Source organism: Bemisia tabaci, unplaced genomic scaffold, assembly GCF_918797505.1.
Source record: "Bemisia tabaci unplaced genomic scaffold, PGI_BMITA_v3".
Classification (NCBI taxonomy): Eukaryota; Metazoa; Arthropoda; class Insecta; order Hemiptera; family Aleyrodidae; genus Bemisia; species Bemisia tabaci.
In genome coordinates, this window is record NW_027311735.1 from 494766 (window position 1) to 566854 (window position 72089).

The 72089-nt window shown below is 39.8% G+C and overlaps 3 protein-coding genes across 3 annotated transcripts in view; 1 reads left to right on the top strand and 2 right to left on the bottom strand.

Annotated features, from left to right (window-relative positions):
* Positions 1 to 6256: 6256 nt before the first annotated feature.
* LOC140225751 (protein scalloped-like) lies at positions 6257 to 30530 on the bottom strand. Its single transcript, XM_072305645.1, has 6 exons — positions 30497 to 30530; positions 26619 to 26897; positions 24548 to 24666; positions 23586 to 23641; positions 10316 to 10581; positions 6257 to 7258 (listed from the first exon to the last, which is right to left on the bottom strand). Exons 1-6 carry the CDS (start codon positions 30528 to 30530, stop codon positions 7104 to 7106), a joined length of 909 nt encoding a protein of 302 aa, XP_072161746.1. The 3' UTR covers positions 6257 to 7103.
* Positions 30531 to 68823: 38293 nt separating this feature from the next.
* Positions 68824 to 70791, bottom strand: LOC109039195 (uncharacterized). The gene has a single exon (XM_019054588.2). It carries the CDS (start codon positions 70789 to 70791, stop codon positions 68824 to 68826), a length of 1968 nt encoding a protein of 655 aa, XP_018910133.2.
* Positions 70792 to 71537: 746 nt separating this feature from the next.
* The window catches only part of LOC140225752 (uncharacterized), a 6538-nt gene continuing 5986 nt past the window's right edge, over positions 71538 to 72089 (top strand). Inside the window, exon 1 of the mRNA XM_072305646.1 lies at positions 71538 to 71725. The gene's annotated coding sequence lies outside the window, so the exon portion shown is untranslated. The remainder of the gene's footprint in view (positions 71726 to 72089) is intronic.

Sequence of the window (72089 nt, forward strand, 5' to 3'; positions counted from 1 at the left end):
AATCGTTTAATGCACCGTTATTTACATTGACAACATGCTTCGTCGAAAATGGCAGCTTAACATACGTTCCTCCTCGATGTAACGCGTAATAGCGGTTGATACGTAGCTCCATACCTTGTATCTTCTTCAGCACCCACCCGGATCCGTTCATGTGAAAATCGAATGACTCTTTATTGATCTTGGCCCTGAACTTTTCATAATACTCGTCCAGATCCGTTGACGCGAAAATAGCTTCGTTTTTAGTCTTAAACTTTTTCAACTGCATTCCTTCCTTGTCGTTATCGTCAGCTTTCTCGTACTCGGCGTAAACTAGTATATTAACCTTCAATGCCTCGCCGGTGAGTTCTTCTTTTATTTTTTTAATTATGAGGTCTTTAGCCGATAGGAGGTACTCATCTATGATGAGATTCTCTGGCTGGAAGTTTGTGATGAAAAATGTTTTCAACCTGCTTTGACAAGCAGTCTCAACTTGAACAATCGGTACTTTCATCTCGAACAAATTTCTTATGTGACTTGCAGATTCTTCATGTTTTTCTCTTTTATGGTATGATATTTTGCACGTGTCACAATATTCTTGATCGTTGTTGTCATCGGTAGGTGATGAGGTGGACATCTTTTCAATATGTTCGGGAGATTGCTCATGATTCTCTCCCTCCGCATAAAACTCATCACAAAGATCACAATGGATGAGCTCCTGTTTAATGTGCGTTTCATCGTTGATACCCTCCTCCTTCTTAATTTGTTCGGCACCATGTTCGTGCTTTTCACCTTGTCTATAAAATTCATCACAAATATCACATTGGATGAGCTCCTGTTTAATATTCGTTTCATCGTTGATACCCTCCTCCTTCTTAATTTGTTCCGCACCATGTTCGTGCTTTTCACCTTGTCTATAAAATTCATCACAAATATCACATTGGATGAAAGTTTCAACATTCTGTTCTTGAGCAGCCATGATAAAGATACTATTTATACAGGTTCAAAGTCTTCCGAGTCGGTCAGAAAAGAAAACTTGCACTTTCTTTACGTTTGCTAGATTCTGTTCACTGAAAAGATTTCAAAGCGAACAAGTGAATACTATTTTAAGCTCAAAGTTTTATACTATTATAAGCTCGAGATTTTCTGATTTCGTCAGAACAGAAAATCAACACTATTTTCTCGTTTGTAAGATTCTGTTCTCTGAAAAGATTTCAGAGTGAATACTATTATAAGCTCGAGGGTTTCCAATATCATCAAAAGTGAGACTGACGAGTTTTCTACGCGGAGGTAAATATATTTAGCTTCCTCACCGAGCGGAAAGAAACTGTAGACACATGATTTACCTCAAAGTAAATATAGTAGTATTTGTTAATCACCAAACTCGGTTTCACTCGGGGCAAACTGTGTAGTCATAAGTCGTAACATAAATTACACTTTTATGTAGATTTATAATTTACCGCGGAGTAAATATAGTAGTATTTGTTAATCACCAAACTCGGTTTCACTCGGGCAAACTGTGTAGTCATAAGTCGTAACATAAATTACACTTTTATGCAGAGTTATAATTTACCGCGGAGTAAATATAGTAGTATTTGTTAATCACCAAACTCGGTTTCACTCGGGCAAACTGTGTAGTCATAAGTCGTAACATAAATTACACTTTTATGCAGAGTTATAATTTACCGCGGAGTAAATATAGTAGTATTTGATAATCACCAAACTCGGTTTCACTCGGACAAACTATGTCGTCATAATTTGTCAGACTCGATTAGGTCGAATACGTTAGCACTGGACACTGAGGACGCTGGCGGCGAAACTATTATCCACGAAGGCGAAGACATAATGATTCCCCTACCTACTGCGCTTGACTAGAGTGGTTCGAGTAGCTGATGCAAGAGGCGAGAATGTTGCATCAGCCAGAGTGGTTCGAGTAGCTGATGCAAGAGGCGAGAAAGTTGCATCATTGTTATCCACCACTTAAGTGCCTCTACCTCGATAACGCCCACTCGAGTCTGTCTGAGTGCTAAATTTTCTCAAGTGGGAAAATTATCAATGCGAGTCGGGGGGAACGTATAAATAGTGTCGAGGAAGTGTGATCGATCATTTCAAAACAAGAACTCGTCAAGTATGGACGCTCCAACCCTCAAATCACAATCGATCAGAGCGATGAACACCTTGGATATGGTATATGAGGCTCTCACTTTCAAATTTACAGGAATACGAGCAGAGCTTTTGAACAAGTTTGCCCGACTCCTTTTTCCTGACAAGTTATTCCACCATCTTAAACTCAGCTCAATAGACACTTCCGATCCCGTCGGGTGTTACGGCTTAGTTGAGATAACGGAAAGATTTTGCCTTCTCCTAGAACGTGTCGCAGACGAGCACGAAATAATTTACTTCCTAAAGCAGGGGTACAAGAAAGTAGACGAAGAGGACTGGAAGATAGGTAGACTGTTAAGTGCAATTCGCGTAGTATTATACACAAGAGAGAGAGGAGAGCGGGTCTAGCAGTTGGATTTCGTATAAATAGTATGCATTCTCTTCTCAGTATCGCAAGGAAGAAATCATGATTGATAAAATAATTCTCATCACCATCATCATTGCTGTTGTTGGAGTGAAATCCTCACTGGTGGAAAACTCATCCGAAGCAAACATCACAATGTGCCCTGTCTGTCCGGAAATCAAATGCGCACCCTCTACCTTGACGGATGTTCTTCTATTCATCTTGAGTTTACTGGCGCTCATTTGCTCCGCACCGTACCTGTACTCCAAGTACCTTTCATCCGACTGCAAGTTCCGTTTCATCAGGATGGCCCGGAAAAATAACAATCGGAAACTCGATGACATAAGTGTAGATTTAAAGTTCGGAGAAGGAGAAGGATCCGATGTTTGTGGTTGACAACCCTCACGTTTTTAGTGTGTTTTCTAAACGCGAACTGTTTTTAAACTGTAACTGTAAATATCCAATAAAAAATAATAAAAATTTTTTAATTCATCAAACTGAACATTGCAATATCCATTCCCAAAACATAAGGTTCCCGATACGCATCGGAAAACCCTCGTATAGTCCAGCGTTCGTTAGCGTTACCAGGCATAACGTGCAAGCGACACTGCGCGACATTGTGAAAACTGGCCCTAATCATAGGGTAGGCTCCTACATGGCGGTCAGAAGCCTTTCGAAGGGACGAACAGAAACGAACGGAGAGCGAGAGTGGGAAATCCCTCGTATAGTCCAGCGTTCGTTAGCGTTCCCAGGCCCATACTGCAAGATACGGTCTCTCGAAACTGAAAAATTTTACAAGTCCGAAATCTCGAAAACGAAAAGTCGTATCGAAATTCGATCCGTACAGTTTTCCGATCTTCGATTATGGAAAAGAATCGCATCCGTCCGCGGTGGATCGGAGGATGGTGATTTTCCGAAAAATTTTCAATTTTACCGAATCGGACCCTAATCTACACTATCCGATACCGACCCATATTGTAAGATACGGTCTTCCGAAACCGAAAATTTATACAAGTCCAAAAATCCGAATTTTTTGCACAATCTGGCAACATTGTATCGAAAAATTAACTAATTTCATTTTAGACCTTTTAGACCAACGTCTAAAAGGTCTAAAATATTAAAAACAAAGAAGTTTTCTCAAAAATGTTTCAAATTTCGTCTTCCAAAACGGAAAACTTTTTCAAGTCCGAAAATCCGAATTTTTTCGCACAATCTGGCAACACTGTACGGAAAAATCAACTAATTTCTTGCCCCATCTGGCAACACTGTAAAATGCAATGTTGCAAAATTTCACCAGTAAATAAATCATTTATTTACATGCACCACGCGGCAACGTTGCTGCGCCATCTTGAAAAATACACCATTGCATAACCTGAAAAATGAAGGGGCATTATTACACGATTGCATAACCCGCATATTGAAGGGGCAACATGCAATACTTTCTTTTTACAGCGTTGCCACATTGAACAATAATCCCTATACAACGCTGTAATTTAATTCATATTTTTCTGCACAATCGTGCAACGCTGTTGGATAATTTACTGCGCTAAAGTCGCCATTTTCACCCTACTTTTAACCTGTTCTTTGTACATAAACCAGCGGATCGCTTGTTCCTGAACACGCCCCGGAGACAACGCCCACCAGGGGTGTGAAAAAAATTATTTAGGGGTTGGGAGGGTCATCATCCCTTCCTTACTATCCTGTAGATTTTAGGTAAAATGAGCTCTATGAAGAAACCAGTTCAATCAATCGAGACTACAACGAGGACTCTACGCTCGGATACATCAGCGGCAACACCTTTCAAACCTCTTCAATCAAGGAATGTAGATTTATCGTCGTGTAATAAACAGCAGTCGGAATTCTCTATGCCAGTCAAGTGCTCCAGAAATGTGGATCTTTCCTCGTCCAAGTTAGCTGTGCTTCCAAGAACTGGCGTCTTTTCTAGGACTTCAGAAAATGTACACTGTTTAGGGTCGTCTCCGATTTTGAAAAGGTCGGCTCCTATGTCACAAACTCCTCATATTCTGGCAAACAAGTATGGGAAGCAATCAAACTCTCTTTCCCCGCCAGCCAAGCGATTTTCTAAAGATGTAGGGGAGACCGGGGCTATGTTGACCAGATTTTTTGAAAACTTGTGTCTGAAGAAACAGAAGAATAGAATGCCATTTCTTTAATGCTCTAATCCTTGAGCATACAGTGTAAAATTAAAATCAACTGAAAACATTGTACAAAATACTTTAATTTTGTGAGTTTCATGCGTTTTTAAAAGAAAATCCATTTTGGGCAACATAGCCCCTGCTTGGGGCTATATTGGCCACCCCCGGGGCTAAGTGAGCCACCTGTAAGGAAGCTATGTTAACCTTGTTCAGTTGATTGTAATTGCACTTAAAAAAGCTTAGTATTATGCCCTTACACTTATCTTTCGTAATGTTTGTAAAACTCAATACCTTTGGAGCTGAAAATTTAAAAATAAAAAAAAAAGTTGTAAAGAACAGTATCAAATTCAATAAGAGAGTTGGCGTGAAAAGCAACTTAAAAAATAATAAGAAGATCTACATCTCCACTAAATAGGGTCGTTTTAAACTCAAAGAAAATGGATTTGAAACCTTACGCAAAAAAAAAGATAAAATGTATGTTTTCTTATAGGTCAACATAGCCCCAGAAAAATGGTCCACATAGCCCCGATTGGGGTTACCTCAAATCAAAGTCATCCAACTAAGAAACAAGGAGTCTAAAGCCATAAATCCATACACTAAAATCAAAGGAAAGGGGTCTACTTCAAATAGAAACAAAGATTAATAAGATACAAAATAAATACTCGCCACAGCAAACAAAATTCAAAATTAAAAAAATCGCATTTTCGGGCTATTTTCGGAGGTAAACAAGAATGTTACAGCACAGAGCATAACAGAGGGGGACACCATCGATGTTGATATTTTAATTGTTAGTCTACATTGCTGCCAACCTTCTTTCTCATCAACACATCAAATTTACGTTTTCCTCTACAAAATTCTCACGGTGGTTATCATAGCCCCGTCATAACCCCGGTCTCCCCTAAGCAACAGTAGGCAGTGTATGAAAACAAGGAGTCATGTAAGTCGTCGCTTCATTAAGCACAGATTTTAACTTCATTCCCCTCCATAAATTTTGATAAAGACATCATTTTTATCTGCAATGACATTTTAGATTGGGGAATCAAGTATGGAATATACTATTTATTTTTTAAGTCTTCCAGTCTACTAAACTGGAAAAAGATTTGCTCTTATTTTTAATCTGTTTTTTAATTCGTCAAAGTTTATACTCATCCATCTCTATCTAGATTTGTGTAGGTATTTGATATTTTTTCGAGATGAATCATCTATAATCGTTGTCCTCAATCTCTTTATCCTGAAAACTTAATTTTATTTTTCTCAAGATTTATGATTAGGTTATCTTTTATTGTTGGCAGATTTGTATATGTTTATTTGTTGTAATTTCTTTTCTTTCCAAATACATACCAATGCATTATGTTTCTATGAAAGTTTAAATCATGAAGAATAAATTAGTTGTTAATTATGATAGAAAATTGAATTAATTTTTTCCATCTTGGTATCTCTTTTGGATTGAGTTTCTACCAAAAAATTCCTTCTCTAAAAACCAAATGATTTGGTGCTGGGTAAATTTTTTATTCAATTTGTTTTTTAGATGAGGGACCTTGGAGCGGCAAATATTTATTTGCACTGAACTTACAATCTAAATTCAGTTTCGCTGTTCACTTCAACGATCTAAACAAGACGTTCCTAATCCTTAGGAATAAGGACCTTATTGCAAGCCTATCAATTACTTGTTTCGATTTGTAAGAGATTTTGCTCCTGTGTTTAAAGTTTCAAAATGATCCACCGACCATTTAATATTGGGACTTCTATTACAAATCGATAAGGTTGCTTCTCACATTATCCCTTAACGTTTTAGATTGCTGTAAAAACAGTACCAAAAAAAGAGAGATTTTTCAATTCAAACTTGATCAAAAATGCTGGAGCTTCTCTCTCAGCATAATTAATATTAGGATTTATTCCTACGACTCAACAAAACTGCACTTAGCATTACTTAGCGCAATGCTGCGCTTCATGGAAAGTCATTTTTTTTAATTCTTTAATAGGAGACTGTTCAATTAATTTCTTGAAAATTTGAGGTTCTGTCTTCCTCATACAGAAAACATGAAAGGCATTTCTGCACCATTGCAATGCAGTTGGTTTCATATAAAGTTGATGAAAGAATAAAACTATGTACAAAAATTCAGTCCATCAAGAAAAGATTAGTCCCTGTTACTTAAGCAAAAAAGTTCGATAGATGAAATCAAAACCTGAGTGACTACTAGCCCTAGGGTGAACGGTAAAATTACGCACATAGGCATTAGTATTTATTAACAACGAATAAATTAAAAAATTGTGGCAAAATGTAAAATAAACATTGCATTTTTAACAAAAGCTAAAAACAAGGAGAAAATTCCGAATGTAAAAAAGTTACAAAAACTATAATTATACATAATATGTACAGAATATGGAAGGAATTGACTTTAGATGGAAGCAAATCAAAGCCTCGTTTTGTTAAGTTCAAATGTTCTCTTATTATCCGTATAATTTCATTGCCCTGGTCCAGACAGAGATTTATCCATGAACTTCCTCTTGGAATAGCACAACCACCATTTAGAGGGCTTGTTATCCTCTCCGAATACTTTCTCACAGATTCTGACACCTGTTTCATGCCTAATTTGCTGCAGATACTGCCGCATCAAGTCTAAAAATAGAAAACAATTACCGATCAATATGGATATTAGAATTAGACAAGTAGTGAACTATACAAAAATATAGCACAACTGGACAAGGTTCAGCAAAATACCCAGTCACATTTAGTGCGGTGAAATGAGGTGGCAGAAGTTTAATAAATAAAATAATAATATTAATATAATATAAATATAATTTATATATAAATATAATTATATTAATAATAAAATTACAGTCACACCAATTTCAGAATGAACCCTTGGTTCCGAACTGTGGTTCCAAAGCATTCCAACTTAGTGAGTTTTGATGGTGGACAATTCATAGGCGTAGCTAGGTCATTTTGCTAGGGGGGGCCTGGCCCCCCACCACCGGGGGGTCTGGGGGGTACGGAATACCCCCCAGCTCAGCGGGGGGTCCGGGGTTAATTTCTGCCTAAAAATCATCCAGTTTTATGCATTTTAAGGTTCCGGAAAATTTTTGAAATTTCAACTCTATGAGCGCATCTCGAGGCAGTCGGGGCGCTAATTTTCCTTCAATTTCTGCCTAAAATTCACCCAGTTTTATGCATTTTAAGGTTCCTGAAAATTTTTGAAATTTTACCTCTACTTGAGCGCATCTCGAGGCAGTTGCGGCGCTAATCTTCCTTCAATTTCTGCCTAAAAATCACCCAGTTTTATGCATTTTAAGGTTCCGGAAAATTTTTGAAATTTTACCTCTACTTGAGCGCATCTCGTCTCGAGGCATTGTAGATTTGAGTTTGATTTATATGTAGTTTAATTACTCCTGCTTTTATTGTATTTTCCGAAGGAAATACACTATTGCGTTCGCTCCCCTGATATCAGACCTGGACCAAAGACCATGTAAGCATCGATCATGAGTCGTAGATTACGAATATGCATGCCGTTTGAATTCATGTTATAAGCATATAAGCATATATATATACATATATGCTTGCCAGTGGTCTAGAAAAGTTCAAATTTATAGCGGGAAAGGACGTATATAAGGAAAAGCCACCTTGAGACGATCATGCGACTCTGTACGACCCCGGGAAATTCCGAATTAAGTATTTCTCTTCTTTAGGACTCCACTCGACCTACTGAGACCATGGGAAAGTCCCATAGGGCAATTTTTCACACGGCGGATGAGGCAATGACGCCTCATAACAGGTACAGATTCTTGACTCATCTTGGATCGATGGTCAGTATTTTCCGGATTCTTCCAGGGTCTCTGCCATTCTCAAAGGGTTGCATTGATGCAATAGAATGGAGAAAACTTCATTTTGGATTTTCCGGAGCACTCTAAGCTTGCCAAGTGGTCTAGAAAAATTCAAATTTTTGGCGGGAAAGGACGTACACATGGAAAAGCCATCTTGAGACGATCTTACAACTCTGTACGTCCCCGGGAAATTCCGAATTAAGTATTTTTCTTTCCAAAGACTCCACTTGACGTACTTAGACCATGGAAAAGTCCCAGGGAAATTTTTTTATACAGCTGAAGAGGCAGTGACGCCTTAAAACAGGTACAGCGTATTGACTCATCTTTGGAACCATGGTCTGAGTTTTCCGGATTTTTCCAGGGTCTCAGCCTTTCAAAAAGGGTTCCATTGATGCAATAGAATGTAGAAAACTTCATTTTGGATTTTCCGGAGCACTCTAAAAGCTTGCCAAGTGGTCTAGAAAAATTCAAATTTCTAGCGGGAAATGATGTGTACATGGAAAACACCTTCCGACAATCTTGCAACTCTGTACGACCCCGGAAAATTCCGATAGATATTTTTCTCATTCTTTAGAATCCACTCGACCTGGTTAGACCATTGGAGAGTCCCAGGGAAATTTTTCATTCGGCTGCAGCGTATTCCTCTTTGGTCGCAAAATTGGCGTCGATTCTCCAGGAAAAGACGGTTTTCCAGGTAATCGACCCTGAGAACTCTGAATTTCATGGTCCCTAAGCTCCGCTACCCGCCTCTTTGGGCAGAAACCGTCTTTTTCTGGAGAATCGACGTCAATTTTGCGACCAAAGAGGAATCTTGAGAAATTTTTGGAGGGAGCAAAGCCCCCCACCTCAGAGGTTACTTTCTGCCGTTCAGGGGGGACAATTAAAACTCTTGGGGGTCACTTAAGATGTAAAAGTGTTCTGCTCCTCAATTTGGATGCAATCAATTTGCGATTCGGAAAGGAGCCCCGATTTTATAACTTCGGCCCCCCGTTTACCCCCCAGGGGACCTAGAGGAGCTTCGGGAAAAATGTGGATTTCTCGGGGTCGATTACCTTATCGATAATCATCTTTTTCTGGAGAATCTACGTCAATTTTGAGACCAAAGAGAAATTATGGAGGGGGATACTGTCCCCCTCTACAGGGACTCATTTTTGGGCCTTGGATGGGCCGATTATGGGTTTTTAGGGGTCAATTTCACGTGAAATTTTCCGTACTTTTCAATTCTGATGCGATTAATCCGCAATTCGGTCGGAAATTGTGACTTTTAGCATCGTGACCCCCCCCCCTTTACCCTCCCCCAGGGGGGGGGGGTCGGGACCACGAAATTCGGATTCCTTGGGGTCAATTCCCTATTCAACCCCGCGGTCCCTGACTCCGTGCGACCTAAAACAACCGAGAAAAAGGCCTGGTACGGGTGGTCTGAAACACCCTGTATTTAAGAGATGCTTAAACAAATTCAAAAGGTCCAAATGTAAGCATTTTTTGTGAAATGTGGATATTCAAGGTTTCAAAGGACCTGAATCAAGAGTTTTCAAATGCCTTTGATACTTAAACTAGCCAGTATAAATTTTTTACTTTCAGAAGTCCCCCTAGGTTTTCCTTCGATAACGTAGATTAATATTTATGAAATGATTAAAAAAATTCTTTTCGTGAATTGCCATAAGAATTAGGCATCAATTTGCAAATCCCCGCACCTTGCAACAGACCCATTGTCCCATTTCGTTTTTCTTATGAAAATTTACGAAGAAGATCAATATGAAACTGAAAATAGGTAAACTAATTTGTGGAGGAATGCCTTTCGAATTCACGTACTTATTCATAAAAGAATTCTTATTGGATTACATCATTTTATCACCTTTATTGACCTTTTTGCAATTACAGCACGGAATACAGCTAAGCGAGCCGGAAGTCACTCGCGGAGCGCCTAACCAGGGGTCCAGGGGGCGGAGCCCCCAGCTAGTCGACGGGAGGCGAGCGAAGCGAGCCACATCCTCAAAGAGCCGGAGTTCATGACTGGCTATCGTTCGTCCTTCCCAGAAGAGTGGCGGGAGGACTTGCAGATCACTCCCTGAGACGGTTTTTGACGATTTCCTACCTGTGTAGCCTGATTGAGCGTTTGCACTGGAAAAAAAGAGAAAAAAAGAAAAAAAAATTGGCATAAATAGACGTCCTGGATGATTTACTGAAGAATTGGACGTTTTTCTATCAAAGATAACTATGTGCAGAGGAAAAGATGGGGTGCTCGCGCATCGTCCATGCTCGGGCCATAAGAATGAATGGGAAATATAAAGCGCCAGTGACGTCAGCGGCAACGACGAGAGAAACGACGACGGGGCGGTCTTTAACTCATGAGCCCTGTCACGGCTCATGGGTGCCGCACTTAGTTCGCTCACAGGTCCGTTTGCTGAGTTGGAGAAGCGAGATTTCACGTTGAATCGAACGGAACTATGTGCACGTTTCTAGGGCGTGGGCAGGGCTTATTAGTTAAAGACCGCGACCGCCTTCCCAATCCTCGTTGCCGCTGACGTCACTGGCGCTTTTATCTCTATATTATACAGCTACAAGCAAAATCTTGGAAGCACTATTTCTGCCGAACTGCCGGACCGATAAGGATGATCTTTACATGTATGTCATCAGTAGTAGATGTAGATATGCAAAAAATCATGAAACCCCGAACTTTTAATGTTGTAGAGCTTTTAAAGCTCATGTCACTTAAGTCCAATCTTAATAGCGTGAGACAATGTCGTTTCCGCTAGAAACGTCAAGGTGTGGGATTCTACCTGAGTGACTCGAATAAACAATAAAAATAGTGTATCTTTCCTTCGGAAAATACACTAAAAACCGGCGCTCCGCTTCGCTCCGCGCCGGTTTTTGGGGGGGCTTCGCCCCCCCGAGCCCCCCCCGGACGCGCGCTTCGCGCGCGTCTTTTCAGGGTCGTCTGCACATCTAGTTTTTCTTCTTTTTAAGTGTCCCGCGCATCCACCGCGGGAAGGAAGTGTATTTCCCGAAGTGGGATTTTTGTAGTCATAAAATCGTACGTCTGTAAGTCATTTGTGTAGTCAATAGTTTTTTCCAGATATTTCCTTTCCTTGGGCCGCTGTGTCACGGACAGTTCTTCCAAAAACTTTCTTCACCTGATCCACTGTACGACGCGCAGTTTGTCCAGAAACTTCCTCCCCCTGACCCACTGTGCGGCGAAAATTTTGTCCAAAAACTTCTTCCCCCTGACCCACTGTGCGACGATCAGCTTGTCCAAAAACTTTCTCCCCCGACCCACTGTGCGGCCCTGCTCCGGCCGGCTCCCCTCATGCCGCGCAGCCCTCGCCTAAAACTTTCAAAGCTCGCCATTTTTAAACGGCTCGGCCGATTAGCTCAAATTCAATACCAAACCAGTCCTAGGGGAGAACTACCACCGGTAAAAATTTCAGCTCAAAATATTCATTTTCGCGCGAGTTATCGAGTGGACAAGATTTGACCTCCCCCCACTTTCGAGCCCCACCCCTCAAAAGCTATTGCCTCAAATTTCAATTTTTTTTCGCAGAATAGTAGTTCTAATGAGTCTTTACTAAATGCAAAAAAATTGGTCAAAATATCTTTCAACGTAAGAAAGATATAACTACTCAAAAATCGAAAAATCTTAAAAAGGCGGAAATACATACATACATATATACATACATACATATGAAGAGAAAAAAAAACACTAAAAACATGCATACACACACACACACACACACACACACACACACACACACACTCACACACACACTCACACACACACACACATATATATATATATATATATATATATATATATATATATATATAGTTTCCTCAAGTAAGAGTTATTGCAACTTGAGCGCATATGGAGTAAGCGTCGTTGCACCATGACGGAGTCGTTGCACCATTGGGGAATAGTTGCACCATTTAGCTTCCTAGAGTAGGAGAACTTGCACCCAGGGGCCGATTGTACTGTAGTGCCCTCTATATTAATTTTAAAGTGTTCCAGAGTTGTCCCAGAATTGCCTGCAGACTAAAGTACGATATTTTCTAGTGGTGGGCAATTTTATTTTTTATTTATTTTTATTTTTTTCTTTTTTAATTAGGTAGGTATTTATTTTTTTATTTATCTATTTTATTTATTTTTTTTACTTATCTATTTTTTTACTTATTTATTTTTTTTTACTTATTTATTTTTTTTTACTTATTTATTTTTTTTACTTATTTATTTTTTTATGTATCTATTTTTACTTATTTATTTTTTTATTTTTTGTAACGTGATTCAATTCCCTCATGTTCTTTCAAATGCTTACATCGGCCCTTTATCGGCCCAAAGTGAACCGAGGGGGGGGGGGGGGGGGTCCGTAAGATCTAAAAATTTTGGAAATTGGAAATACAATGAAGTGCTAATGTGAGGTATGTGAACAAAACTCATAGTTCCGAGCGATTTCCAATGGTTTACGAGGTTACACATAATTTTTGAAATTAATTAACCCCAAGGGGCTTAAAAGCTAAAAATTTTGAAAAGGCATAGCTAAACCTACTATATAAGTGTGACATGTCTAAAAATTCCTCCCAACGACGGCTTTAACGTGGCCAAAGTGCATACTGAAAATTTTGAACTCCAGTGTCCCTAATGGGAGGGGGGCGGGCTAAGGGCTCAATATTTTTGAAAATCGAAAAATTCAAAAACGTGTAAGTGAGGCGTGTCCAAGGACTCAAAGTACCGGACGTAGTTGCACAGGTAAGATGGTTACAAATGATTTTCAAAATTGACTGCCCCCGAGCGGTTTGATGCCCCAAAATTTTGAGAAATCACAGCTAACCCTACTACATAAGTGTGACATGTCAAAAAATTCAGCCAAACAACGGCTTTAACGTGGCTAAAATGGTTACTGAAAATTTTGAACTCCAGTATGCCTAATTGGAGGGGGGGCCTAAGAGCTTAACATTTTTGAAAATCGAAAAAGTCACAAACATGTAAATGAGGCGCGTCGGAAGACTCCGAGTGCACAGTTTTAGCGTAGGCTTTTTAACATTAAGCTCTTAGTCTCTAAATGTAGCAACACCCCTCGGTGTTTTTAATTTGCGCAACCGACGTTGCAAAATTTACCTCGAATTGGTAACAAAATACTTTCGTCTTTGCCGCCAGACCGTTTATCCTGCTTCAATCTCGGCAACTATTGGACCGATTTACCTCGGATTTTTGCAAATGAAAGCTCTAGGTCTCTAAATGTACCAACACCCCTCGGTTTTTCGATTTTCGAAGCGACGTTGCAAAATTTACCTCGAATTGTTAACGAAATATGTTCGTCTCTCCGATCGCTAAGAGATTGTCCTCCTTCAATTAATTTGACCTTTACTAAGGGTCCAAAGAGCGCTGCGGTCGGAAGCGATTCGATTCTGATCGGCGGATCCCGGTCCACGAGGTAGGGTCTTTCTTCTTTGTGAGATCTTTAAAGTTTTTCATGGAGCTCTATCCTTCGATGTGGGTATGAAAATATCCGAAAATATCTCTGCATGTCCAAATATCCATGCAATATCTAACGCTGCCGCGCCACGGCCTTTGATTTTGCGTCGGGCCCGCTTTTTTATAGACAACCTTACATACTTCCTTTTTTTTGTAAGTAACTACAACAAAATTTCCAGATCAATAAAAAAATCACTTGACATTCTCCCCTAAAATTAACGGTTTCAAAGAAGAATGATCAGAAAGTTCGTTGATGATAACAATTTTGTCGCCGCTCTTTTTAAGTCCTGAAATTTTGGTTACAAGAATATTTTTAATTAGATTTTTCCGTAAGTGGTCACTACCAAATTTTCCGCTCTTTAAGGAGATTTACAGACATTTTCCTCTTTAATCAATGGTTTAGAAGAAAAAGGATAAGCAAGGCGCTTATCGTAGAAATTTTTTCCGCAGTTTTCTTCACACCACAAATTTTTTTTATAATTTTTCCCTAAAAATCGATAGCTTTTAAGGGTCAAAATCGAAAGTTCGCCAAACGAGCTGAAACCAAGCATGTTCGCTTGAAAATGACCCGCTGAGTGCGATTTTCCGGTCGGAAAAGCTCCTCGAGTCCGCTGCTTGGCGCTATCTCCGAAAAACGCCTGGCAAAAACGGTGAAAAACGTGCAAGAAACACTCGTTTCAGACCAGTTTTTCGCTGTTTCTCGGCTCAGGAAGCCCCGCAGAGCCGCGGGATTGTGCGCAACCGATCCAGCACTTTCATCTACTTAGGATCCGACTGAAATCTCGGAATTTTTTCTCTGGACGAGAATCAAGAAAAATTGACAGGGGTTACATGGACTAAATTTTAAGGGTCAAAATCGAATGTTCGCCAAGCTGAAAACAAGCATGTTCGCTTGCAAATGACCCGCTGAGTGCGATTTACCGGTCGGAAAAGCTCCTCGAGTCCGCTGCTTGGCGCTATCCGCGAAATACGCCTGGCAGAAACGGTGAAAAAGTTGGAAGCTAAAAAGTTGGAAAAATTCGATTTTGAGTTGGGCCCAGAAGCGACGGTTGATCATATTCAAGTATGTTACGTGTCTAGGTGTCCTTGACACCATATTCGAAGCTCATCATTCGTCTCCTTTGAGCCCAGGTCGAAATCTGAGGTAGAACCGCGAAAAACGCGAAATTTCAGCTATTTTCGCCTTCGGTGCCATGTTTAGGCCCCTGTTTCGCAGCCAAAAAACGTGAGTAGGTATCGGCAAAACTCGATTATTTCTGTCAAATATGCACCGTCAACTGCCGTATATCCAAAAATTTCTCAATTCCGTGGAGTGGCCGATTTCGGCCCAAGTCGCAACCCCTCCTTTGACACTTCTTTAAAGATATTTTAGAATATTTTCTTCTGAAATCAACGGTGTATTAGAAAAATAAGAAAAAAGGGCGCTAATCGCAAAAGTTTTGGCCGCAGCTTTCTTAATACTCCATATATTTGGTCAAAATTATTTTTGCGATTAGACTTTTTTTTAAGTGGGTGAAAAAAATGCTCCGATTCAATAAACGATCAATATGAAGACATACCTACTCCTCTAAAACAGGTGGTTTGAAGGAAAAATAAGAAAACATGTCGCTGATCGTAAGAGTTTTTGCCACAGTTTGTTTTTAAGACCTATGTCCTCAGTCCCGAGAATTTTTTTTGTAAAAATTTTTGTAATTGACTACTAGAATATATACACTTTTTGAAAAATATCAAAAAGGCGAAAATATGTCGTTTTCGATCCGAGGGAGATTTTGCAACGAAGATCATGAAAATTGAATAACTTAAGAGTTATGGCTCATCCAGATCCCAAGAGCTTTCGTCTAAAGCAAATCCGAGGTAAATCGGTCGAATAGTGGTTGATATCGAAGGAGGACAAATTGCCAAGTGGCAAAATCGAAATAAGTGCCCATCAATCCCAGGTAAATTTTGCAACGTCGGTCATGCAGATGGAAAAACCGAGGGATGTTGGTACATTTAAAGACTAAGAGCTTTCAGTAGTAAAAATTCGAGGTAAATTGGTCCAATAGTTGCCAAGATTGAAGGAGGACAAACTCTTAGCGGTCGGAGAGACGAACATATTTCGTTAACAATTCGAAGTAAATTTTGCAACGTCGGTCACGCAGATCGAAAAACCGAGGAGTAGTGGCACATTTAGCGGCTAAGAGTTTGTATTTCAAACAATTTTGAGGTGAATCGGTCCAGTAGTTTTCGATATCATACACGGAGAAAAAAACTTCGTGCGTGGGACCCGAAGTTTGTAGGTCATATGGTTCTCTGAAGTTTTCAGATTGAGCATCTAAACACTTTAGATCTAGCTGTCGAGGTTCGGATCACACATCTGAAACTTCAGTTCTTACATCTTAAGTACTTCAGATGTGAGAACCAAAGTTTTTCTGATGTGAGAACCGAAGTACTTTAGATGTAAGAACTGAAGTTTCAGATGTGTGATCCGAACCTCGACAGCTAGATCTAAAGTGTTCAGATGCTCAATCTGAAAACTTCAGAGATCCACATGACGTAAACTTCGTATCCCACGCACGAAGTTTTTTTCTCCGTGTAGAAGGACAGGACAAACTGTCTAGCGGCAAAGGCGAAAATATGTCGATTTCGATCCAAGATAAATTTTGCAACGATGGTCATAAAAATTGAATAACTTAAACGTTATGGCTCATCCGGCAGCCTGATTGTTGAATTTTTTGGTTTGTCGGGACGACATAGATGACACAGGTTAAAAGAAGGAGCGAGATTGGTCGGCTATGTCTTATCGCTGCTTTGTCGTGCCTTTGTCAGGTGGAATGGACGACATGTCGGAAACTTAAGAGGTGCCGTTAGCTTGTCGTGAGTTCAACCCGACATAGGCACGACAAAGCAGCGATTAGACGTAGCCAACCAATTATGCCCCGCCATTTAACCTATGTCATCTATGTAGTCCCGACAAGCAAAAAATTTCAAAAATCAGGCAGCTGATCCTAAGAGCTTTCGTCAAAAGCAAATCCGAGGTAAATAGGTCTAAGAGTTGTTGATATCGAAGGAGGACGAATTGCAAAGTGGCAAAATAAAAAATTATGGTTATCAATTCGAGGTAAATTTTGCAACGTCGGTTTCGCAAATGGAAAAACCGAGGGTTGTTGGTACATTTAAAGACCTAGAGCTTTCATTTGTAAAAATCCGAGGTAAATTGTAGTCCAAAAATTGCCAAGATTAAAGGAGGAAAAAGTCTGGCGGCAAAGACGAAAGTATTTTGTTACCAATTCGAGGTATATTTTGCAACGTCGGTTTCACAAATCGAGAAACCGAGGGGTGTAGGTACCTTTAGAGGCCTAGAGTTTTCATTTGCGAAAATCCGAGGTAAATCGGTCCAACAGTTCCGAGATTGAAGGAGGTTAAACGGTCTGAGGGCAAAGACAAAAGTATTTTGTTCCCAATTCCAGGTAAATTTTGCAACGTCGGTTTCGCAAATCGAAAAACCTAGGGCTCTTGGTAAATTTAGAGACCTAGAGCTTTCATTTGCAAAAATCCGACGTAAATTAGTCCAAAAATTGCCGAGATTGAAGGAGCATAAACGGTCTGGCTGCATGGACGAAAGTATTTTGTTACTAATTCGAGGTAAATTTTGCAACGTCGGTTTCGCTAATCGAAAAACCGAGGGGTGTCGGTACATTCAGATACACTGACCTATCATTAGCTAGAATATGAGGTAAATCGGTCCAATAGATGCCGAGATTGAAGGAGGAGAAACGGTCTGGCGGCAAAGACGGAAGTATTTTGTTACCCATTCGAGGTAAATTTTGCAACGTCGGTTGCGTAAATCGAAATAGCGAGGGGTGATCGTACTTTCAGAGACTTAGAGCTTTCATTTGCAAAAATTTAGTGTAAATTGTTCCGAAAAATGCAGAGATTGAAGGAGAATAAACGGTCTGGCGGCAAAGACGGAAGTATTTTGTTACCCATTCGAGGTAAATTTTGCAACGTCGGTTGCGTCAATCGAAAAACCGAGGGGTGCTGGTACATTTAAAGACACAGAGCTTTCATTTGGTAGAATATGAGGTAAATCGGTCATATAGTTAACGAGATTGAAGGAGGATACGCGGTCTGGCGGCAACGACGAAAGTATTTTGTTACCAATTCAAGGTAAATTTTGCAACGTAGGATTCGCAAATCGAAAAACCGAGGGGTGTTCGTACATTTAGAGACCTGCAGCTCTCATTTGCAAAAATCCGAGGTAAATTCGTCCAAAAATTGCCGAGATTGAAAGGAGTATAAACGGTCTGGCGGCATAGACGAAAGTATTTTGTTACCATTTCGAGGTAAATTTTGCAACGTCCGTTTCGCTAATCGAAAAACCGAGGGGTGTGGGTACATTTAGAGACACTGAGCTTTCATTTGTTAGAATATGGGGTAAATCGGTCCAATTAGTGCCGAGATTGAAGGAGGTGAAACGGTCTGGCGGCAAGGCGGAAGTATTTTGTTATCAATTCGAGGTTAATTTTGCAACGTCGGTTGCGTAAATCGAAATAGCGAGGGGTGTTCGTACTTTCAGAGACTAACAGCTTTCATTTGCAAAAATTCTTTGTAAATTGTTCCGAAAATTGCAGAGATTGAAGGAGAATAAACGGTCTGGCGGCAATCACGAAAGTCTTTTGTCCTCGATTCGAGGTAAATTTTGCAACGTCGGTTGCGTAAATCGAAATAGCGAGGGGTGTTCGTACTTTCAGAGACTAACAGCTTTCATTTGCAAAAATTCAGTGTAAATTGGTCCGAAAATTGCCGAGATTGAAGGAGAATAAACGGTCTGGCGGCATGGACGAAAGTATTTTGTTACCAATTCGAGGTAAATTTTGCAACGTCGGTTGCGTAAATCGAAATAGCGAGGGGTGTTCGTACTTTCAGAGACTAACAGCTTTCATTTGCAAAAATTCAGTGTAAATTGGTCCGAAAATTGCCGAGATTGAAGGAGAATAAACGGTCTGGCGGCATGGACGAAAGTATTTTGTTACCAATTCGAGGTAAATTTTGCAACGTCGGTTGCGTAAATCGAAATAGCGAGGGGTGTTCGTACTTTCAGAGACTAAGAGCTTGCATTTGCAAAAATTCCGTGGTAAATTGGTCAGAAAATTACCGAGATGGAAGGAGGACAAACTTTTAGTGGCGGGTGGGACGAACATATTTTGTCCTCAATTCGAGGTAAATTTCGCAACGTCGGTTGCGCAAATCGAAAAACCGAGGGTAGTTGGTACATGTAGCGACCTAAAGCTTGCATTTGCAAAAATCCGAGGAAAATTAATTCGAAAATTGCCAAAATTGAAGGAGGATAAGCGGGCTTGCGACAAAGACGAAAGTATTTTGTTACGAATTCGAGGTAAATTTTGCAACGTCGGTTGCGCAAATCGAAAAACCGAGGGGTGGTGGTTCATTTAGAGACTAAGAGTTTTCATTTGCAAAAATACGGTGTAAATTGGTCCGAAAATTGCCGAGATTGAAGGAGGATAAATCGTCTGGCGGCAAAGACAAAACCAAGTCATTATCAGTTTAAGGTAAATTTTGCAACGTCGGGCATGCGATTCGAATAAGTAACGGGTGCTGGCAAATCTGCAAGTTTGTAATTTCCGAGATCGAAGGAGGACAAAAAAATCTTAAAGATTTAATTTTACAGATAGAAGATATCGTTATTGAAAACCATATCTTCGTTCCCAAGCATTTTTAATTTTAGATTTTTTTTTTTTTGTAATTTGCTTAAAAATAAATAACCACCATTCAAAAAATATCATTAAACATTCTTCTTTAAAATGAACGGTCGATATCATCAAAACCTGAAGTATGTTGATTATATAAATCCCGGCAGTGGAGTACTTGCACCTGGTGCAATAACTCCTACTACGTAATGCTTCCACCATGGTGCAATAACTCCTAGTACGTATGCGGATTTTTAAGTTGCAAATGTATAATTTTTAAGGAATATATTGATCAATCATCGAAATTGGGTCTTTATAATAAACGGGCAACAATGTTTTCACTCCCTCCCTCGTTATATATACGGGTTTCGACGATGGTGCAACAACTCCGGAAATCTTGCATGGTGCAACAACTCCTACTCCATATATATATATATATATATATATATATATATATATATATATATATATATATATATATATGTGTGTGTGTGTGTGTGTGTGTGTGTGTGTGTGTGTGTGTGTGTGTGTGACATGAATTTGAATGACAGTGATCTACGATCCGTGATCGGTGCTCTTCACAAGGTCTCGGGTCTGGGTCCGACATCATGGGAGAATGCAATAGTGTATTTTCTTCGGAAAATACACTAACAATGGAAAAGCTCGTGAAGGGCTCCTCATTCGAAGAGTTGAGGAACGGTGCATCGCTCATAGGGTAGGTCCAAGGTATAAGGTTTAACTCAATTTTTCCTGCATCTTCCGGCTTCGATTTGTGGCATTGGTCAATTTACTTGATTGCTGAATTTTTATTAATATTTACAGCAGATAAACAGCAGGTACAAAGTGAGAAGGCAGGCGCTGCGTCGCGTCGGGATGGACCAAATAGTATTAACTCTTTAACGGTCGAAATCCGATTTTTTTTTTTAAATTAAGTATTTAAAAATAACATAATAATAAATGGAAATTTCTCCAGTAGGTAAGTGGACTGTGAAATTATGTACATCCAGCTATTCCTCATCATTTACAAATCTGAGTGTTACGTCAAAAATTTTGAAATCGATGCAGCTCGAACACAAAATGGTGTATCAAAATGGAAGAACATTTTTGCCCATACATATGCGTATAGGGCCCGCGAAGCGGGCCTGAGGACGCGAGGCGCCCTCCCGGGGGTTGGGCCGCGTAGCGGTCAGGGGGCAGGGCCCCCTAGTAATTTATACTTCCCATTTATTCTTATTACCCGACCCTAACGAGCACACCCCATATTTTCCACCTGCACAATGCACATAGTTTTGTTTGATAGAAATTTTGATAGGATTACACGCATCGAGGGATTGAGCGTTGGACTGCCGCAATGTGTTTGGAATTCATACATATTATGTAACAATGCATAGGTACCTACATGGGCGGCACCCGATTCCCTCCCGAGATTCCCTCCCGGATCCGATTCCCTCCCGCTAATGACCTCCAATAAAATGAAGCGGCAACGTCGCATTAATCATTCAACTTACCATTTCCAGAGAGGTGCGCTGTTTCCCGTGAGTGTTTCAGGAAAATTAGTGTATATTTACAAAATTATGATGATTTGATGAAGAAAGTGGGCTAGGTTGATAGAAAGTTCCCAAAGTCTGTTTCATATGTATGCATGAAACAAAATTTGAGAACCCTCTCCCCCTTCTTAGAATTTTTACTTTCTCGTTTTAACATATTTTCTTCTTTGACGCATCGGGCTCTCTATACGCCCCTTTTAGTTTTTCTGTGAACATCCGGCAGCCATAAAGAGGGTTAGAAGGGGGAGAGGATTCTCAAATTTTGTTTCATGCATACATATGAAACAGACTTTGGAAACTTTCTATCAACCTAGCCCACTTTCTTCATCAAATCATCATAATTTTGTGAATATACACTAATTTTCCTGAAACACTCACGGGAAACAGCGCACCTCTCTGGAAATGGTAAGTTGAATGATTAATGCGACGTTGCCGCTTCATTTTATTGGAGGTCATTAGCGGGAGGGTATCGGAAACGGACTTGGCCAGCGGTCATTAGCGGGAGGGAATCGGATCCGGGAGGGAATCTCGGGAGGGAATCGGGTGCCGCCCACCTACATTTACGTTATTAGTATGATCTGAAAGTGGTACCTAAGCAATGGGTCACTAAACCATGAACGAATTTCGACTTGCGAATATAGTTTTCTGAAGGAAAATGACGCATAAAACACGATGCACACATTAAAAACGCGAACGATTAACTCAATAACCGAGGAATGCGCAGTTCAAATCGCTCAACTTATACGCATAAATTTAAAACGCCCCGGTTTCGCGCCGCACCGAATGATGTCATCCGGCACCAATCAGAAGCGGGCACGGGTTTCCACGACGTCAGCCAAATGTCTATCTACTCTTTGTATATGAGAACAATACTAAAGTCGAAACTATATCTTTTGAATTCTCGAATCTCATTCATATGTTAGCTGTAATAAAGAAGCAACAATTCCACATTGAAATACGTTTTATTTTAACAAACATCAGTGGAAAATGAGAGAAGACTGCGATATGACTACCGCAGTACATCAACACCGTCAGTTTCCCGCCATATTCGGCTGCGTTTGAAATGTCATGGAGTTTTTAGATTTTTCGAAAGCGGTTTTCTCCGCGATTTCGGCTCCATAAAAATGCAGAAAAATCACCACTTTATCTACTCACATAGTACTTTTAGAATATTCAATAAAATAAACAAGGTTTAGCGATCCATTGATCAGAAAATGGATACCTATTGCAAATTAAACGCTAACTTGCTAAAATACGTGCCAACCTCCATTATTTCTGTTTTCACTATGAAGTCGAATGTTAAGCAGAGATTCTGTCCTGAGCTTCGAAGGTAGGGTTGACAAAAAATCCTGTCAAATATCCATCGCAAACTTATGGTGCCCAGTCGGAAGCCGCGATGTTTCTTTTCCGCAGACTCTCCGCACACGCAGGAGGATTTTCTAAGGAGGATTTTTAACCCCAGTCTTCCGGGCCTAGGCGGAATCTTTCAAACTCAAACCAACTTAAACGCCCTTTTTTCTTTAGAGGAAAATCAGTTCAATTTCAATTCTTTAATCTACTGTATACAGGGTGTACCAAAAGTCCGTACCACCCCTGCTAACTTTTGAACGAATTGAGCTAGGGTATTGAAACTTTGGGAATGTTCCTATCTCAAAGGGGACCATCTTTTTGGGGGGGAGGGGTCAAAATTTTGGACCCCCCCAGGGGGGGGGCGCGGGGGGCCCCCAACTTCTTTTTTCACATAGCAACCCCTATCTTGTGATACATCATTCGAAAGAGCATAAAAAACTAAGAATTTAGGCGCGAACCGCGGATCAATATCTTAATTTTTGACCGAGTTATGATAGGTCAAAGGTCAAATTTGACCTATATTTTCAAAAAATCATAACTCCGGTTTAAATTATCGTAAAGAAAAAAATAAAACGGGGAAATTTACCAAATTGTGTCCGCTTTTAAGTAAAAATTGCAGAAATCACTTCGATTTAATTTTAAGGGGGGCTCGGACCCCCAAATACGTCAATTCAAAGGTCATTCAATTTTCCCGCGAAATAAGCCAATTTCCCATAGATTTGCCTCCACTTTATCTCAGTAGGGTCAAAATTGTGGTGGATGCAAAAGTAACAAAATAAGAACGCTGCACGTTCCTCGCATGCTCAGTGTTAAAGAAGCGCCCTCCAACGCTTTGGCGTTGGAACTGCTTGTTTCGTTTGGACGCCTTCCACTGTTGTCGAGTTTAGACTTTGTTCGGAGGTGGCTGCCGCCACCCATGATTTTGCATGAGTGACTGAGTACAATCATGCTCAGAAAAAGAGGCAGTTTACGAATAGTTAAACTTTCGCTACGAACAATAAAAAAAAAAGTGTGCAACAGTCCCAATGAAGGAACTTTTGGTTGATGACTTGAATGAAGTTTTTTACTTACCCTTGTGATTCCTTGTGAACCCTTGTGTTTCCAGCCTGTAGATAGGGCCGCCACAACTGAAAGGAAGTAAAATAAGAGAAAAAACTGAAGTGAAATTCTAGATGTTGGAAAAAAAAAAGAATTTAGTGATTGTCACTTGAAAATAAAAATACTTGATCTTTTGAATTAACTTTTTGGTGGGAAGCCAAAGCTATTTGCTGTTTTGGAAGCTTCTTCAGAATTACAAAGAAGCAACATTTTTACAACACTATATAATCGTGCTGGTTCCTTTTTGCTAAATTCTATCTACACATACTACATCAACAAAATCTCACACAGTGATGGAAGGATGGTTAGAATTAAGGCTGGAAATCGTTAAAAAACCTTAAATCGGCCTTATTTTCCGAGAGCTCGACAGAATATTTTCGTTTCCGTCTTAAAGTAATGTATTTACATGATACTTCAAGGTTCTGAAGAGAAATCATGAGTCCATCGACTTTTCATTTACCTAACTTTAGTTCAAACGAACCGTGCACATAGTTCTGTTTGATAGAAATAGGTACGTCCAAATATAGTATGATATGACCAAGCAGCATAACTCGTTCAATATCAACCGACCGAGATAGGCTTTTTGAAAAATTCTGTTTATACCGTCATCCACCTGACACCCTTGGTTTCTTCCACCTTGCTTTCATCGATCAGTGACACACACTGGTTACCAGATGTGAAATTCAGATGAAAAAAATGAAAGAAACAAAGGAAGTCATACCTACTACCGCGGTGGATGACGTTTTAAACCGACTTTTTTAAGCGCCATCGGTAAATATGGAACATAGAAAGTTGTTATTTGGACAGCTCTTATTATTTTTAGCTGGGTACCTAACCTAATCAAACATCAAGGCATGATTTTGTGACCAGCGCAACTGACCCATTCATGCGTTCACTGAATCACATACGAACCTAGAAAAAACAAACGAACTTACGACTTTGGACTTTCGCAGCCTTTGCTTGGCTAATACTTGAATATGTGAGCTAACTTGTTGTCTAGTTCTTGTTTTCCCAGTTCGTGACTTGATGTGTCTGGCAATGAGTTCAAGCCGACCTGAAATCAAATTGGGAACGGGGACTTTTAGAAATACTCCGAGAGAATTGAAGAGATTATGTCAAACGATCAATTCTTTCATTGTCATAGACATATGTATATACAGGGTTATCCAAAAGTCACCTACCACCCCTGTAACTTTTTTCCTAATTGAGATAGAAGTTTGAAACTTTGGGAATGTTCCTCGGTCGAAGGTAGCAACTTTTTGGTTCTCCCAAAATTTTGGGGGGCGGGGGCTAACTTTTTTTTCAAATGGCAACCCTACTTTTGTGATACCTCATACGAGAGATAATAAAAAAGAAAATTTTGGCGAAAACCGCAGGTCAAAATGTTGATTTTTGACAAAATGGCGGCCGGTCAAAGTTCAAAATGGCGGAAATTTGGCATCTCCGTTATTTATCGGCGGATTGGTCTGAAACTCAGAATCCTAGGGTCTTTCGGGACGAGAAAAACGATTCTGGCATTAGTTTTCCAGAAATGTCAGTCCTTTTCAAAATGACGGCAGATTAAAATGGCGGCTTAGAGCGGGAAGTGGAAATTTAGGCTGCTTATCGTCGGATTTGTATGAGACTTGGTATCCGGGGGTATTTTGGCACGAGAAGAACGAATCTTTCATTGGATTTTTGAATTTTTTAATAACTTTAAATGGCAACTTTAACTTTAATGGTAACTTTTTAATAACTTTATGGCAGAAAAAATGCGAATGGCGATGGTGGATGCGGATTTTCCTTTATTTTTCCGCCACCATTTTGACGATATTCAGTGTTTCAAAAATCTAATGAAAGATTAATTTTTTTCGAACCAAAAACCACCAGAGTATTGACTTTTGTGCAAATCCATCGGTAAGCAGCCGTGATATGGATTTTCCGTCATTTTTTCGCCGCCATTTTAAAGTTTTTAAAAAATTCAAAAATCCAATGAAAGATTCGTTCTTCTCGTGCCGAAATACCCCCGGTTACCAAGTCTCATACAAATCCGACGATAAGCAGCCTAAATATCCACTTCCCGCTCTAAGCCGCCATTTTAACCGCCACCATTATGAAAAGGACTGACTTTTCCGGAAAAATAATGCCAGAATCGTTTTTCTCGTCCCGGAGAACCCTGGGATTCTGAGTTTTAGAAAAATCCGCCGATAAAAAACGGGGATGCCGAATTTCCGCCATTTTGAGCTTTGACTGGCCACCATTAGTAAAAAATCAACATTCCGACCTACGGTTTGCGCCAAAAATTTTCTTTTTTTATTATCTTTCGAATGAGGTACCTATCACAAAAGGGGGGTTCCTATTTGAAAAAAAGTTAGCCCCCGCCCCCCTTAGGGGGGGCCGCGGCCGCCCACCAAAATTTTGGGGGAACCAAAAAGTTGCTACCTTAGACCGAGGAACATTTCCAAAGTTTCAAACTTATATCTCAATTAGGAAAAAAGTTACAGGGGTGGTAGGTGACTTTTGGATAACCCTGTATTGTATTATTCTACTTGGTTTTTTGAAAATGCTTATAATCTCTTCTTGTTAATGTCTTTAATGTTTATAATCTGTGAGACTTTAGAAATTAACGTTTTACCGTATATGATTATACCTGGATTTCATGGTCTCCAATTTTTAATAATTATTGTGTAAATATATTTGTTGCCGATGTAATTTATAATTTTATAGAAGTTGCAATTTTTTTTTTTTTTTGTTGAAGAGATCCAAATATAACTGAATTAAGTAAAACTCTTTTGGCGAAACCTTAATCAAGTAAAAATACACAAAAAGTTGTGTCTGTGGTGCGACTGCATGGTCTCGGGCGGATTAGGGAGCTAACACGAAGAGAGAAAAGCTAAAATATAATTAGTGGCAAGAAATAAAAATTCATAGATTCTTCAAAGCAATTTCTCCCACATTTTTTCCATTTACATTTTGAGCTTTTCCCTAGCTATCCTTGTAGTGATCATGGTCAAAGGATGTAATTACCATACAGCTTGCCATTGTAGAGGATCTTGCGGCGGTTGTTAGGCGGGTAGATGGAGAGGCCCTCCTGGAAGCTCTGCTCGATGTCGGGGCTCCAGACGCCCTCTCGCTCGGCGTCGGCGAAATCCTCGTCGTTGCTACTGTCGCCCACGCCAAGCCGCGTGGGCGACAGATCTAGGGCGTGCTTCGAGTCCGAGCTGAAACCATTCGCGTCAGTAGCTTGCGGCCCGGCGCTGGTCGGAGTCCGCGGCGAGGAAATGGTACCAGATACCGATCCATACCCTGCAAACCAGGAAGAGACTCAATCTCAAACTCATGCTTAACACGCGGAATTCCTTAAAAGCAAAGGTCGAAAGATACTCAACTCATTCCGTCATTGGACGTACAGGGTGTACCAAAAGTCCGTCCCACCCCTGCTAACTTTTGAACGAATTGAGCTAGGGTAATGAAACTTTGAGAATGTTCCTATCTCAAAGGGGACCATCTTTTGGGGGGGTCAAAATTTTGGTCCCCCCTCGGGGGGGGGGGGGGGGCGCGGGGGGCCCCCAACTTTTTTTTTCAAATGGCAACCCCTATCTTGTGATACATCATTCGAAAGAATACATAAAAAACTAAGAATTTTGGCGCAAACCGCAGATCAATATCTTAGTTTTTGACCGAGTTATGATAGGTCAAAGGTCAAATTTGACCTATTTTCAAAAAATCATAACTCCGGTTCAAATTATCGTAAAGAAAAAAAGAAAACGGGAAAATTTACCAAATTGTGTCCACTTTTAAGTAAAAATTGCAGAAATCACCGGGGCTCGGATCCCCAAATACGTCAATTCAAAGGTCATTCAATTTTCTCGCAAAATAAGCCAATTTCCCCGCAAAATAAGCCAATTTCCCCCAGATTTGCCTCCACATTATCTCAGTAAGGTCAAAATCAGTTCAACATTACGTTGGGCAAGTCCCCAAATTTCGGGAAAATAAAAAAAAAACGAAATTTAAATGGTCAAATTTAATCACCTGAAATTTCGTTTTTTTTTTTTATTTTCCCGAAATTTGGGGACTTGCCAACGTAATTTTGAACTGATTTTGACCTTACTGAGATAATGTGGAGGCAAATCTGGGGGAAATTGGCTTATTTTGCGGGAAAATTGAATGACCTTTGAATTGACGTATTTGGGGATCCGAGCCCCCCCCCCCCCCTTAAAATTAAATCGAAGTGATTTCTGCAATTTTTACTTAAAAGTGGACACAATTTGGTAAATTTTCCCGTTTTATTTTTTTCTTTACGATAATTTGAACCGGAGTTATGATTTTTTGAAAATAGGTCCCGGATTTACATTTTTAGCGCCCTAGGCTAAACTTAAGGTGGCGCCCTTAAAAGTAGTCGCTCTCGGGGACCCCCCCCCCCCCTCCAGAAGGAGAATGTTCAAATTCACCTTTAAAATAACACGATTTTAAACAGTTTTGAGGTACGTTTACGTTTGCAAGTTGGTTTTGAAAAATAAAAAGTAACAAAAGACTCGTTAGATTAGAAAAAAAAATTAATTCTCAAAGATTTTGCGCCCTTCAGAATGTTGCGCCCTAGGCTACAGCCTATGTAGCCTATTGGTAAATCCGGCCCTGATTCATAACTCGGTCAAAAACTAAGATATTGATCTGCGGTTTGCGCCAAAATTCTTAGTTTTTTATGTTCTTTCGAATGATGTATCACAAGATAGGGGTTGCCATTTGAAAAAAAAAGTTGGGGGCCCCCCGCGCCCCCCCTGGGGGGGGACCAAAATTTTGACCCCCCCCCCCCCCCCCCAAAAAAAAAGATGGTCCCCTTTGAGATAGGATAATTCCCAAAGTTTCATTACCCTAGCTCAATTCGTTCAAAAGTTAGCAGGGGTGGGACGAACTTTTGGTACACCCTGTATTTCTAAACGGACCTAACAATAAGTGCCATAGGGTGAGAAAGGTAGAGGGGGGCTTGGATATTGGCGATACTCGCAATGCTTTTCCATGGCGCTTAGGTCCGTTTGACAGAACGCTCTATCCGGGACAGTAAATTCCTCAAAAGGAACTCTTTTGTTTAAGTATTTAAGCTGGTATTGATACGAGAGTTCAGAAAAATATTTAATTATTAAATTAATGTGAACAATGATAAAAAAAGACATTCAAAGTTATGCTAAATTACTTCAGTCCAAATAAAGTGGAAAGTAGCATGTAACAATACTGTGGAAAATGAGAAAAAAATTTGATCTGCCCATGTTTCTACCAACAATAAGTTGGAATTAAGAGGAGTGGAAAACATACCTCCAAAAAAGAACGGCCACATGAGGGGAAAGATCGAGAAACGGTGACGAAGGGAAGAAGGCGCGGATCGGAACTCTTGAACTGATTGCTGGCAAGTTATTGGAGACCCACATCACTGGCGATTTCCGATTAGGGTGCGTAAGCAATTTTCAAAACAATGAAGCACGCGTTCCCACGTGAGACAATTGTCGCCGTTTCAGTCAAATTAGCGAAAAAAGGCAGGCTACTACCAGGGACAATTGAACATATTTATAGAAACTATGTGCATAGAGATTGCGTGTCGCATAATTCCATAAATACGTCCAATTTGCAAGCTTATTTTGCGGGAATGTTTCTACTCGATGAACATAAGAGTTTCACACAGTCTGAAGCTGGGAGTGACCTACCCAAAAACGCTTAGGTACTCAACACACTACAAACTAGAGCGTAACTTCGTCTAAATAATTATTAACAAATGAAAATCCAACTTACATTTCAACTTTGATGGTGGTCTGGCAAATGTTTTCTACTGATTTAGCTGATGCGTTGCCACTTGGAACGCGTTGTTGGACCGATGGTTCCATTGACACATCAACGATTTTATTCTTTTAAGTTGTTCATTTGGGTATAAATTATGGGCCGCCGTATGGGTAAAAATGCGACAACATTCAACAAGACTGAGAAAATATTTTCTCTCTGAGAATTTTTTTTCCCCCAACGAGAAAACTTTTTTTTCTTGAGAATTTATTTTTTTTTGCCGCGAGAATTTTTTTTATTGAGGCAATATTTTTTGCCTTGATAATTTTTCTTCCGAGTTTAGAGAGAAATTATGCACTCAAGCCACCGTCACTACGTTGCCAGCCTGTACTAAAAAGAAATAGGCGACTTTCTTGAAATGGATAGTACACCGCAAAGACATTGAATCACGTAGACCGTGCGTTCGGCTCGGTTTAGCACTGGCGGAGCGAGGCAAGTCTCCAGGAGCCCCATGATATGTGATTGGCTTACTTTTTGCATAATTTTACTCATTTTTGCGAAAGAACGCTCATTTATGTACATTCTTGGCCATCTTGGTTAGAATTGAAATCTGTAGGCTGGCAGTGAAATTTCGTGTGTTAGAAGTTGCTCAGAAGGGTGGCTGCACTTTTGGGCCCTACTCTCGCCTCTCGCTATAAAGGTACTCTACTATGACCATTCCAAAAACGTTGCTGCCTCCTAATTGTACAGTCGGGCAACGCAGGAACGGAGGCGTGAATTTATATTCATTTTTTTTCTCTCTCCGCGACGAAAAAAAATTGTCGGCGCAGAAAGTATTATCTCGTTAAAGTAAATATTCTCCCGAGGGTAGCAAAATTATTATCTCGCGAAGATAAAAAAATTCTCAAGCAAGAATATTTTCTCGTTGGGGGAAAAAAAATTCTCGGAGAGAAAATATTTTCTCGGTCTTGTTGAAATGTTGTCGCATTTTTACCCATACGGCGGCCCATACATGGAGAGGGTAGGAACCATTAATGACTCACTGGAAACCATGAAATACTTTCGTCTCACAAGTTGTCAGTCCCCGTTCCTCTCATGAGACAACAGTGCCCAAGTTCAGACGTTCGTCCCGATCTGACCTATCTCCCACTCAGTCAGTTGGGCCGAGCTCATGCCACATCTCTAAATGTCGAGAATGACTTGATCTTCTCTGACCACCTGCCTTAGTGTGCAACTTAACTCAGCCACTGCTGTTGTGAAAAACACTCTGCCATTTTGGACGAACAAGAGCTACGATTCTCTGTTGCGGAGTGTAGCACCTATGAAAAAATTAGGTTACAGGCGATGCAAAAAATTAGTGGCCTTGAAACTCAGTGTTGAATTTGGATGTATTACTTGCTACTAAAACATATTATCGCTTATTCATTCTTTGGTTGCACCTCAATTTTCACATGAGCCCTATACGAGCCAAGTTATGTGGACATTATAGCTCATGCAGCTAGTACAATACAAAATTACGCCTATCTGTCATGGGAGTGATATTATGTCCCCTATTTCCATTATTTTTGTACCTAAACTGCCTTGATGTCTTCTCATAAGGTTACTCAAACACATGACCTCTTCCAATCCTCTCAGTGAACATGAAACGGTACCTCTTGAATCTTGAATATCTCACTCGTTTGACATAGCACTATAAGCGTATAGGACCTACAACTAAAATAATCTGTTCCGTGACATTAACAACTGACCCATTGTACTTTTCCTACAATTGTGGCTTTGCATGTTAGAATTTCCAGTGGAGATTTAATAGAAATGTTGTGCCTGTGAGCGGTGCTTCCGGCTCTTCGTTCCTTGATTATTTACGAGCACCTAGGCAATATAGATTGCTGTAGAACTTAAGCATGACCAAATTTCACCTTGGAGGAGCATTTTTTCATTGAACTGTTTGTAGGGACCAAGATATGAATGAATCCAAGCCTTCAGAGCGAATCAGTATATAGTCTCTCAGGTTCCATTCTTACTTACTCTATGCTGGGTCATTATTTCACAAACAAACTGGAGTGCAGAATAGTATATTTGTTTTTTTCAAAAGTGCAATAAATGAGAAAAATCACGTAACTTTGCACTAACCTACATTTTGGGAACTGAATGATTAAGAAATTCAATCTTTGTGTTGGATCCGAGGGGAAAAAAGAAGATAATCCAAACCTGATTTCAGATGCCTACTTTTCCTCAGTTTAAAATTTGCTGAGAATATTTGAAAATAAATTGTTGGCAACTCGGTTTTGGTATGTGTTCCTCTGAACCTGTTTTTTACATTAGGCAGAGCAAAAAGTAAAATCCTCAGTTTCAAGAGAGTTCTTTTAAAATTTAATTTTAAGATTAAATCTCAGGTAGGTATCATAATAATTGAGAAGTTACACCGATTTATAGTTTTTGAGAAAATTGCAATTTTATGAACATTTTAAAATTTCATTCTAAATTGATCAGCCTAAGATCTAGGTCTTTTTTTTTTTTCAATGGGTCAAATTTGCATATCAAGTATAAATAGAGTCGTATAGCTGAACGGTAACAACCTCATCCAACTAACACCAAATGACCATTCAAATGCCTTGTATAATGCTGTTTATTTGTTTGTTTTTCAGGGTTTTGAAGGGCTTTCTGCACTCCAGCTTGCGCCTTCTTTCTGGATATCTTGCATTCTGGATTAAGAAAGCGGCTACTGTTCTATGACATGGCTGTCAGTTTCTCATCTGAGCAGTCATCCAATAGGAAATTAGCAGCAACTAAAAATCATCTGGTTTTGAGAAATTCACCACGAATCGCCTCAAAACAACATCATCAAAAGAAGTTAATTGCAGTGTGTTCAGAGAAAATAAACGTAGTACCCATAGTTTTCCTAAAATTTTATGTGTGACCGAAAATTTCTTAAGAAATTTGAAGTGGTGTGAAGTTCGATTAGTTACCTTTAATATTCATTGCTCTAATCTAAAGGAGAAAATAAATGAAAGTGAAAGTGCTGTGTTCAAAGTATCATGAATAGCATCTTTGGTGTTTTTCTTCAGGTTTTATTTTTGATGAAGGATCAGTTGAATTTGGTGAGTCATGCCCATTATATTTTCCTTTTGCATGCAAATTCACAGAAGATCGTACTTTTTTAATAAATTTCATAGACATTTCAATAATTCCTTTCATTTTAAACTTATAAAAAAATTTGACGTATTTCTGCCAAAAGGAACTATGTGCATTAAGACATAAGCCCTGAGACTCATAAGACTTTATGCATAACAGAGCTCACGTCATAATGCACTTAGTTTTGTTTGGCAGAAGTACGTCCAAATGTCCACAGGGGCACATCGTAAATTGGCCTCAGTGGGAATCGCACCTCTCATGATTCCCCATCAGATTTGTTCTCTCTACGGGAAACCGTGGTTTTTCACAGGCCTGAATATCATGTGCCCCCATGGGACGTCATTCCCATGTGCTCCCATGGGGAGACCTCGTTCCCTTGGGCCCCCATGGGGAGGCCCCGTTCCCATGGGCCCCCATGGGGAGACCCCATTCCCATGGGCCCCCATGGGGAGACTCCATTCCCATGTGCACCCCGGAGTAATTTGCGTCCCAAAATACCATGTGCCCCCGTGGGAATTTTTCTGGATATTGCACATGGGACATTTTTAACAGGGCGTAAAGAACAAAAAATTGATTGATACTAATTGGCTGTAAAAGAAACACGATGCGATAAATAGGGATAAGTACAACATAAACAGATTTTCCAAGTTTTGAACTTTTGACGACAGAACTATGAAAATGACACGAAAATTAGAGAACCTGGATCGAGTGAATAGCTTTGAATTTGAATTTCTAGTACCGAACTAATCTGGCTAAGAAAAAATTAATTATTTCATGAAATATGAAAGAAATAGTCTATTTCTTTCATGATTGCACTATTGTTATCAGCATATCAGCCCTTATCTATGTTATCAAAAATGTGTTTATAACCTCACAAACAGCTTCCCAACGGTTTGTGGTTTGTGCAGAAAATTGAAGGTTTTTCGGTGAAACTCGTTTGCCGTATCTCGGCAGGGAGGGTCGTCTGAATACAAGGCGAAGGCGGATAGGAGTTAAGACAACTCACTTTTGGTTCGGCTGAAAGTGGCCTAAAAAAAATCCAATTCTGATTGGTTCTCGCTCATGGAGGCCGAAACGAGTGCACCAAGATGGCGGTACCTCGAATGTGAACAAGAATAATGAAAATATCACCTAATTGTGGTTTATCAAGAGTAAATTGTCATTTCCATCGGTCCAAAATGAAAAGAGAATAAGAAATTATTCACAAACCAATCTCATTTTCTTTTTAATTGATCAATTTGTTGATGTTGTTGTTTTTGTGTGACAGACATCGCAGGATTCCTGATCCTTATCCCTCAATATCGTTCGTTTGGGTGCACTGGGTGCACTCGTTTCGGCCTCCATGGCCAGCCAAGGCCGGCTGTCAGTCAGCTGATAATCGAGTTGTCTTAACTCTGGGTATAAAGGGACTCTAGGATAGGATAGAGAATGGTGGTCGCATTAGGTGCGTTGTTAAATTACTTTTGCTGCCCAACAAAAATGGCCGAATCTTAGCAGGATTGACGTCATCTCAACGACGACAAGTGCGTCTCAAGTGCGAAAAAATGGCGGTTATGCAAGGCGGATAAAGAATGGTGGTCGCATTTCGTACCCTCTGGACGTCACACGGTATCGGGTACACCGGGTACATGGGCCGGCCGAGGCCGGGGGAGTCGGCTCCTCGAATTGCATGATGGCAAAAGCCGTACCCTCCTGACGTCACAGTGCTTCAAGATGGCAGCCAAAATCGAAATGCGACCACCATTCTTTATCCGCCTTGGCGGTTATGGATGTAAACAATAACATAACAACAATCCAGCAAACTCGGCAGCGGTCCACAGCAGCCAAAAACCTCGCTGAGCTGTTGGGCAGTTTGCTGAGCAGCCATCTTGGAAAACGGGTAAATCCACCAGAATTTACCAACGCTTTCGTTGAGCTCAACGCTCAGCGGGTAATTTTCGTTGGGCAGTTGTGGACTTTAACAACGCATCTATTTCGATTTTGGCTGCCATCTTGAAGCACTGTGACGTCAGGAGGGTACGGCTTTTGCCATGCAATTCGAGGTTGAGCCGACTCCCCCGGCCTCGGCCGGCCCATGTACCCGATGTACCCGATACCGTGTGACGTCCAGAGGGTACGAAATGCGACCACCATTCTTTATCCGCCTTGCTCGGAATAAACCAAGGGTGGTCACCTGAGGTGTGACGTCAAAAATCGGCGTTCGCGCCACGGCCCGGATTCAAATAACGTTTTTGAGGGGCACGATTTTAAAATCGCATTTTCTCCCCTTAGCAATTTTTTTCAAAACTTTTTATTGTGCTCATCGTTTTTCTGGCGAAATTTTACATATAGTGCAATAGCTTTTAAGCCAATCACTCACCAGCCGAACTGCCTCATTCGGCAGCATGCATGAGCACCTTCTCTGGGTAAAACTCGTTAACCGGCTCCTTTAAACAGGGTTTTTGCCTATCCGGCAAAATTGAAGGCTAACTACGAGTGAACGATATTGACGAAAAAGGAAAAGCATCGCCAGCATTCCTGAGACAGACTCCATGATAATCGCATCCAAACATTAAAGACCCGATTTTTCGAGATGGGCAGCAGCAGCTGTTTTTTTTTTTTTTTTTTTTTTTTTTTTGGACCGACTCCTCTTCTCCAAGTTGATTGCCTATCCTATGGCAATGAAGGCAAACTATAAGCAACCTACGATACTTTCTAAAGGAAAAGCATCGCTGGTGGAGCGTTCCTGCCTCGGATTCGGACTTTCACCAAGGTTTCCTGGTGCGGCCTTGGAAAATCTGACTCGGCCTTGTGCAGAGACGAGGGTATTCGCACCATTACATGTCGGAGGGGGAGGGGGCGTAAAGATATGTCGACGGTGAGACTAGAGTCCCTTTATACCCAGAGTTACGACAACTCACTTTTGGTTGGGCCAGGATTGGGCTGAAAGTGGCCTAAAAAAAAATCCAATTCTGATTGGTTCTCGCTCATGGAGGCCGAAACTAGTGCACCAAGATGGCGGTACCTCGTATGTGAACAAGAAAAATGAAAATATTACCTAATTGTGGTTTATCAAGAGTAAATTGTTATTGCCATCGGTCCAAAATGAAAATAGATTAAGAAATTATTCACAAACCAATCTCATTTTCTTTTTAATTGATCAATTTGTTGATGTTGTTGTTTCTGTGTGACAGACATCGCAGGATTCCTGATCCTTATCCCCCAATATCGTTCGTTTGAGTGCACTAGTTTCGGCCTCCATGGCCAGCCAAGGTCGGCTGCCAGTCAGCTGATAATCGAGTTGTCGTTACTCTGGGTATAAAGGGACTCTAGAGACTACCAGGAAGTCTTCAACGTCGCAAACCAAGATACGTCCTCTGGTAGTTTCACCGTCGATGTGCGATTTTCCACGGAATATATCCAAGCCTCATGGCAGTCCGTACATCACATGAAAGTTGTGTTCAAGTCAAAACAGTCTGTAACTTTCCTGGAAATGATGCGATTGAACGCACTGTATTACGGAAAAGAAAGCATTATTTTAATTTTGATGCTTCTCCTGCGAGGAAATCGATCTCCATGCCTTGTCAACCTAGCATTAGCACATGGAAACATCACGGTTTCCGCCTCCTTGCCATTTTTTTATTTGGGGTGTTTATGAAAATTTGTAATTTATTGGGGAAGTTCCTACGTCTAAACCATACCAACTTGCCTCTTCCCTCAAAACTTTTTAGGGGAGTTCCTCTTTAGCACGGAAGAGGCAACTTCTTCAAATCCGAACCTCTAGGGCTACCTCCTTTAAAAAAAAAGAGAAGAAAAATGTTATTTCAAGTTGTAGGTGAAAAGGTTTAAACTTTCATCAAAATGACGACCTTCTAAGTAAACGTCTTAAATTGCGGAAATGTAACATATGTCCGTGGTTGTTTGCCACAAAACTAGGAAACCGAGAGCTGTTTAAAACGAAAAGAACGATCCCAGCTTTAGCTTTCCTAATTGGTCATTTTGGTTCAAAATGGAAAACAAAGTTCAGTAAATTCTGCAAATTCACCATGAAATTTTTTAGCGCAGCCTAGGGAAATTTTTTGTTCTGCTGAGTCTAAAGTTCATGATCTAAGTAAATAAAAGGGGGGGAGGGTTGGTTCAAATGACTTTTTATTTTTTTAAGACTTCTTGTCCTTACTGTAGACTCTAAACGAGAACTTAAATTCTAGGGAAAGAAAGTTTTAACAAGTTGTTCATAACCTTTTTTTTTACTGTCAGAACTCACTGTATGACTTATATATTGATGAAAAATTCAAAGAACAACCCCATCAAAAGTTGCGTCTCCCTTGGATTTAGCATTTTTTGTATGGTCCACGGTAAAGACAAAAAAAATTAATTAGTTAAATTAATTTATCAACAGCTAGGTTAAGTACCTATGAACATTTACAACCCTATATTTTCCTGATCACCGCGGTGATCTTTTCTCGGAACCATCATCCGTCATAGCCGCAAAAATCATACAAATCGGCCAAGTAGAGAGTAAAATTCAAGCGATATCGTTTACTTGTTTCCCTTTGATACCTACTGAATAAAAATGAAAAATGAAAATAAAAAATAAAAAATGGGAGCGGAAAAAACAAGAAACGCGTTCTTGCAGTTGATTCGTTGTTCCGGAATCCGGAACCCTCTTCCCAACGCTGCCTCAAGCACCTACTCCATAGCAAACTCGGCACAGCTCTGATGCACGTCGCGTCGTTCCGATAATTGGATAACTAAAGTCCTCGAGGCGAGCTACATGGCAACAACTCGCAAGATTTCCGGCTGCTCTCCTTTCCGGATCTTGAAGCGCGCGGTTCAAATTCACGTAGGAGTCGAGTCTACGAGGCGCCGCGCCGCGCCGCGCCGTGCTGTTGGAAGTCATTATTAATACCTACACGTTGTTTGTTTGTTATACAAAGACTATTATACATTAAGAAAAACGCACAGTAAATGTTTCAAAAATCTTAAGGTAAAACTGCCTAAAATTCGATGCTAGGAACTCGTCTGCTCTTTTCCGAAAATTTTACGGCGCTCCCCGGAGAACTGGTCTGGAAGGATCAGGCTAATTTTATAAGAATGTTACCCACATTAAATTCAAATTTGAGCGTTATCTCCTGCAGCTCTTACATTTTGAACCGAGAAAAATTACGATACCACATGCATCGCAGTCTCTCCTAGCCAGCGGGTCGTTGTATAGGTACCAATTTTGGAGGAAAAGCTCCCCATACACAAAAGGGCACCCGCTCATACCACGGCTGCAGTTTTAAAAGCCTTGCAAGTTTAAATTTACATTAGGATTGGAGACTCTTTGAAATTTTAACATTTCAGAAGAGGGGATCCTCCCTTTTCTCAACCCCATGACATCCTCCTGATGGGACTGCTGGCAGCATACTTTCCCAAAGGCATGCTATCCAATGCATGACTGTGTATACAACGCGTGAAAACTATCCGTAAAATTCGTCATAGGAAACTTCGAAATGTCACGTCTTTTTTTTCAAAATTATAAGGCTATATTGTTTTTATGCGTTTCATGCCATACAGAGTCCATTGCCAAAGTTTTAAAAATTTAATGAAATTTTCCTTCGAAAAGTTTCACGAAAAGCTGCGTTCATGCGCGGCTTGTAAACGCGATTATTCTTCGTGTCCAATTCATCGCTGACCGCTACCCATCCCATACCTAGATCTATCCATGAAAAACTATATACCCTTGGTTTTATCTCGGTTGCCCAGAAGACAGTCATCCGTTTTGAATCGATTTGACGATTTTAACATAAACCAAGAGGGAAATAAAAGCATTGAATATACGTCCCCAACACATACTCAGGAACCAGGGATGCAAACTGACATTTCATTCTGCTGAGAGATGAAATGTTAAAGATTTTCCAGAGGCTGTGTCTGGAACTTGCGACACTTATCCGAGAAGTCAATAGGGAACTGTCCATTTCTTGGGATGGAGAGTCCATTCCAGAAGTTTTTTTTAAAAAAATTTCATAAAACAATTTAGGAAGATCCATGAAATTTTGCACTCCTGCCTGATAAATATGGAAGTAACAGGATGGTGCAACACTGCTGCTATATACCTATACAGGGTGTCTCACGAAAAACGAGCCACCTTGAATATCTGCCGAACACGTCGGAATTTCGAAAAACGGTAAAAGACGTGTTCGTTTATATCGAGGGGGACACTAGGGTGCGTCAAAAAAAGTGAAAGTCTGAAATGTTCCGCTCCCCAGGCGGCAATCGATGACGTTTGGTAAAAAAACATGTTTGCCAAAATTTGGGCCAATTTCAACCATTTTAAATGGTGCCAAAGGTCAATTTTGTGACGAAATTATGATATTTTGGTTTAGACCTCGATTTCGTACAAAAAACTCGATTTTACGCTGAAATCGTGCGTTTACGAGAAAAATGCCAAAGAACTCGACTTGTAGAGAATGAAATTTTACATTAGGAGGACGTCTTTGTAACCGATAAAAAACAAATTGAATTAGAAAAACTCAACTCGGTATTTATTTTTTTGGTCCTCAGAATTTCCGAGGTCTTACAAAGTAGAGGTTTAAAAGACTCATTTTTCACGAAAATAAGTCGAAAGAGGGTATAAATGAACTGCAGGCAAGTGTTGAGGATGCAAATGTCATCAGAACTTCCTCAGTTTCAAAAAAAGTTCCAACTATTTTGTACAATCCTCCAAAAAGTGTACGGCTCGAGAAGCAGGATCGTGCTATAATAGTAAGGGGAAAGTGCGGTTTGACCGGGAAAAATTGCGTTACAAACTTTCCCTACCTATGTAATCGTCATCAGTAGGTCCTCCTGAACAACTTCCTAAAAGTTAAAAATGGCCCGACCCCGGAACACCCCTCAAAAAAGTTAAAATTGAAAATGGCGGCCGTAATAAGAGGGTCCGGGAAATCGGTATTTTAAAATGCCCATTCTGTCTCATCATGCGAGGTATCATTTCCTATGTTATTTTGGTCGTAGATTTCATAAATGAATTCCGCAAGGCCCTCCGGCCAAAGGGGGCGCTCCAAATCAAAGATGGCGGCCAAATGTGAAAGGCAGGAGGTTGCATTTTTTTAAATATTCACCGAAGGAACAAGGAAAGTGAAGTGTCTTTATTTTCATGTATTTATGGCCAAGAAACTTAAATTTGATGTTATAAATGTATTTAATAAAGGAAATTTAAGGAAACATACGACTATCGAGAGAAACGTAAGCTCAGAAGGGGCCTTGCGGAATTCATTTATGAAATCTACGACCAAAATAACATAGGAAATGATACCTCGCATGATGAGACAGAATGGGCATTTTAAAATACCGATTTCCCGGACCCTCTTATTACGGCCGCCATTTTCAATTTTAACTTTTTTGAGGGTGTTCCGGGGTCGGGCCATTTTTAACTTTTAGGAAGTTGTTCAGGAGGACCTACTGATGACGATTACATAGGTAGGGAAAGTTTGTAACGCAATTTTTCCCGGTCAAACCGCACTTTCCCCTTACTATTATAGCACGATCCTGCTTCTCGAGCCGTACACTTTTTGGAGGATTGTACAAAATAGTTGGAACTTTTTTTGAAACTGAAGAAGTTCTGATGACATTTGCATCCTCAACACTTGCCTGCAGTTCATTTATACCCTCTTTCGACTTATTTTCGTGAAAAATGAGTCTTTTAAACCTCTACTTTGTAAGACCTCGGAAATTCTGAGGACCAAAAAAATAAATACCGAGTTGAGTTTTTCTAATTCAATTTGTTTTTTATCGGTTACAAAGACGTCCTCCTAACGTAAAATTTCATTCTCTACAAGTCGAGTTCTTTGGCATTTTTCTCGTAAACGCACGATTTCAGCGTAAAATCGAGTTTTTTGTACGAAATCGAGGTCTAAACCAAAATATCATAATTTCGTCACAAAATTGACCTTTGGCACCATTTAAAATGGTTGAAATTGGCCCAAATTTTGGCAAACATGTTTTTTTACCAAACGTCATCGATTGCCGCCTGGGGAGCGGAACATTTCAGACTTTCATTTTTTTTGACGCACCCTAGGGGGACACCTTTTGGCGTATTCGACATTTTCCCAAACCGCGGGAGGGGCGCGGGGCGGGGGGTGCCCCACCTGTAAGTCGAACTTTTCAAATGGCACCCCTACTTTTTTATTTCAGAAATCAATTTTACGCAAAAAAACAAGCCACCCTGTCCAAACCGAATGTAAATCGGACAATTTTTCAGTGATTGACAGAGTTTGAAACATTTTTTTCATGCTCTTTTCAAAAATTTTCCACGCCCAATGGAATTGCTGTATCAAACCAAACTGTCCGCCAAAAAAATTCTTAAACATTGCACTTTCGATAAAAAAATAAAAAAAATCTGCTGCACTCGAAATCTGGAGCACGCGGAGCCCTTCTTTTGAGACATTAAAATTCGTTATACCGAACATTTCCGAGGGGCGCTCATCGGGAGGGAGTAGTAAGTTTTAGACAAGAATTATTGATCTTTTTTATGAAGCATAAGAAACCGTGTCCATGAAGAAGCAGTTAAGTAGAAAATCAACGCACCGCGGAAAAATAGCGTCCTCAGAAGTATCAAGGTCCGGCTCAAGTCACTGACCCCCCCCCCCCCCCCCAAAAAAAGCTAATCCATTTGTTTTTCTACTTATCTGCTTCTTCATGGACACGGTTTCTTTTGCTTCATAAAAAAGATTAATAATTCTTGTCTAAAACTTACTACTCCCTCCCGATGAGCGCCCCTCGGAAATGTTCGGTATAACGAATTTTAATGTCGCAAAAGAAGGGCTCCGCGTGCTCCAGATTTCGAGTGCAGCAGATTTTTTTTATTTTTTTTATCGAAAGTGCAATGTTTAAGAATTTTTTTGGCGGAGAGTTTGGTTTGATACAGCAGTTCCATCGGGCGTAGGAAATTTTTGAAAAGAGCATGAAAAAAATGTTTCAAACTCTGTCAATCACTGAAAAATTGTCCGATTTACATTCGGTTTGGACAGGGTGGCTTGTTTTTTTGCGTAGAATTGATTTCTGAAATAAAAAAGTAGGGGTGCCATTTGAAAAGTTCGACTTACGGGTGGGGCACCCCCCGCCCCGCGCCCCTCCCGCGGTTTGGGAAAATGTCGAATACGCCAAAAGGTGTCCCCCTCGATATAAACGAACACGTCTTTTACCGTTTTTCGATATTCCGACGCGTTCGGCAGATATTCAAGGTGGCTCGTTTTTCGTGAGACACCCTGTATATTCTGAGGGGACATCAAATCCAGAAAAATCCAAATATTATAATTGGCATAAAAAAAAATCTACCAGCGGGTGCCTGTTACTGAGCAGAATACGAGAGGCAGGCCCGTCCTGGGAAGATAAGGCACGGGTAGGGTGTACCTTATTTTTGAGTTTCGCGAAAATCAAGTATTTTCTATGTAGTCTCTAAATTAACCCCCTCAAAGGTAAAATTTTAAAAGAAATTTAACTCGTGCCTCAAAGGGCCTAAAGGGCCTAAATCCAAAATTCAAAAATTTTGGCAAGCGACATCAATAATGGTAGGTGAGCCCTTTACGCGATCAAATGCGGTTAGTGTAAATGTAATTGGAAAAGTTTATGAAGTGCTCCAAGTGTTTGCACATGCATGTCAATGGCAGTGCGTGGAAAACCTCTGATCTGGTAATTCCAATATGGAATGAAAAATTCAGAATCCCTGTGATACATAGTGTCCATGTTTTCAAAAATGTTTAAATTTTTATGAGTGGAGCAGTAGCGTGGCGTGAATTGCGATGTATCGATCATTGTTATGCCATTTAAACCTATGGTAAAGAATCGATTATTAAGATCTCATGGAAAATGAAGAGGATAAAGCATTTTTAATTCTTCAGCGAAAACCTGAACGAGAATATGCATCATAACCACCGTGAAGGATATTATTCTTGCAGCAGAGGAGAGCATATAGCATATAAAGATAGATAAAGCTATGTCGAATAACACGAATTTAGGGCAAATTTTCCTTCATCAAAATTTTCATCAACTTTTCCAATTACATTTACACTAACCGCATTTGATCGCGTAAAGGGCTTACTATTCGACAACATCGCACATATCTTTTTAATTAGTCAAATACCAGTGGTTTTCGGTAATTACGGTGGGTGGGAATTTTCTGTTTTGATTATCAACGGGCACGTTGACAATAGCAGAAATTTATTTCCCGGAGATTTTCATGGCTGTTCTGTAGTTAAGGCAAAGTTTCCCCACTTACGCTCCTAATCGTATACAAACTATTTGTCACTCTTTTCATCACTTCCCTGTATGGCTCATATTTCCTCATCTATATTGAAAAAGTAAAATGCATTTTCATTATGGATAGAAAATGTGGATGCTTTTCCACCGGATATCCCCCTCCCACCCCACCGTACGCTCCTCTACGCCGCCGCGCCGCCGGTGCAATGCGGCAATGCGCTAACCCTGCCCTGCGCGCGCGCTCAGCGGCCGGCCGCGGCGCGCCGACCCGTAGCCTCACATCGTCATTGGGCCGTTTGTGACCTTACGCTTCAAGATACGCCAAAACCGACGAAATATCCGCCCGAAGAACCATAACCTGCATTTTCCTTACGAATTGATATGTCGCTTGCCAAAATTGTTGAATTTTGGATTTAGGCCCTTTGAGGCACGGGTTAAAATTTTTTTAGAATTTTTTCCTTTTAGGGGGTTCATTTAGAGACTAGGTACATAGAAACTTGTTAGGGGTTGACCAACTTGATTTTCGCAAAACTCAAAAATAAGGTACACCCTAGGCACGGGGTGCTGAGGACCCGTGGTCCGCTTTACGCTACAGCCCTCAAGGGGGGTCTAAGGGGCCGCCCCGAGGCTGGGGAGAGGGGGTCTCGGGGTAGGTACTCCCCCGGTAAATTGTGAAAAGTTGAACCTCTCGGTACTTACGCTATTTTTCACTGTTTCTGAAACATTTTTGGACAGAAGGGGGGGGGGGGGGTTGAAATTAGTACATTGACGTGAATTAGTTAACGCGGATGTCTGAACTGAAAAAAAGTCTACAGGTTTAGTTTTCAATTGCACCTCCCGTTGCATTTGCTCCTCTTACTATATAGCAAGAAGCGACATAATGCCATACACTCCATCGGTATGTAATTGGACTGCATTTTGCAATTTGGAACTATAAATTCTGGCTCTTCTGGAAAAACACTCATGTGCATAGGGGAACTAATGACACATGTTGTTTTTAAACCGGGCTAGAATTTATAGTTCCAAATTGCAAAATGTAGTCCAATTGATAAAGGGCAAAATTATAAAGTTAACTCAACGTAGAAAAAATCTGAATGACGGAGGCCACCTATTTCTTGGATCCCTCAGTCTCATTGACGGGCCCCGTTCAGGTCCGGAACTCCAGACAGACGATGACCCCACATTCTGGACCGGGGATGGGGGGGAGGGGGAGGGAGCCTCGACGGGCCCCGTTTGGCCACCAGATCTTTTATCGAGCAGTCTTTCTGCAGTCTTTCTGCAAAATTCAATTTTTGGCCTCTGGAGTTTCAGGGTGATGTGCCTTCTAACGGAGCTCGGGGCTCTCGCGGGGGGGCCTGTCGAGTAAAAAGTAAAATTTTAGGGACGCAGCAGTTCAAAACCCCACGGTGGAAACCACATTTCCACAAGGGCCCGTCATATTAGATTTGAGAGATTTAACGATCAAAAAAAGATTGAATTTGGAGTCTTTGAAGGTTCCACTTTTACCGCCTATTCAGTAGCTCCTCCCCCCCCCCTCCCCCAGTGGCGTGCGGTGGGTTTAGTGACAGGGCAAGCTCTAGCGTTCGCCATCCGGGGGGGGGGGGGGGTCAACGTAGTCTCTTTCCCCTCCTCAGGGAGCCTCCCTAGAAAATTGTTAAAATTTTACGGTATTTGCTCTATTATTCGGATGAAATCTGATGGAACGTCTTGAAAAACTGTGGTTTTATTACTTTCTCTCTTACTTATGATTTCGTTTACACGGAAAAAAAAGGTTGTCTCGTGCAGCCATGAAGATGGTCGATTCGACCATCTTCGAAAGCTGAAAACCGCGCCAACCAAATTGTTGGCTAGATCGACAACCAGCAGGTAGTGACGCTGCCTTCATGCCGCGCGGCTGGGTCAGCCCTGCGGAGATGGTTAGATCAACCCGAGCGCTCGGCCGCAGCGCTCAGCAATTATGTCAAAGTGACCCATTTTGAGGGCTACCATGCCCGCTTAGTTTTGCCAAAATGGACAGCGGTCATTGCTACAATTTTTCGGGGCTTTTAATGGAAAATAGGGGGCCAGGAGCCCCATAAAATAAATATCTGAGAACGCTAAATTGTAAAAATGAAAAATATGAAATTTGTTAATTTACTCAACTTATTTTACTACGATAGAATTTTTTCAACCCATTATATGGGATTGAACCTGGACCTACCTAATCCTAACCTAACACCCTAACGATTGAGCTATGACGACCGATGATGAAGGAGCACAAAAAATCTATATTTAACCGTCAACGTCGATCTGCTTGAGTTTGATAACTGAATTCGAATCTAGATTTGTATTTGTGATCATTTGTTTCATTTCTTTAAATCGCACAGCCTGTTTTTTTCTTTATTATACTTTTTATTTCTACTACACACGCTACAAAAAAAAATATGATCGGATTTACCAGTGTTTGGTTATTATTAACCATGCTGTCTTCTTGCTTTTTTTCCAATGAAGCTGCGCAGTTTAGTTAGTTACCAATATACCAGTATTGTAAATTACACGATACGGCTGACACCATGCTAGTGTGGCGTTTCCGACTGCGTAGTATGGTAATTTCAAGCTTCCCGAATTCCAGATGCTCCGACGAACTTTATGGATTCTAACATCCACTCAACATATATTTTTAAATATTAACTCAAATTATCAGAAACAAATTTGATATGAAAGTAGTAGATATTTTACTTACTTTTTGATTAAAAATTCCGGTACACATACAATTACTGGCAGTTAAAGCAAATTTGACGAGAAATAGCAGATAATTGCTTCACCGATTTCAAGTAAATGATACCAAAACGAAACTTGTTTTTACCGTCAAAGAATCATTTACAGACTAAATCAGTTTCACAAAAAGTTTGATTTCATAATAAGTAGATAGATAGTTCAAAATATACCTAAAAAAATAAACTACACGCAGTACCAATTGCCACAGTTCACGGTGGGACAGAAACTGTCAAATTTTGATTAAAGCTTATATTCAACAAATATCCCAGGAAAATTTTACTCTGCATCAGAGTATTTTGATTCTCTAAAATTTTAACACAAATAGATATACGAACGAAGTATTCAATAATCACTGGTCTATCATTTTCAAGGGACTTCCGTATCTTCCCGCTTTCGCAATGACTTTATACAGAACCGACACTCACTAAATAACAGAACAATTTTGCGAAACGCCCTTCAAGTTTTCAGAATTCACACATTTTGTTAGCCAGATTCATCGCAGCAACTCTTATAACCTCCAAAAAGTGGTCGATACAGGTAACTAGGAAATCTCGGAAAATATGCGTGGAAAGTTAAAACAGATAGATTTAAAGAGAAGACGGTAGCTGTAGAAACGATTCGAACACGAATTTGGGCAAATTACGCGTAAATTCACATGGATTAATATAGATAAATAAAGCCAAGCGCACAGACTCCGAACAACAACGTGATGAACTCGTAACTGAGTGACAAAGGAAAAATGGCGGACCGCAGCTTAGCCAGGCGGGAACTCTCACCGCGCTGACAGTACCTGATGGTTGGGTCGCCTTTGTGATGGCCAGTTCAGCTTTGTCAAGATGGTTAATCCGTCCATCTCAGCCACAGTGACATCCGCCGTAAGATTCTTGCTGGCTTGGCCTACTTGTGAGGGTATGATAACATACATTGCTGGTTGCACCACTAAAAGATGCAACAGTCGGATTTAATTTAGGCGTATAGGTAAATTGGATTCGTGCTTGGTCACATCGGTCAACGTGGCTGGTGAATCCAACTATTTTTGTTGGTTCTCACGGCTTTTTACTTTTCAACCATACCGCATTAGCTGTTAGAGACAACCTATTTTTTTCCGTGTACTCAACTTGTTTCGAATGTTATTGAGCATTAGAGGACGGCTCCATGCTCTTAACTTCTCATTTTGCCACTTATTTGAGATATTGTAGTCTTTATTCTACATTATTTAGAATTTTTTGAGTTTAAAATTAGAAATTAGAAAAATAAGTTAGAAAATTAGAATTTTCTGCATTTTAGGTAAACATGTTTGAGAATTTTCTAATTCATCACTAATTAGATCAAGTGAGCGAAATTTTATAGAATTTAAGGGCATATGCTCCGAAGGAGCAGCTACAACCGTGACGGAAAGAGGGAGCAAGATACCGCATCGGAGGCAGAAGCAGCGCGCTGCGGTGGGGTGACGGGCCAAGACATGGCCAAGAGAAGCGAGCTGCGATCGCGCAGCGAAGGGCTCGGACTCGGAACGTACCGCCCAACCCGCCCGCCTTGATTCCGCCGCCGAGCAGTGGCTCTCCGCTCAGCTGATCGCAAGTGATTCTCCAGTAGTCCAGGCAAACAAGGAAAAGAGCCTGCAAAAATCCCGGGTAGCAATGTTTTCATCGATTCCTATGTAATTTTTGACGCTGAATCCGAATTTCAACTTTGCGCCATTAAATTCGGACCGGAAAGTTGCCAAATTTGGCAAAAATGGCCTAAAATCGGCCTTTTTTCCGGATTATGGCCTGTAACTTGCCAAAAATTGATCTGACGATAAAATTAGTTATTTTCAGAAATAAAGCTCGTTTTTCCTATAAAACAGTTTCGATACACTTTTTTGCTCAAGGCAAAATCAAGCGCGCTGGCGGGCTCCAAACTTTGAAAAACGAGCGAAAATTTGGTTTTTTGCGGGTTATGGCCTGTGACTCGTCCAAAATTGATCTGACGACAATTTGGTTGTTTTAAAAAAAAACTTCGTGAAATTTCCCATAAAAAAGTTTTTATACACTTTTTTGCTCAAGGCAAAACTAAGCGCGCTGACGGGCACCGAACTTCGAAAAATGAACGAAAATCGCGTTTTTTTTTGCGGTTTTTGCAAAAATCCCGGGTAGCAATGTTTTCATCGATTCCTATGTAATTTTTGACGCTGAATCCGAATTTCAACTTTGCGCCATTAAATTCGGACCGGAAAGTTGCCAAATTTGGCAAAAATGGCCTAAAATCGGCCTTTTTTCCGGATCATGGCCTGTAACCTGCCAAAAATTGATCTGACGATAAAATTAGTTATTTTCAGAAATAAAGCTCGTTAAATTTCCTGTAAAAAAGTTCCTATACATTTTTTTGCTCAATGCAAAATCAAGCGCGCTGGCGGGCTCCGAACTTTAAAAAATGAGCGAAAATTGTGTTTTTCGCGGTTTTTTGCCCGATGTCTCCTGTTTTAATCGTCCGACGAGTAATTTCTGGACAAATTAAGTGCAGATGATAAAATTTACACTTAATGAAATGAATTGATGTAAATAATAAGGATAACCCAACACATTACAGTATGCGCAATTTTCGCACATTTTACAAAGTTCGGAGCTCGCCAGCGTGCTTAATTTTGCCCTGAGCAAAAATGTGTATAGGAATTGTTTTATAGGAAATTTAACGAGCTTTATTTCTGAAAATAACTAATTTTATCGTCAGATCAATTTTTGACAAGTTACAGGCCATAATCCGGAAAAAAGGCCGATTTTAGGCCATTTTTGCCAAATTTGGCAACTTTCCGGTCCGAATTTAATGGCGCAAAGTTGAAATTCGGATTCAGCGTCAAAAATTACATAGGAATCGATGAAAACATTGCTACCCGGGATTTTTGCAGGCTATAGCCCCTTTCATGGCTTATTTGCCTGGACTACAGCGCATGAGTCGGCCCGTGTTCAGGCCGCGCAGCGCGCTGCGCCACCTCCATCCGCTCTCTCTACGTATTTCTGTCTCTCTCTCTTTCTGTTTTCAATGCAATTTACATACTGAACACCTTTTATAAATTATAATTGCTAAAATGTAAAAAATGCATGTAACAGGTGTAATTTTCTTCTTTCTTTTGAAATCTTTGGGCAAGCAGTGCTTGCCTTGCTTATCCGGACCGCACGCCACTGCCCTCCCCCAAGTTCGAATGAACCTTTTCCGTGATCGTTGATGTACTCATGAAAAACCTTGATCTTGAGTCACCTGGTTGCAGGTTATCTGGCAAAAAAAATATAAATACATACACACGGATTTGAATGGCATATATTTGCGTGATCTACGACCCGTGATCGGTGCTCTTAAAAAGGTCTCGGGTCTAAGTCCGACATAATGATAGAATGCAATAGTGTATTTTCAGAAAATACAACGCCGAGGGCCCGGGCATTTGGTCCATGGCCCGGGGTGCCAGCATTCCGAAACCCCTGGCTAGTTCGATCCTGATGAGCGGACATAGGAAGAGAAAGAGAGAGAGATACGGTGAGTAAAATATATCGCTATCTTGAAAATGCGAGCCTATGAGTTACATTTCTGCGCCCTGGACATGATCACAAGACTTAATTTGACGATGTGAAGCTTGCAGCTCACAGCAAGTTCCGACCAAGCTGTTTTAGAATGCGGTTTCGGGTGTCCAGCACCTAGCTGCTGGCGCCACAAATATTGATAAGGGGACTTCTCTTTCACAGAGGCCGCTCCCCAGAACGACTGGGCAGGCCCTGAGTATAATCTCAATCAGCAAAGCGATGCCACTTTTTCTGACAATTCATCATACAATGCGAAACTTTCGAGCTTCAGGGTGGCCCTCACAGGGCCTGGGTGCAGTGTTGGAATCCCAGCAAGTCTGGAAACTCCCAACCCCGTGTTAGGGGTTCTGCCCCCCCCCCCCCCCCTCGCTAAGTAAAACGACGGTGAAACTCCCAAACCACGTGTCTCGGTTTGCGACGTTGCAGACTTCTTGTCGTGTTTTATTTTTTCAATGAAAAGCCATTTAACGGTTAATTTTTTAAAACTGCCATGATTTTTCTTCTCTGCGCGAAGAAAATTCTGTGGAAACTTCAATGAATGGTGTTGATTCGTTCACCTACATAAAAATAAAATTAGAGCAGAGATTTTTATACCTCGCGAACGAGATACGTGGGTTTGGGAGTTTTAACGTCGAAAAGTATATCGATGGTGAAACTCGTAGCATGTACCTCAGAAAAACCGATTTTTCAGGCGAGCTGCAAAAAACTGTCTCCGTTCCTCATTTTTTATGATTGGGGGAAAGGTACCTAATAATTCTTGAAGTTAGAAATGATAAGATGCTTTTCACCACGCCTTGACCACGGGCTCCCTTGATAAGAGGTAGAGGGGAGTCTTCACCGCTAAAGTCCGGGGTAACGCCAAACTTTTGTAATCATTCCATTTGAATCAGAAAGTACGGAAAATTTCGACCAGAGTGACACGACGAAATCCAAAACTGGCTCATCCAGTGATGGAAAATCTCGTGAAATTATTTTACGTAAAATTTCATGAAATTCATTCGCGTGAATTTTCATAAAATTTTTTGAAGCTTTTGGGGATGCTTTCAGGAGGCCATGAAACGCCTGGCAATAGTGACTCTATTTTTGACTTTTTTTCCCCCAAGCCTAAGAAATAATACACGCGTTGCAAATGTTTTCGTTTGGACTAGAGGAAAAAATTGCGATATAGGTATGGCGATTAAATCGCTACACATTGCAATTTTTTGTTCAATAAAATCGCGATCAATTTTCGTCGATAAAATCGAGATTAAATCGCCACGTATCGCGATTTTTGTTGCAATAATATCGCGATAAATTGCCGGGCGATAGAATCGCGATTTTATTGCAACAAGATCGAGGATAATCGCTCAGATGTTGATGATCTTCGCGATTTTATCGCCGACAAAATCGCAAGAAATCGCGATTTTTCCGTTGAAAAATGTTACTTGGGGGTTGGAGCTAGTGCCCCCCCCCCCCTTCGTGCGTAGTACCTCATTAGAGTACCGTATACTGCCGCGTCAGTAGGAAGGATATCTGAAACGCTTTTCGGACTTCCGAAAGTCTAATTCACGATTCCAAAAAATAATAACAAATATCAAATCACGTGAAATTAATTCAAGCCTTCTGAAATTTCATTTTCCATCTCCGGGCCGGGCCCATCCTTGTCCGGTCAGGATTTCACACTAAAGGTGGTGGAAAACCAGTGGTTTATTTTTCAGAGTTTTTTCACACCATTCTTGCACTTAAATTTGACCTCTTGTAAATTTTGCAAAAAAAAAAAAAAAAAAAAAAAAAAAAAATATTTAAAAAATTGTACATTTTAACAGTTTTATTAAGATTTTTAATTGAAATTTACAAGTTATTTAAGAGAGTTTATACAGTCCCTGTTACTAGGAAAGAGATACCTTCAAACAAAAGATTCTTGCACTTAAATTTGACCTCTTGTAAATTTTGAAAAAAAATCTCAAAAATTCTACATTTTAACAGTTTTTATTAAGTTTTTTAATTGAAATTTACAAGTGTTTTAAAAGAAATTTATACAGTCCCTGATATTAGGAAAGATACCTTCCAACAAGAGCTATATTTCTGTTGCAGTGCATTATTACACTCCAGTAAACAGAGCGATTGGAATACCTAACCATTTGGGAATTTTATTAATACTTACCTAACGATAACTCTGCAAGCTCCTTTTCAACGAAAATATATTTACCTTCATTTCAAAACGAAACAAATCCAACTGCAAATAATTACGATTTAAAAAGCCCTCCTGTGGTAAATCATGGTCTTCAGTCTTGAATCAAGTTTTAAAGTGATTCGTCAAGCTCAAGTGACGTGGTCGAACTGGCATGCGATATATCGCATCTTATAGGTCAAAAATCTCGGCAGATTTTGAATTTTCAGCAAAAAAAAGGACGATAGCCCCTGCGCATGAGCCTGAAGAATCATTCTAAACCCAAAAATCGGCAAAATTCAGAGAAATGAAAGCAGGATAGTGTTTGGAAAAAAACCTCGCATTCGATACCGAAATCGATAGCTGAATCGAATGCGAGGTTTTTTTCCAAACACTATCCTGCTTTCATTTCTCTGAATTTTGCCGATTTTAAGGTTTAGAATGATTCTTTAGGCTCATGCGCAGGGGCTATCGTCCTTTTCTTTACTGAAAATTCAAAATCTGCCGAGATTTTTTACCTAAAAGATGCGATATATCGCATGCCAGTTCGACCACTACTTTTGAGCTTGACGAATCACCTTAATATAAGTGGCACATCGACGGTGAAACTACCAGACCACGTCTTGGTTTGCGATGTTGTAGACTTCGCCTGCCGTACTTTAATCTTCAAATGGAAAACTACTCAACATCAATTCTTGAAAACGTTTGAAACATATGTTTTTTTCTTCTCTTTGCGAAGTAAACTCTAGGGAAATTTCAAGAAAAAATTGTAGGTACTGATTTGTTCTCCTTGAAAAAAATAAAATGGAAGCGGAGATTTTTAAACACTGCAAACGAGATACCTAGGTACCTACATGGTCTGGTAGTTTCACCGATATATAAGAAGGCCATCGCTTTTGCAGCATTGACTTTAAGGTGATTCGTCAAGCTCAAAAGAAGTGGTCGAACTGGCATGCGATATATCGCATCTTTTAGGTCAAAAATCTCGGCAGATTTTGAATTTTCAGCAAAAAAAAGGACGATAGCCCCTGCGCATGAGCCTGAAAAATCATTCTAAACCCAAAAATCGGCAAAATTCAGAGAAATGAAAGCAGGATAGTGTTTGGAAAAAAACCTCGCATTCGATACCGAAATCGATAGCTGAATCGAATGCGAGGTTTTTTTCCAAACACTATCCTGTTTTCATTTCTCTGAATTTTGCCGATTTTTGGGTTTAGAATGATTCTTCAGGCTCATGCGCAGGGGCTATCGTCCTTTTTTTTGCTGAAAATTCAAAATCTGCCGAGATTTTTTACCTAAAAGATGCGATATATCGCATGCCAGTTCGACCACGTCACTTGAGCTTGACGAATCACCTTAAAAAATTACACTGAGGCTGTGTTATCAATGAGAAGAAAATGGGACCCAAGAGACTGCCAGGTTATGTCGATTAGTCAAATAATAACAATGCCTTAAAAAAACCCACTATAGTCTCTTCAGTGACTTACGAAACGCATATTTCCTCTTTCTGAAAGAAGTATAAACTATGACTGACAGAGTTAAACCCAATGGCACATGAAAGGTGCCCTGAGCGAAGTGAAGTTTTATATTAGAGGAGAGGTGTGAGTGTTGTAAATCCATAATATTTCTCTCCAGAATATTTACCAAATTTATTTGTTCCTCGAGTTGCCTTATCCGAAAAAAGCACAACAGGGGCGCGGCTAGATAGGAACAGATATGCAACAGATAGCAACAGATGTTATGATACGAATTCTGGAAGCAACATTGAAAGTTCTCAAATTTAATTGAAAAACGCGCCACACGAGGTACTCTCCTTCGTCATCACAGTAATGGCCGCCGCTCTCTCTCCACCCGCCCTCTGTTACACGTAAACATGTAGACCCAATCAAATTAGACGTTAACTATTTAGACCTAAAGTAATTAGACGTAAAATATTTAGACGTAAATCTTTTAGACCTAAACACATTAGACGGAAAAATTCCATCAGATTGGCAGGATAAATTGCCTGATATTTTTTTAGACCTAAAAATTTCGTTTCCTCGAGAATAGAAACATTAGACGTTAAATATTTAGACGCTACTGCGTTAGATCATAACGATTTAGATGAAAACAGTTTTAGACGCTATTGGTTTAGACGTCAACGATGGATTAGACGTTAACTATTTAGACCTAAACGGTACCCCCCAGCCATACCAAGATCCATCCATATAGGTCAGTCATTCCCGAAACCCAAATGAGAATCTTCTGCGCATGACGTCAGCATTACTGCCGCGAAAACCAGAAATGTCGGAAACAATGCTTTTCTTATGGGAGAGAACAAATTTTTCTTAATGAATCATTTAAATTTCTTACTTTTAAATTCTTTGAAGCTTTCTGAGTGTCGAAAGGAACGTTTAGAAATTAGCGTCAAGGGTTTCAATTCAGCTGAATTTGCGTTTTTATATTTTTAAATGATTTTTGAAGTCAGCGATGTAACAAGCCATCTAGTGGTACTATAGATTCCGTGTAAAAATGGCTGATGCAGAGTAAACTGTAAAAATGAAAGAACACAAATTCGGCAAAATCAAAACCCTGAATGCTAATGTCTAAACGTTCTTTTCGACACACAGAAAGTTTCAAAGGATTTAAAAGTAAGAAATTTAAATGATTCATTAAGAAAAATTTGCTCTCTCCCATAAGAAAAGCATTGTTTCCGACTTTTCTGGTTTTCGCGGCAGTAATGCTGACGTCACGAGCCAATGGAAAGGGGCTTACCCCGAGCGGGGAAATCTGCGCAATGACTGACCTATATGGATGGATCTTGAGCCATACTTTGTAACCAACATTTTACTCAGATCAGACATAGAAAATACATATTTTCACAGTTTATTTAATGGCTCGAGAGAATTCACAACTCTAAAAACTAATAAAAACTGATCATCAGTGCTTCTAATTTTCTAATTCTACAAGTAATTTTGATCATGACAGCAGAGCAGTTTTCAAAGTATCAGCAAAAAAACAATTAAGTCTCGTGAGAGCTTTGGCCTGTCAAGTTTGTTTTTAAAGCTGACACAGATGAGGGACTGAATTTGAAAACTCAACTTAAATTAATGTCCATTTTAATTTTTCAGAATCCAATTAATTTCAAAAAATATTCATGCTCTCATCACTGATCTTCAAGGGGGAGTCAGTCATTTCCATAACCTATTATTCTCTCCAGAGAGTGTGACTTTAATATTACACATTCTGGTACATAATTGCTATCGTTCAGGATAAAAAATGTTTCATGGTCTACTAAAAAAAATTACTACGCTCTGAGAACAAGTCCGACCTGTTATTAAAATTCACGACAGTAACTCGTTCTTCATTGAACTCATCTAAATGATATGCAAAGAGCTTTTGAGATTGTTTGCACACATGGAAAGAAAGATATTCAAAATATATACCTGACAGTCAAAGAAATAAAATCATCCGCTGGATCATTCATGATTGAAGCTGAAGGAGCTGCATTGCCCTTGTAGCAACGGTTCGTGAAAAACTCGTAAAAAAATGTAAAGAACTTGTGAATTTCATTAACACATAAAAAACTCGTAAAAAAGTTGTAAAAGAAAGAAGTTTTTTACAAGTTTTCGTTTTTATGTAAGAAACTCGTAAAAAACTTGTAAATAACTCATAAAATTTACTTTTTATTTACAAGTCAGCTTTCAAAATTTTGACTCGTAAAAAACTCGTAAAATACCTGTAAATAACTCATAAAATTTACTTTTTATTTACAAGTCAGTTTTCAAAATTTTGACTCGTGAAAAACTTGTAAAATACTTGTGAATAACTCATAAAATTTACTTTTTCTGAAAATCTGACCAAAAATACGAGTTTCCCGTCGTAAAGTACCCACGGATACCGAGTTTCACGAAAATCGAGCGAACAGGAGCTGACTTAGCATTTTAGGCCACGGCCGCCATCTTGGATTTTGAAATTTTGAAAATCTGACCAAAAATTCGAGTTTCCCGTCGAAAAGTACCCCCGGAAACCGAGTTTCACGAAAATCGAGCGAACAGGAGCTGACTTAGCATTTTAGGCCACGGCCGCCATCTTGGATTTTGAAATTTTGAAAATCTGACCAAAAATTCGAGTTTTCCGTCGAAAAGTACCCCCGGTCAGAGAGTTTCAAGTAAATCCGTCGATAAATACCCCCTAAAACCTGAAATTTCATCTATAATGCTGTGACGTCACGCGACAGGATTGAACCTGTTGAAATCTCGGTACAGTAGCTTTATATAATTCATACTTTCTAGGTATTTTAAAGGACAAAATACGAGGGCTGAAAAATAACTTTACGGATGAAACTTAGAAAGTTTTAGTTTCGAAAAGGTTTAAGTGCTCTGAATGAAGTAATAAGGACGAAGAACAAGCTGCATAACTACTAGTCGCTCCTAGAAGGGTTTGTAGGGATATTTCGACCTCGCTCTTCATCAGCAGCTATTGCTCAGTTGGTAGAGCGCTCGGCTGTGAATCCAATCGCCGCGCGCCGTGGGTTCGAATCTCCACAGGTCCGCACGAGATTTTACGCCGCATCATCTCTCGATTGGTGAGTCAAAGTGTTTAGTGTGTGTCTCTTGTCTCTCTAATTAACTTGTGTTATACTTGTATGTACTGAATAAACCACTAAATAGTTGATGATGTGTGAAAAGAAAACTTGTACTCTTCACAAGTAGAGTGCGCTCCTGATCAATTTTTGGTATTATCTAACATGAGTTTCTCACTTATTTTTCATAAGCTTTTTACGTAAAAAACTCGTGAAATGATTCCCAATTCGTCAACTGGGAACTTTTTTTTACGAGTTCTGTATATGTTGCGCATCTTCATTTCACAATGTTTTCAATTTTTTTTTACAAGTTTTTCACGATCCGTTGCTACAAGGGTGAGGGAGTCACAATTTTTGATGATACTCGAGGGAGTCTTCAGCTCTGTTTCTTCTTGAACCTTTTTGTCAGTTTTAGAAACGGGTGGAACTGCGTTTGAACTGCCCTGAATCTCTTCTTTGGGCTTGAGACGTTTCCTAAGAGACAGTTTTAATTTTTCATTCATAGCTTTCGCATTAAGCGGCAAACTTCTCTCAGTTCTTGGATGAGTTTCAGGTTCCACTTGCTTTAGAACATCAATTCGTTCTTTACCGACACTGTTGAATGTTTGCTTTGGACCAATGACTTCCTGTTCTCTCGGCTGACATTTTATCTTAGGTATTTGAAAATTTGTCAGGCTTGAAGAAATTGCTTTGGAATTATTCGTTTTTGGTTCATTTGAAGGCTATGACTTGCGAGGTGCTGATGTCATCATGCCCGCTTTGATTGTTTTCAATACTCGAGAATGAGGAATCGCTGGAAGAGCATGTAGTGCATTTGGAGGAGTCTGAAGGACTTGCATCACTGCCACTGGTGCTGATCTGCAATTCATCCTCCAATTGTTTAAGTGCGGAATTTTTTGGCTCAGACTCTTTGGAAGCATCATCATTTGGCAACAACACTTTCAGGAACTTCTTCCACGTGCTTTAAGATCTCTTGATACTCCTCGTCTGTGGTAGGTATTTCTTCTTGATTTCATCTTGCCAGCACAAGCAATTGACTCAGAAACAGTTCTTTCTTCCTTCACTGTCTCAGACTTGTTCCGTTCAATTTGACTCCGAGTACGTACGGATTGTCTTTTTCGTATTTTCGAGACCTTTTTGGGGAGTGAGCCTGGCTGTCTCGGGCGTAATTTTCTTGCCTACGTTTGCGAGGTCCATTTTTAGTGTATTTTCCGAAGGAAATACACTATTTTCTTCTATTACTTGAGGTTGATGTCTGATAGCTTGTTTTGGCTTGTTCTTGATCAGGCTTGATAGCTTTTTCTGAAGTTATTTTTTTGTCAATTTTTTTTTTTTTTCATTGGGGTTTCAGGCTTGGTAGCTATTTCGGGCGTTATTTTCTTGCCTCCATATGCAGGGTCCATTTTTCTTTTTTTATTTGAGGTCAAGGGCTGGATACCTGTTTTCCAGTATGGTTCATTGGGAGGAAGCTCAATCGATTTGCAAAACTTTTTGGACATGTAGTCTACGCATTCATCCAAGCAAACTTTGGTTACAGCTACTTGACCATGAAGTATTCTAAAAACCCCAGGTTCCTGGCTTTCCGTCAACATCAACAACTGATTTAATGTATTTACAAAGTGACTGTAGTTACGATAAATTTCCTCCTTCGTGTCCTCTAATTTGAACTTTTTCCTGGCGGTCTCATCTTCTATTTCTTCAGCACTTCGCCTATTTTTTCCGGGATCATGGAGGGCCATTTGCATTGTGGCCATTTGAAGTAGGCATCAGATATTCTCCTACACTCGCACAGTCTAGAACACACATTGACCAAGAAGCATATTAGAGATTAATTTTTTTAGGTGAATAGATATTTAAAAGATACAACACATGTCAAGGGTCAACAAAATTGAATGACTTGCTTTAAAAATAGTCCAGCACTAATGCAATGTTTCAGTTTTTCTGAGACAGTAAAATTTCATTTTGGTACTTTAAATTTTCCAAGCTCCTTGAGATTTCCCTAGTTGACTTATAATACCTAAAAATTTGGTACGGTAAATAATGAAAGGCTGTAAGGGTCAGATAAGAGTGATTGATCATAGAAAGAAAATTCCGTATTAATTGTGCTTTATACTACCGTGCTAAGGAAAAACGCCGTATGAACATTCGAGTTTGTAAGGGTCAGATAAGAGTGATGATTCATAGAAAAAAATACTCCGTATTGATTTTGCCACACTGTTCTAAGGAAAAACGCCATATGAACATTCGAAAGCTGCCAAATTTCATAGGATAAAATATGTATTTTTGAGTAATATTACGCATATTTCCCCTTGAATATCTCAGATAATTTAGATTAAATTGCGTACAAAATTGTCCGATAATTTGGAGGAAAAATATTCACATATTATCTTAAGAATTCGTATTTTATCTCAAGAAATTTGGCAACACCTGAAGGTTTATACAGCGTTTTCTCTTAGCACAGCAGCATAGGACTGAGTATTTTCTCAGTATACTGATAATTCACACTGAGACTTAATCACCCACACACTTTCTTATTTACTCTTCCCTGCATTCCTTGAGCTAATTCCATCAACTTGGGGTGGCCTGAGAGACTTATTTCTTGGTTACAATACAGACAGCCACTCCAACTTAGATTAAGTATATATATTCCCTCAAAGCCACCTTCAATGCTCACACTTCCCCTGAATATAAAGTAGTTAGTAAGCGGGATAGCATTTTAGTAGGGCGGATAAGGGGGAAAAATTCCCAGAATCGTGCATTTCTGGAAGGAAGCATGAAACTTTCAGGATATCATCTTTACCTATAGAAGGTTCAATTTCGCAAGTGAGCCCAAAATTCTAAGGCCATGGGGGCCGGGGGGGCAGGGGGCCCTGATTTATTCGCTATGTTTTGCCGAATTTTCGCGTTGAATCATTGTTAGAACGCCGTTAACAATGTGAAATGTAATCAAAACTTGAGTAAACATCATTAGTGGGTTCTCTCAAACAGTATCCTAAAATGTTATCACCGTCCGATCCCGGAGCACCCCTCAAAATGCCTAAAATTCAAAATGGCGCCCATAATAAGGCCTCCGGAATATCGGTATTTTCACTTGTGCATATCCTGTCATGTGAGGTATCATTTTCCATGTAATTTTGGTCACAGATTTCATATTTGAAGTCAAAACAACCCCCCGGTCAAAATTGGTGCCCCCAATCCAAGATGGCGGCCAAATTTTAAAGGCAGGAGGGTGCATTTTTTTCAAATTTTTACGTGATAGGGCAAGTGATATGTCATTTTCCATGTAATTTTGGTCGCAAATTTCATATTTGAAGTCAAAACAACCCCCGGTCAAAATTGGTGCCCCCAATCCAAGATGGCGGCCAAATTTTAAAGGCAGGAGGGTGCATTTTTTTCAAATTTGTACGTGATAGGGCAAGTGATATGTCATTTTCCATGTAATTTTGGTCGCAAATTTCATATTTGAAGTCAAAACAACCCCCCGGTCAAAATTGGTGCCCCCAATCCAAGATGGCGGCCAAATTTTAAAGGCAGGAGGGTGCATTTTTTCAAATTTGTATGAGATAAGGCAAGTGATATGTCATTTCCTATGTAATTTTGGTCGAAGATTTCATTAATGAAGTAAAACAAGTCCTCCGATCAAAATTGGTGCCCCAAATCCAAGATGGTGACCAAATTTGAAAGGCAGGAGTGTGAATTTTTATGAGAAAAAAAATCACGTGAGATGACAAGTGAAGTATCAATTTATACGTATTTTTAGTAAAAAAAAACGAATCTAAACGAAATGTATAAAAAAAAATCTTTTACACAAAAATGAGACGAGATAATTAAGAGAGTGATCAGTTTGGCCGTACACGTTAGTAATGCTGTTAACAGGAGCATATACATAATGAGTTATTTTATTCATTTTTAAGCCCATATAATATCTCAATAAAGATAACGTTTCACGCAACGCACCTGTCGTACCCTCTCCAGTCAGTGTAGGAGAAAATCTTAATCAACACATGCTGATTCACATTCCCAGTCAGGCTCTTCAGGATCTTCCTCCTACGGTTCTTTAGGTTTTTACAGTTGGAGTCTTCAGAACTTCTGCATGAGTCTAAGAACGAAAAGATTATTTTCTTGGAAGTACAGCATGGTGTCACTCCCTCTCTTACAATTACACCGGATACTTTTAAGCGGGGACTCCGGGAGCTGGTGGCATGTCACTTAAAATATGATGAAACTCCTTGTTTTGAAACCAACATCATGGCTTGAAATTTTTACAGAATATTCCTCACATAGAGAGTAAAAACAAGCGAAGTTTTCAAGAAATGACGTTCAATATTTTTTGATGAAGAAACTGAAGTAAGTATGACAAGAAATCTGCAACACCGCAAACCGAAATACGTATTTAAGCAGTTTCACCATCGATTTACTCTTTTCCAGCTCTTCATATCCGTTCATGGTTTTGATTAGGTTCCAAGGACCTTTCTTTAAATTCTTGCCGGGAAGGATCAGATAAAAGCGTACAGAATAAAGTTGCTGTTTCTATTTTATGGATGTGGGGGGTTGAATCTTAACTAGTTAACGCATGCAAGAACACCGATCATCTCGGATTTTACGCGTTTAACATCACTGCGAAAACGCAAAGAAACATTTGTGTCTGCTCATCAATTTGATGGAACATAGGTTTGTGCAATCCCTAGTAGCAGATTTATATAAAAAAAAATTTAATGAAATTATAATGAGTATTTAACGAAAGTATACCACTCATCTAACGGTTACATAACGGTTAAGTAACGGAATGTTCAAAGGAAACCCCCGTCGTATAACCGTTATATAACACGATGTATAACCATTATATAACTGGTTACATGAACTTTATACATTGAAGGTTTCCTTTGAACATCCCGTTACTTAACCTTTATATAACCGTTGTAGTACCGTTATACGCTTCGGTTTTTTTTTTTTTTTTTTCTTTTTTTTTTTCCCCCTTCCCCCCATGGACCGCGTTCAACAGAAAGGAACCAAGCCACACCAGCTATTGCCAAATTTAATGGAGCAATTTAATTTGCTACGTGAATACGGTTGTGCTGATTTTCGTGCAAATTATACAGTGAATTTTCTCCGTAGTAGTATATGTTCAAAGGAATCCGCACAAACATTCTCTCTAAAAAAATTGAATTGCCCAATTAAATTTGGCAACAGCTGATGCGGCTTGGTTTCTTTCTGTTAAACTCGGTCCAGATATACTTGCACCTCTGATGTAGATTCTCTTACTTTTACTCAGCATGAAATACAAATCTTGATCGGATTCGATAAAAAGGAGGCAACCATTTCATAATCATTGCAAATTAGAGTAAAATAATTGAATGTAGATTCAAAATTCAAAGCCAACTAAGTTTATTTCCTGTGAAGGCTTTGAGGCTACATGATGAAGGAAGAAAAGACAAATGTTGAATTATTCCTCTTTTGTCGTTTAAAATAAAGAAGGAATTCAGGAACTCAGGAATCGTGGAAGCAAACAGTGGTCTGAAAAGTAATTAATTCAATTTTAGAGAATGAACAATTTTTATTTCTGAACATTAATACTTGCAATAAAAAAATTAATAACATTAATACTTGAAACAAATAATTAAATGAAATCCAAAAACTGGAACTGGCATTGGACTCGCGGAATGCAAAGAGCAATAATTATTTCTGAACATTAATACAATTGCAATAAAAAAATTAATAACATTAATACTTGAAACAAATAATTAAATGAAATCCAAAAACTGGAACTGGCATTGGACTCGCGGAATGCAAAGAGCAATAATAATTTCTGAACATTAATACAATTGCAATAAAAAAATTAATAACATTAATACTTGAAACAAATAATTAAATGAAATCCAAAAACTGGAACTGGCATTGGACTCGCGGAATTCAAAGAGCAATAATTAGGCGGTGTCCTCGAAGCGCGAGTCATCCCCTGATCCTCCGGCGTCATCATCTGACAAAAGCACGGTTCTGTTAAAAAGATTAACAAAGATAAACGGCTGCATGAGTAAAAGATTAACATCATAGGAAGATTTGAAGGAACAGCAATGAGCGCCTGGAGGGACTCAGAGGTGCTGGATCAAAAAATCAACTATTTTTTAATAATTAAAACGCAAACTAAAAAAGAGAGAGCTCTGAGGCTGATTTCAGTCTTTATTAAAAAAAAACGTTCAATTTTTAGATTTTACAGTAGACGACTGGCCTAGCTGAGATACAGACGCAACAAAAACAATAAGATGCAATTGTAGGAGGAGCAGATTAGAAAGCAATAACTTTTAGGGGGGGAAAAGACTCACCTACGACGAGGACCTCGCCTGACTGGAGAATCATCATTAGCATCATCTAGTCTTTCATCATTAGCATCATTAGAATCATCTAGTCTTTCATCATTAGCAGCGTCTTCATTGCTGTCAAGATCTTCAGAAGTGTCATCGTCGGAGATGGCCTCTGAGTCTGAATCGATATCTTCTTCCTCAACAGGTTGCCTAGAAAACCAAAAATTATTGTTCAAAATTTAACGAAAAGTCTAAAATAAATGACTCCAGAAAACTACTATTAAATGAAAGACTATGCTTAGCCATCACATTTGATGGGGATAGATTTTCTCATTCACAACTTCTCTGGGTAGCAATTCTCCCCTATCTATAAATAATAAATAAATATGTATCAAATACACTGAGAAGAAAAACTTACTGTTTGTCGCAGCTCCTGGTCTGTTGGGAGAACCACTGACCTATGGAGTAAAAAAGTGCATTTTTGTCCGGCTTAGCCGGATAGTGCAGGAACTCCACTATCCCTGAAAGAAGAAAAAAAAATAAAATAAATAATAAAAATAAAAAATTAAGGCTATTAATGCACAACTTATTAAAAAAATAAATTGCCAAACAATAGGAATTCCATTTGGTTTCCTTTCCCTTGAATTGAGGATACTTTCTTTCTTTTCAGTTTTCAGAAAAATCAAATTAAGACTTGAACAGAACAAGACGACGTACAGCATTGATTTTACAGGCAGAGAAAAATCGCACATTTACCTGAACAATATTTCTCCGGCATTCTAATTTTCTAATTTCAGAAACATAAAAAAGAAAAAAAGGAGAATTCTTTTAGTTTTGAAAACATTTTGATACATTTTAAAGGTTCATGAGGATGCTGTAATGCATTACTCTGTGTCACAAATCGTTGCATAATTGATGAAATAATGATCGGATTTTAAAAAACTTCAACTACAGCTGAGTCTGTGTAAAATTATTGTTAGAAAAAGAACTGAAAATTGTTTTTTAAACTAACAATGACTCATGACTCTCAATAAATAATGAAAAGCTGGTAAGTAAATATTCAAAAGGAAAAACAAATTGGGTTCTTTATCGCTTTTATATTTGCGTTTATAAGGAATTTGCCCTTGAGAGGACACAAGGAGAAGTACGAAAAAAAATCCACCCCAAAAATGACAACAAAAAAATGAAGAAAAATTATAGGGATTTTGGCATCGATTTCCCCACAAAATAGTGTGGCCCTAGCACTATTCTACCATCCTGTCATAAAGTATGAACCACATTTCGAGCGTTTCCTTTTTTTCTTGTAAAGCAATAAAATAAATACTATAACAGACTGCAGCACTAGAAAAACTCACCCATAAGAACGTTACAAAATTGTAGTTTGGAAAAACTAATTTTTTTCACTCCATATCTTGTCTTTCCTTCCATAGTGAAACAGCTTGCTTTTTTTGGGGTGAACATGAGTCTCATGTAGCTTCTTGCCGTCCAAGTAGGATATGCCGATGCTTTTTGCAACTTTAAAGTTAAGATTGTATCAATCTGCAAAGAGAATAAAGATAGAGAACTTATGAGAACCTTTCATTTACCTTACAAATGGCAAAAAAAAACAGGTTTCAAGAAATTACATTAATAGCCTTTGCTCATGCTCGGGTGCCAGTGTAGCTATACCGACTTGAAACTCCAATGGTTGCTCAATTTTGTACGAGTGCTCTTTCAAGGGAATTTTTGAGCAAACAGCACATGCGTACATGTATGTGCTGCTTGGTCGGAAAGGTTTTCCTATGATCAGGCAATCTATTTAACTCCCTTTCCAAAAATGCATCCTTCCACTTAAATTTTTGATAGATTGCAAAATCAATCGTAAAATTTGCATGAATAAATACTTACAAATTTATCTCTAAAAGTAGCGTCTTTCAATTGCTGATTCAGAGCCTTTATTTGCCGATTCGTGGAGAGCGGCAGGTTTTCCAGCAGACTTAGGTCAACATTTTTGGGATCCAGAATTCTTTTTGGGGCGATAGGTTCAGGAGGTGCTCCTGGATGTGCTGGCTGTACTGGATTTGACGTCAATATTTCCAAAATTGACTCAGTTTTGGACAAAATATCTTTGTTTTGTTCCTCTATGGTTTTGAGGCGTTCCTCCATTGTTTCTAAAAACAGAATAAAAGGCTTTAATGATGCTTGGCAGAAAAAGGACCTACTTTACGATGAGGACAACTCGATTAAGATTTGGCCATTTTCCTGGACCGGTCACTGGTTGAACAGTTCGAAATTTTATTACTTTTCAGTCTAGTTTTTGATGAGGAAACATACATCAGAAAATGCTTAAATTCGTACCTTGTCTAGTGGTCCATTATATGAAATAAGACAAAAATAGTCACACAATCTGGGTCATCAATGGTGTATAACTAAAACAATTTAGATTATTGTTACAAGTTACTTCATGATTCTGAATTATCCATACGAGGCAGTACCGCTTGGCAGAGGATGATAAAATGTAAATCAAAGTATCTACAAGACCCTCAACATTATATTCTGTTCTGTTCTTAGCAGTGAGGATTGTAAAGATCACATAATTTTAAGACATTTCCTACTCTAGACTGATGTGCGTCGACTAACAAGTTAGTTCCATAATACATTTCTGTTTTTAAAGCAAAAAGTAGGAAATTTGATTAAATTTTTTTTATATTTTTCACTTCTTTGGGTGTTCCAGCCACTGGTCAATTTTCTAACATTTTCAGCTTGTGGACACCCATTAATGACTTGAACAGCTAGCATTTTTCAGTAAAAGACGTTACAAATGGATTAAAAAAATGAATACTCACTGTTTGACAGCTCCGTATGATGGTTAGGTGTTGGTACACGGGATGAATTTGATGGTGATTGATGATGATCGCTTTTACTGGTTGTCGGCTTCATACGATGGTTAGATGATGGCACACTGGATGAACCAGTTACTGGATGAAGGCTTTTGGGTTTGGATGGGCCCTTCTTAATTGGATTATGAGTATTTCCATGACTGGAGGCCGATGCTGACTTTAAGTTTGAAGCAATCTTCTTTTTAAGCTCAGGATTTGGTGGATTGTTTGGAACAGATGACGTACTTGACTTATGTTTGTAAATTGGCTCACGTGAGTTATTTGGCTTAGATAGCTCGGGTGGCTTGTTTGATGAGGAACTGTCAGGATAGGATGGAAAAATATTTACAAATGCCCCTCTACCAGGGACTTTGATGGCTCCTTTTGGGATGCATCTTCCTTCAGGTTTACTTTTCTTGACAAAAAAATCCGTCTTAAATGTAGAAATGCGCTTGCGCCCTTGTTTTTCCCTTTCATTGGCGCTTTCTTCCGCAGTTTTCTTGTTCTTAGTTTTTCTTACGGCATCCGCCAAACAGGCCTTAAAGTCACCTGGAAATAAGGGGAAAAGTCTTTAAATTGGAAGAATATACAAGTAACACAAAAAAATAGTTATTTTAAAGTTTTGTAATAAAGCTCTGCTTAAAAGCTGACATCAGTAGTAATGCTCATAATTAATGTGAATTATTTAGGAATGATTGTTTTGAAAATTCAATTCCACAAATTTTAACCAATATTCGTATACAGTTGGATGTGCTACACACAGTAACAACTGGAATGAATTCTTGTCCTCTGTGATAGTGTATGGGCCGCCGTATGGGTAAAAATGCGACAACATTCAACAAGACTGAGAAAATATTTTCTCTCTGAGAATTTTTTTTTCCCCCAACGAGAAAACTTTTTTTTCTTGAGAATTTATTTTTTTTTGCCGCGAGAATTTTTTTTATTGAGGCAATATTTTTTGCCTTGATAATTTTTCTTCCGAGTTTAGAGAGAAATTATGCACTCAAGCCACCGTCACTACGTTGCCAGCCTGTACTAAAAAGAAATAGGCGACTTTCTTGAAATGGATAGTACACCGCAAAGACATTGAATCACGTAGACCGTGCGTTCGGCTCGGTTTAGCACTGGCGGAGCGAGGCAAGTCTCCAGGAGCCCCATGATATGTGATTGGCTTACTTTTTGCATAATTTACTCATTTTTGCGAAAGAACGCTCATTTATGTACATTCTTGGCCATCTTGGTTAGAATAGAGTCCCTTTATACCCAGAGTTAAGACAACTCGATTATCAGCTGACTGGCAGCCGGCCTTGGCTGGCCATGGAGGCCGAAACGAGTGCACCCAAACGAACGATATTGAGGGATAAGGATCAGAAATCCTGCGATGTCTGTCACACAAAAACAACAACATCAACAAATTGATCAATTAAAAAGAAAATGAGATTGGTTTGTGAATAATTTCTTAATCTATTTTCATTTTGGACCGATGGAAATGACAATTTACTCTTGATAAACCACAATTAGGTGATATTTTCATTATTCTTGTTCATATTCGAGGTACCGCCATCTTGGTGCACTCGTTTCGGCCTCCATGAGCGAGAACCAATCAGAATTGGATTTTTTTTTAGGCCACTTTCAGCCCAACCAAAAGTGAGTTGTCTTAACTCTGGGTATAAAGGGACTCTAGGTTAGAATTGAAATCTGTAGGCTGGCAGTGAAATTTCGTGTGTTAGAAGTTGCCAAAAAATGAAGAGTGACGGCTAAAAATATGATGAAAAAACAACAACAGACCTAAAGGTTGAAAGTGAATTGTACCAAGGGACCAATTGTAGAAATGATAGGAAAGAAAGAAAAGATGGAATAGGATATGAGGTTGTGAAGCGAGACAAGTGAAGAGCCGTAGCGACCCCCCAATTTGCCTTGGCTCGGAAAATGAGAGTGAGAAGAGAAAGATTTGAGGTGACTGCTAAATTGATTTAGTGATCTGGAAGAGATCCTACTTGGAGTTTTTATTTTTACCGGACTCAGAGTGAATCGGCTACTATCCTTGGATAGGAAACCTGAAGGGTTACCAGGCGTATAGTACACCGGCTTCTGCAGTGAGCAGGAAAACCAGAAGGGTTTGAATATTGAGAGCTATGTGCTATTGCACTTATTATTATTCCAGATTCCGAAGAATCGGCTTCTCCAAATTGGAGGTGGTATACAAACTGTATGAGTCCGAAATAGAGATGACTGGAAGGTGAATAATTTTGAATGCTTGAAATGATGAATTTGCTTCGTTCTGTGTAATGATGACCGCTAATGCTTGACCTTGGTGCCAATATAACGGGAAACTGAACTTCGGTCTTGATCCAAAAAACGCCAATTTCTTGCTGAGCTCCTTAGGATGTTTCTTCAGCTGCTTGCTTGGCTTGATTTGACTTGATCCTTGTTGAGAGCTTGAGAGTGAGGTGCTTCTTGGTCGACTGCTGCATTCAGAGTAAATTAATTGGCGAATTGCGGGTATATTTATATGCAGATTTCCTTTGTGTGCGAATGCGGGAAACCAACTTGCTTGTGATTGGTCGGTTGGCGAAGCAAGAGTGAATTGGGCGGGAAAGCTGCCGCTGACCGCTGAATTTGTATTGCGCGGGCTCTGTTGTGGCGAAGTTCAAATCTCGTGCGCCGCGGTGACTTGTGATTGGCTGCGGCAGGTACTGCGATTGCGCGCTGACTCGTCATTGGCGGCGGCGCTTGCGTGCTGCTGAACAAAGGATCTCAATACTGCGCGGTTGAAAGTTGACGTCTAGTGCAGAGTTGTTCGCCCGATCACCAAGGTTAAGCTACATTGATCGTAATGCTTGAAATGGAGACCGGTTGGGAACATCGCAATTTTACATCATTTTACATCATTTTACACGTTTTAATTTTGTGAAATGGTCTGATATGAGTTGAGAATGCTGAGAAATTGATTTCTAGAATTTATTATAATTATTATTATTTTTTATAAAGGGGAAATCAGACATACTCCCCCCGTTGAACGAGCACGCGTTCAACAGAGAAGTGTTTTAAAAAATTGGTTAGTTTAGAAGCGCGTATTTGGTGGCCCTGAAAAGGGCCGTTTTAAGTGATGGTTAAGCTTGAAGCTTAGTCGAACAATCGGCGATGATGTCGAGCGGAGCGTTTGCGATTGCGTAGTTGGGTGCCAGTAGGTTTCTCTCCGAATTTTGCTTTGCTCTTGTATACTTGATACCGTCTTTTCCTTTGACCAACTTTATTATTTCCAGTGTTATCGTAGTAGAACACCGTCGGCGAAGAGAAGGGTATGAAGTTTGGTATGCGATCCGGGGAAAATCGCTCTGATCCACGGCAAGGAATAAAATGATTCCCGTTGCTTGGAGGTGGTGTTCGTGACCTGGGTGGAGTGCATGGTTCTGTTGATCGTTCAATTGGTGAAGGCATGGTGAATAATGTGACAGGTTTCTTGACTTTGAGCTGCTTTCCTTTTGGCTCACGGCGGATTTTGGAAGGCGTTGTGATTTTTTTGGCTGTGACCTTTTTTCTCGATGGAGCTGCTTTCCATTCTTTGTTTTTGACAACAGATGCCGGTTGGTGGTCGTGAGGGTCAGCCGATCGTCTCTTGGATTGCTGTGCCGGTTTCAATGGAATTGGCTCTATTAGCTGAGCCAACCTTGTTGGTCGTGTTTGAGTTCTTGTGGTGAAGTTGTCAGGCAGCTCCTTGGCGGGGTCGAAATTTAAAAGTGTTGACAAAATATCCATCGTGCTCCAGGTACTTGACTTGACTTCTCGAAAGGTTGCAGGTGAATGAAATTTTGATTCGCGACGTCCTCCTTATATAGGGAAAAAAAAAATTTTTTTCGCGCGCAAAATTTTGGCGGGACAAATGATTACTGAAGTTGAATTTCGCGCGCAATCCCTGTTGGCGAGAAGACGCCCTATTGGTCCTTGTCTGAACTTATGGGGAGGCGGCAAAGCTTGGAAACCGGGCGCCGTAAAGTCCCCGTGGTGGTCTTGACATCGACGACGCGTGTGACGTCATCAGGGCCCGGAAAGCACTTGGTGATTCGTCCTAATCTCCATTGCTGAGGGGGTAAATTATTGTCTTGAATAATGACGAGATCATCAATTTTTATTGGATCAGTTTCTTGAGTCCATTTTGATCGCTGCCTCAAACAGTTGATGTACTCATTTTTCCATGTTTGCCAAAAATGTTGACTTGCTTTGTTTATCAAGCCCCATCTATCCACACGATTAGAAGGAGTTTCTGTTAGATTTTCTTCGGGTAAGGCGTTGAGTGGGCGACCAACAAGAAAATGACCTGGGGTCAAGGCGTCCATATCTGAGGGATCTGTTGATAGAGGGCAGAGCGGCCTAGAGTTCATTATTGCCTCCACTCGAGTCACGAGTGTAGTCATTTCCTCGAAGGTGAAAACTTGAGTACCCATGATTCTTTTGAGATGATGTTTTGCGGATTTAATCCCTGCTTCATGTAGTCCACCAAAATTTGGTGCGGAAGCGGGCTGAAAATGCCAATTGATTTCTTTTTTGCTTAGATTTTCAGCAATGCTTGTTTCATTAGTTTTTAAGAATGCATATAGCTCTTTTAAAGAGTTATTCATTCCTACGAAGTTGGTGCCGTTATCAGAGAACATATTTTTGCATAATCCTCTGCGAGAGACAAATCGAGCTAATGCCCCTTCAAAGGCCTTTGTAGTCAATTCGCTTACAAATTCCAGGTGTACCGCTTTAGTAGCCATACAAATAAATAGGGCTAGATACCCCTTCGTTTGCCTTGCATTTCTGAGTTTGTTTTCTTTGACTTGGAATGGTCCGCCGTAGTCACATGCTGTATTGAGAAACGGATATGCTGCCTGAACCCTCCATTTTGGTAAATCACCCATAAGTGGCTGCGTGAATTTTGGTCTGACTTTAAAGCACTGGATGCACTTTTGAAGTTTAGATCTGACCACAGCACGCCCATTAATTATCCAAAATCGCTGATTAATTGCTGCTAAAGTTGAGCTGGGACCGCCGTGAAGTGTCATATCGTGATAATAGTCGATTACCAGTTGAGTGAAATGATGATTTTTAGGCAATAAAATGGGAAATTTGAAGTCGTAACTCATGTCTGAGTGCCTGAGTCGACCACCGACTCGCAATAATCCCTGTTCATCTAAAAAAGGACGAAGTTTGCATAAAGAGGCAGGGCTCTCTTTTTTCTCGCTCAATGTTTTGATCTCTGATTTAAATTCTTTGCCTTGAATAATTTTTATCCACCAGTGCCGGGCTTCTTGTAGCTCCGCACTGGAAATCTGTCCAGTTCTTTTCTGGGTAGGATGCCGGGTATTATAGATAAATCTCAACATCCAAACGGTGGTTCTGAGCAGAGGAACAAATCCTGAAAATGATTTTAAGAAAGTTTCCTCCCATGATTCTTGTTTATTTTGTACCAGCGTGACGATGTCCGGTAGTTTGTCGATGATTTCTGCTTTGCTTTCTGGGTCAAATGGACTCAACTTCGGCCAATTTTCTTCTGGCTCTTGCAACCATTTTGGTCCATGCCACCATAAACTATTGTCGGCCAATCTGTCTGGCATGCAGCCTCGGCTGGCCAGATCGCTCGGATTATCTTCAGACTTGACATGCCCCCAATGTTGAGGTGTTAATACTTCTAAAATTCGAGTAACTCGATTGGCGACGAATACTTTGAGCCGGTAGGGAGGAGTTTGGAGCCATGATAAGACGACTGTGGAGTCTGAATAGGCGAACACCTTCCTGATTGGATGAGCCATTGAACATATGTAGTGAGCAGCATCTAGTAGCTCTGTTAATAGCGCCGCCCCCTGCAACTCCAGCCTGGGGATGCTCATCGGTTTGAGCGGTGCCACCTTAGTTTTCGCCATTAAAAGGCTGGTTTTGACCTCACCGGAGCTGCTTTCGACTCTCAGATACACATTGCCGCTGTACAGACGACCCTCCCTGCCGAGATGCGGCAAACGAGTTTCACCGAAAAACCTTCAAATTTCTGCACTAACCACAAACCGTTGCGAAGCTGCCTTTGAGGTTATAAAAACACAGTTTTGATATCAGAGATAAGGGCTGTTATGCTGATAACACTAGTGAACTGCTAGGACGACGTAAGAATCCTAAAATTTCATGAAATAATTTAATTTTTCGAAGCAAGCTCAGTTCGGCACTAGAAATTCATATCCAAAGCTATTCAGTCGATCCAGGTTCTCTAATTTTCGTGTCACTTTCATAGTTCCATCGTCTAAAATTTAAAACGAGGAAAGTCTATGTAAAAGTTGTATCCCTATTTATCACATCGTGTTTCTTTTACAGCCGAACAGTATCAATCAATTTTTTGTTCTTTACTCTCAAACTGCACAGTACTTGAATTTATATCATGCTTTTTGATGAGTGGTTAAAAATTGAGGGGTTGAATCATCGGATTCTTCAGATAGAAACTTAAATCTTTTAATTGCATTTACAAAATACCTGTCACTTCAACTCAACAATCCTCAATGAATACATTTTTGCTCATTCTTGTTTTCTCGGTAGGAGTTTGTCACTGGAGGTTCGCCTTCTTGGGCTCTAAGTAATATTCACAATCTATATGTTTTGATGAGAGACATTTTTTTATGGTGTTTACGCTTGAGAAGGAAAGAGGCATCAAAAGTTGCAGAATTCCAGCAGCCATCACGTCGTCGGTCACCGGTCCCCCATTCATCTGTAAACATAGCCGCCGTCCCGCCCAACTTTGGACTTTCAAATCTTCGGTCTTCCGGTCTCTGTTAATTGAATTTGAAATCGATCTCCCAATCCTTTTCCTTTTCTGTAAGTTTTCTATTTGCTCCTGTTGGCTAACTTTTTGTGCTTGTTAACTTTTAAATTCAATCAAGACCGCGGTTCTATGAGCTGTGAAGTGAAGTCGGTCCAATCTCGGTTTTAGTCTTCTAGTTTGGAGTCTTCCTTCGTCATCGTTTCCCTGCAAATTTTTGTTTGTATCATTGTATTTTGTTTCTTCGGTCAAGTATGTATCTCTTATTAGGAGGGAGCCAAATTGTGAGATTGTGCAAAAATTTTCCTCTTTGTGATAGCTACTCTCTGGCTGTGAGTGGAGCGTCTATCACCAAACTCCCCAACAATCCCTGGTTAATGCAAATTTTAAAAGAACATTTGAAGACGCAGCCTTCAGGTT

Bases quoted from the DNA above. Each gene is read 5' to 3' on its own strand.
- LOC109039195 (XM_019054588.2), bottom strand. From the start codon at position 70,791: ATGGCGAAAACTAAGGTGGCACCGCTCAAACCGATGAGCATCCCCAGG.
- LOC140225751 (XM_072305645.1), bottom strand. From the start codon at position 30,530: ATGAGCTCGGCCCAACTGACTGAGTGGGAGATAG. The intron at 23,642-24,547 runs GTAAGTTCGTTT...ACTTCCTTTCAG, and splicing joins GGCTGCGAAAGTCCAAAGTC to TTGTGGCGGCCCTATCTACA. The intron at 10,582-23,585 runs GTAAGTAAAAAA...CTTTTTTTCCAG, and splicing joins GTTCACAAGGAATCACAAGG to TGCAAACGCTCAATCAGGCT.